The following is a 72,089-nucleotide window of genomic DNA, read 5'->3' on the forward strand; positions in this document are numbered from 1 at the left end:
TTGAGGAGCCAATTCCCATGAACTTTATTTAGAGAAACTGATCTGGACCGACTCACTGTCCCATCCATGTGCCGGCCCTGCTTGGACATCCATGTCATTCACCACAATTTACTCTGATGAACTCTTGGCTGTTTCCAACATTAAATTCCCCAAGCAAGAATTAAGATGTGACACTATGGTCACCTCTAAAGATACTCAGGTGTGAACAGAAAATAATAGAAAACCTCGACGTTTTAGAGGTGAGTCAAAATGATGGTGTGATTCCATGTCGTTTCCTGCATTATTGATGACAATCAATACATAATATATCATCAATATGTTATTGATGACAATTAATAACGCAGGGATGCCCATACCATACCCAGAGCGGGGCACTGAATTCTTTTTTTCAAACGGCTCTGATGTCCTGCTAGCCATCTTTTTTTTTTTTTTTTTAATTTATTTTATTTATGGCTGTGTTGGGTCTTCGTTTCTGTGCGAGGGCTTTCTCCAGTTGTGGCAAGCGGGGGCCACTCTTCATCGCGGTGCGCGGGCCTCTCACTATCGCGGCCTCTCTTGTTGCGGAGCACAGGCTCCAGACGCGTAGGCTCAGTAGTTGTGGCTCACGGGCCCAGCCGCTCCGCGGCATGTGGGATCTTCCCAGACCAGGGCTCGAACCCGTGTCCCCTGCATTGGCAGGCGGATTCTCAACCACTGCGCCACCAGGGAAGCCCTGGGGCACTGAATTCTTAAAGCTGGGCATAAAAGGAGAGATACAAATGCATGCAAGGCAAAGGCAACTACGGTAGGGAAGGGACCAGAAATCATGTCCCAGAAACAAGGCAATTTAGAGAAACATGAGGCTCTCCTTTCGGTATCTGGAGCACTGCTACCAGGTAGAAGAGAGTTTAGACCTGTTCTGTGTAAGCACAAGGAGTTCAGCTAGGACCAGCAGGCAGATGCTATCTGGACACAGACTTTGTTCTAAATATTTCTAAGTCTCAGAAGTGCCCTGAGATTGAATGGACTTCCTTGGGTGTGATAGTGAGTTCACCATCACTGAAGGTGTTCAGTTATACTGTGGAAGATCACTTAGCAGTAATGCTACAGAGATTAAACCATGAGAAGGTGTGGTCTCTAAGGTAACTTTCACTTGTGAAACTAAGGCAAGACTGGATCAGTGACACCAAGGCAACAGAGGGTTTTTTTTTTAAATAAAAAACAAACAACAAAACATTCTAAGACTTATTTTGATAATTCACACATCATATCCTCATCCTCAATCCTAAGAGAAAGGGGCACTTTAGAGTGTGAAAAGACCGTCTTCATCTTCTCTTCCGTCAAGGACATTTTTACCTTCTCCAACACTGTCTAGCCTGTAAAGAGAGAAGAGAGGCTGATGTGATGAGAAACACCAAGACCAGGAATGAATGGATGCTGCTAGATTATAAAACAACTAATCAAGGGCTGTTAGAGTTAAAAGGGCTCAGGGTCCATCCAGTCCAAGCCTCACATTTCACAGATGGGAAAACTGAGGCCACAGGGGATAAAGGGCTTTTGCCAATCTATTATAATAAGGGGATTTAAAGTTTCTGTATTAGCAAAGTATAAAATCATGATCTAAATGTATTTATTTACCAAGAGGATCTCCAAGTATGACTTTGAAAAGTTACCTTGCTAACCTTCAGTTTCCCTACTTGTTAATATTTACTTGTTAACATAGATATTGTGGTATTGATGCAATTATTAAGTGAAAGCAAGGTCTTCATCACAGTTTACACCAAATCTTTTCATTTCTTTACCAAAAAGCTATATAACAGGACAGATATCCAAAATCCCTTTCCAGAGACTCTTCAAATTATTTAAAAAACAAAACAAAAAACTGCTCCCATGGTCTAATTTGCCAGAGGAATTAGATCCCAGGAATGATACTATACATGTTTTTTCATTTTCCATACTGCCAACTCTCCTCTCAGTGAACTCCAGTTTAACAATGACCTTTTAAAGTGAGTCACCCAGAGTGGAACAAATAATGGGTAGAATGACATATCACCTTCTTTCTTTTGCATGTCATACTTCTGTTAATGCAACCTGCCACTGTATTTGCATTTTGGATAAATATCACAGTGTTAACCAAGACAGAGGTTAACGTGAGCTGAATCGCCACATCTTTTCTACCTCTAATGCCACATTTCTCCAACCATGTATTTAATCAGAATACAAACAGAAGTCATTAAACCACTGAGTAGTATCTAATCATTTGTAACAGCTTGTACAATCATTACAACAGTCAGTCATGCAAGATGAATTACCTGGTGTGTTTCTGGACACAATTGGTTTCCATGACTTTCCCTGAAAAGACAAGGCCAGGTTAGAAGCAGAGTAGCTGTGCTTTTGTGAAATGCTGGGGAAAGGACGGAGCAATATTATGAAGAGGAGAGGTGGTCCAAAGGTGGGAACTTAGGAACTGGATTTGGTAGAGAAAGCCACTCCTTTCCCCAGATCACATGATTGCTTCTTTAGGCCCCTAGTTACTGCTTGTCAGTCACAGAGTTGTTCCAACATCGTGGGCAATGGTGTTAAGCTGCTTTATTCTTTTTTTTTTTGGCCAGGCTGTGAAGCTTGAGGAATCTTAGTTCCCCGACCAGGGATTGAACCCAGGCCCCGGCAGTGAAAGTCCTAACCACTGGAGTGCCAGGGAATTCCCTAAGCTGCTTTATTCTTGAGTTATTTGAATTCAAGTAACTCACTTGGGTTTTAAAACACTTCCTTAGGACACGTACCCATAATTTCCCAAACTGTAACATGCCTTTGTATGAAGGTTAATGGCAAACTTCCACTAAGCTCCAAATTTCCTTTTGCAGTGTTCACTAGGGATAGATGTGGAGACACACGACTTTCACTGTTGCTCAAACAGGCTGAGATGGTTACTACTAGTCAGAGCTCCTCACTTACTACCAGTTTCTGTTAATGACTACAGAACAATTTTTTCCCCATTTTTACAGGACCAGGTGCTACGTGCCTGTACCTGGCATGAAAACTATAAACCCCGGTTCATGATTTCTTTTTGCAATGTTTTAAAACTTTTTTTTTTTTTTGAAGGCAGGGGAGGGCAGATACAAGGTCATGGACCAGCTCAAGAATCTAATGACAGCTATGGACCCTGTCCTCTGAAAACTGCAGATATGAATGTACAAGTGCTTTTGCACACGATTTTAAGGGATTCACTGGTCCCCTGAGGTCCATCTGTGGACCCTAGGTTAAGAAGTTTTACTTTAAGGGAACCAATAAGAAGACCGGGGTGATTCACGGCTCTCTTCCTGGGGCATTCCTAGCCAGAGGAAGAGGCTGGGTCAGGGTTTCCTCCACCCCAAGACAGTGATAAGAATAGTACTTCCCACTTAAGGCAGTCAGGAGCATGAAACGAGTTAGATATGTCAAGAATATAGCATCATGGGACTTCCCTGGTGGCACAGTGGTTAAGAATCCGCCTGCCAATGCAGGGGACACAGGTTGGATCCCTGGTCCGGAAAGATCCCACGTGCCATGGAGCAACTAAGCCCGTGAGCCACAACTACTGAGCCTGTGCTCTAGAGCCCGTGAGCCACAACTACTGAAGCCCATGCACCTAGAGCCCGTGCTTCGCAGCAAGAGAATCTACCACAATGAGAAGCCTGTGCACCGCAACAGAGAGTAGCCCCCACTCGCCGCAAATAGGGAATGCCCCCGCACAGCAGTGAAGACCCAACGCAGCCTAAATAAATAAATAAATAGATAGATAAAATAAATTAAAAAAAAGAATATAGCATCAGGACTGGCACAGAATAAGTGTCCAATAAATAAAGGTGCTCTTCTTTTACTTTTCTTTCCCAAAATATAAACTCTGTCAGGGGGATGACGCTCAAAGCCTTTAGCATCTTAGGGAGAATGAGTTTACCTCTAACCTCCTTGATGGGGATGATGAGGGCAATGACAGAAGTGGGACTCTAAGGAATGGGGAAAACGGGCAGGAAGCAGAATCCATCCACTCCCAGATACCCCCTGGAGTTTCCAAAGTTCTGAAGGGCTTCATCCCACCTGGTCCTGCCCTCCTTACCTCGAAGGAAAAATGCCAGAAGCAATGCCAACAGCACAAATCCCAGGGAGGGAGCAATGATCTTGAGCAGGTTGTAGTTGTTGGTCATTTTTATCTGGTGAGACACAGGGAAGGCGACCGGGTCACTCATTTCCGAACAGCATCCTCCCGTGAGTTTCCTATCACTAGCACACCATCCAGTGACCGGCAGCTTCACTGCAGCTCACCACCTTTTGCCCAATGTGTCTCAAGATCAAAACAAAGCCAGCCTTACGAATTAGACTTAAAAAAAAAAAAAAAAAAGTGGAAAATCTGAAACATTTTACCCAGACCCTTCCCTCAAATTTTCCTAAGTCTTAAACACCAGGCAGCTGGGCTGTGGGGTGTGAAGATTAAAAAAAAATAACTGTCCTGTAAGCTGTGGCCTCCACTGTCAAATCTCTTTACTGGCCATCACCTAAATCCTTTCAGCTCTACCTACACCTGTGTGTTAGTTCTTTTCCTGGCTGACTTAGACTTCTAGAGGCAATAAGATGAAAGAGAAAGTGGAACTCAATTTCAAATTTTCTGCAGTGGTGGTTCTCAAAGTGTAGCCAGGGGACCCCCCCATGAGATCAAAATGATTTTCAGGACACATTATTTGCCATTTTTACTGTCATTCTTTCACGAGACGTACAGTGAAGTTTCCCAGAGGTTACGGTTATGTGACATGTGATGTGAAGGTGTCAGTGCTCTGATAACATAATATGCAAGATACGAGAACCTCTATCTCCTATTGAGACAGACATTAATGAGACTTGCAAAAATGTAAACCAATGCCACTTTTCTCACTTATATTTTTTCATTCAGGAAAATGTAGTTATTTTTCATAAAGTATTATTTATGTTAACATCTAATGGGTTTGTTATACTTTTTTAAATGAATTCACCTTGTTTTTAACTTCTCAGTTTTAATTTTTACGAATATAAAGGGGTCCTGACACCAAATAGTCTGAGGATCACCGCTCTACAGGCAGCATCTTGTTCCCTGGGGGCTACACCATCTCCCATTGGCCAGGCCAGGCTCCATCCCCTCAGCTTCCTATCCCTTCTCTTACAAGGCAGCAGAGGCAGGGCAATAATCTCTCTCTGAGGAGAGAGGGGGGGAAGAAGGAAGAATGAATGAGAGCTTCACTTTTCCCTTATACGTTGTCTAGACTACCTGACGGTTTTACATGAAGCAGCTTGAATCACTTTCATAATACTACAAAGGAATGAAGGATACGCTCAGAAAATAAGAGGAACGCTGGTGACAGGTGTTGATTCTGTAGAATGTCACTAATTCTGGGGCAGCAGAGGGACCACATAATAATTTCAATGTTTTGGTTTATCCTTCTTTTCTCTTTTCAAAGCGTCTGCACATATAGAAGTAACGATATCAACATTATTTCTGCCAAGAGTACAAGTCTACAAATTCCTTCACTGTTTCATAACAGTTGCAATGTATTTTGCCCTTAGACAGATCTGCTTCCCCAGTCCATTTCCACAAACCTTTATTGTGGATTTTAAAACTGTAGGTCATATACTTCAAAATACTTCACAAAAATTTTTACCTGTTCTGATTCAAATCCATTTGGCACAAGAAATGGCGTCTCAGATGCTGGGAAGGAGAAAGAGAAGATAATGTTTATATTTCCTGTGGGAGAATAAAATGCCACATCCTGAAATAGACACTTCAGTTGATGTGTTTAATCTTTTAATCCCAACTTTTCTTTTTTTGCATAATTTATTTATGCCCATTTGTTTTGGTATGTTTTTATCTAAAGCTCATCTGCTGTCCAGTATTATCCCACAGGAGCATCTCCATTTTACAGATGGGTAGAGTGAGGCATTAGGCCAGCAGGCAATTGAATCTAAATTTTCTTTAAGCCCCGGTAATGTATTCAGGACTTTTCTCCAGCAAGAAAACCTGTCAGTCTATCAGTTAACAAATATTTATTAAGCATTTATTATAGGCCATGCACTATTCTAGCTGTACCATCGACCTTCTCGATGGAGTTTACAACTTAGTACAGAAAACCAAATTTAAACAAATAATGTAAATAGTTGAAAAAAAGCAATTGTGCAAAATTCTGGGAAGAAATAGTATAAGGTGTCAGAGGTACATCATAAGGATGGCTGAGCGGTTCTAGAGGGTCACATCCTTGAGAATGTGAAATTTAAGCTGAGACACGGAGTCATGGATTTATAACTGATAGCTGAGTTCAACAAGGGAACCATACTGAGAATATACCAAGTACTAAGCACAGTTCTGGGCACCAAGAATGCAGAGATGAATATGGTATGGTCCCACCCTCATGAAATTTACAGTACACTAGAGGAGGGAGACCAGAAGCTTATTTCAGCCTAACAGGCCAAAGGTAAGGATGCAGGATGGACAGCCTGCTGGGGAGGGTGGGCAGAGGGAGAGGCACTTAGCCCCACGGTAGTTCAGTGAGTGCTATCAGAATTAAGCTCCATGAAGACACTGTCCCTCCGTGCCCGCCCAACAGTGGGACTCCAACACTGCCTGGCACATACTTGGTGCTCAGTAAATGTTTGTTGAACGAGTTAACACCTGAACTGAGTTAAGGTTGTGTAACAATGAACAAAGCAAGATGGTAAAGGCATTTTAGGTAGAAGAACATCAGCAAAGCTATGGAAACATGAAACAGGATGGTTCCCATTCAACTGGCAAGCGTCTGTGAAGGTGTAAAACGAGAAGTGGGGGGTGGCAGGGGATGGCATGGAGATGGGCAGGAACCAATCACGGAAGGCCTTTTGTTTCATGCTGCTAAGTCTCCCTTTAGTTCTGTAAGCAGTGGGAAACCACAGAAACGTTTCAAGCAGGTTATGATCTAGTTAGGAGGATAAGAGAAGAGCCAAGAAGAGATTACTATCTATCTGATTCCAGGTCTGAAATTCAGAGCTGGAAGTGAAGGGAGAGAGACAGATTCCAGAAATGCTTAGGAGGGAGATCAAGAGGATACGGACATTGAAGGTGGGGTGAGAAAGAGCTGAGTCTTAGATAACTTGAAGTTTCCTCCTTGCGAAAGTGGGCCATTGCCTGAGCTGTCCCCTAGGACTGGGAAGAGCAGACGTAGCAAGGCAGGGGACAGAAAGGCAAGGAGCTCAGATTTAGAGTCACTGAGTGTCAGGTACCAGAGGGACATTGCAAACCCTATTTGCGTAATAAGCAGTTGACTGATTTGACTCTGAATCAAACTCGGGAAAAGGTTGGAGCTGGAGATACTGATTTGGGAGTCATCAGGATCCAGGCAGCAGATAAAAACCTCAGAGTGTGTAAGAAACCCAAGGGCTACATGTCCAGAGAAAGAGAGGAGCAGGAATCCTGAGAAACCCTAGCACTTAAAAGGTAGGCAGAGGAGGTGGAGGAGAAGGAAGAAGAAACAGGGCAGGGAGCAGCGAGTGAGAGCAGTGTCCCGGGGCCAGGGCAGGGGAGAATGTCCAGGAGGGATGCAACGTCATATGTGCAATAAAACCTTCCCACAGAAGCAGAACACAAAGCCACACACAGAGGAGGCCCGAATGTAACACATAGCTAGGGTAATAATTATTGAAATTGATCGCTGTTTCCCCCAAGCTTCTCTGCACTCAAGGCAAAAGGAGAAACGTGACAGGTTTTGTAAGGCTCATAATTTGGTACAAGAGAGCTTACTTGTTCTACAGGGAAAGTGACTTGTTGAATGCCTAGGAGCATAAAACTCAGAGGGGGAAATTCAGCATGTTTTCATATCCTACAACTTAGTTAATGTTGTTTTTCTCTCAGCTATTATCCCCTAGAGCTGGAAACTGCAGGAAAGTATTCAAAATTCCTACCCTGTTCTGTCAAAATCCTGCTGTATCACAATCATTTGTGATGGGTAAGCCTGAAATTGAAACCATCAAAGAGAAAAGCCAGCCTGGGTCATTTCTGTCAGAGCTAATCTGTATTTTAAATGGGAGTCGTCTAAAGGGAGACACATTTTGCAAACACAAACCCTGCTGAGTGATACCAGACAGCACTTTTTCTTCTCCTTCTCCTCCTCCTTCTTCTGAAAATGCCAGAAGCCCAAATGGAAGTACTCATAGGGCTGCAGTGTTATACACCAAAGAGCAACAAGAAATACACACTGGTGGTTGGCTTTTCTTCCTTGTGAAAAGTAGCAATGCCTGCGGCCGGGGGATAGGAGTTAGACAAGTCCAGGCTATTGGTTTTCATGTCCTCTGTGTTCTGCTGGCCATTACGTTCTCAAGGCCCTGAACGCTGCTATGAGCACATTCAGGCAAAGGCAGAGCCTCCCAGAACTTGCAAGAAAAGCACTTCTGTGAGAGAGGAATTGTAGTGGGTTGAATATTGTCCCCACGCCCACCCCCCGCAAATCACGTCCAAGTAGAACCTCAGATTGCAACCTTATTTAGAAATAGGGTCTCTACAGACGTAATTAGTTAAGGATCTTAAGATGAAATAATCCTAGATTTAGGATGATCCTAAATCCAATGGCTGGTACCTTTACAGGAACAGAAGAGGACACACAGAGCCACACACAGAGAAGGTCATGTGAACACGGAGGCAGAGATGGGAGTGATGCTGTCATAAATCAAGGAATCCCTGCGGCACCCGAAGCTGGAAGAGGCAAGGAAGTATTCTCCTCTAGAGCCTTCAGAGAGAGTAAGGCTCTGCTGACACCTGGATTTCAGACTGCTAGCCTCCAGAACTGTGAGAGAATAACTTTCTCTTGTTTTAAGCCACCTTGTTTGTGATAATTGTTACCGGAGCCCTGGGAAACAGATACAGGTGTTAAAGGAAATTGACATATGAAGAATGAGAGTGGCCTTCCATGGGGGAAACCAGCCTAAGAAAGAATAAGGAAATGGGTGCTGAGCACACATAAGATGACTAAATGGAATCGAAAGGCCTGGCATTAAGCTCAAAAGAGCATTAATCTAATATATTATTACTAGCATTCCACTGAACATTTAATCCTCAGGAACAGCCCTATGGGGCAGGCGTCAGCCCATATTGCCACTGAAAAAACTAAGGTTCGGAGGGTTGAGCAATGTGATGAAGGTCAAATAGGTCGTAGGTGGTGGAGCTAGAATTTGAACCTGTCTGACTGACATCAACACCTATGCTCTTAACAACCTTATTATACTGGAGTTCGAGCATAATTGTACCATGTAAATAGCATGTCCCACTGAGGCAAGAAGGAATGCTCAGTATAATGATTTGCACTGAATCTAGAAAAGTGATGGTCCAGAGCCGTGGTCTCCAGAGAGGGCTCAGCGCTCACCTTGACTGTGCAAGGCCATCCACTGGGAGTGGGGAAAATGAGAGCTTCTGTTTACATTTAATTAAATTGAATCCTTGCAACATTTATTCTGGAGGGATATATTCCAACATGTACATGTTAGTATGGAGGTGTATTTGAACAAATTATCAATAAGTGTTTTACCACTAATAATACATTTTTAGCCTGGTCAAGAGAGGAAGAATGAGTCACTTGGAGACTATGGTAGACAAAGTAATGAAACCCAAAGGTGTCCATGTCTAATCTTCAGAATTTGTGATATGTATATGTATGGCAAAAGAGACTTTGCAATGCGATCAAGTGAAGGCTCTTGAGATGGGAAGATTATCCTGCATTATCCAGTGGGCCCAATGCAATCACAAGGATCCTTATAAGAGGGAGGCCAAAATGTCAAAGCTGGGTAGGTGAGGATGGAAGAAGAGGTCAGAGAGAAAGAGAGATTTGAAGATCCTATGTTGCTGACTTAAAGATGGAGGTAATGGGCTGAAAGCCAAAGAAAGCAAGTGACACCCCAAAGCTGGAAAAGGCGAGGAAATTGATTCCCCCCCCCCCAGACAATTCAGAAGGAATACAGCCCTACCAACCCCTTGATTCTAGGACTTCTGACCTCCAGAACTGTAAGATTAATCTGTGCTATTTTAAGCCACTACCGTTCAGGTAATTTGTAATAACAGCAACAGAAAACTAACACAGAGACACTGGCCTCTAAGATCTTCCAAGACAAAAGTGGCTCTGGGGATGGGCACATGGGATGAAAGGAAGATTGCCTTTTTATTTAAAAGTTTTTTGTACACTTTGTAGTTTTGTCATGTAGGTGTAGTATCTATCTTTAAAAAAAATTAGTTAAATTGCAAGAACAACAACAAAAGAATCTTAAGATTAACCATGCTTTTCCCAGGTCCATGCACTCACCAATGCTTCTGATGAATATCAGATTTTCCTACAAGGTGAGAATGTATTTACATTAAAAAAAAAAAAAAAACCAAAATAGGGACCCCTTGGCAGCTAGAGTTCTCACTGTAAATTAGTAAATTGGCTTGCTGGTTTAATTTTAGGCTCTTGAGTTCTGGGTATACATGGGTACTCTGAAAAATGGAATTTCTGTAAAAAATTAACCCCAGACCTCAGAGCACAGTGAGGCTGCCAGTCTGCCTCCCTCATGCTTTACCCCACTAAGTATTTCCCCCCAGACTTCCTGGCTCTGTGACCTTGGGCAAGACATTTCCTCTCTCTGAGCCACAGTTTATTCATCTGAAAATGCTGCTATTTCACCAACTGATCTCCTATGTCTTTTTTAACCTTTATATCTCTGGATAACTTTTTACAAAGTATTTGAATGACCTGAGAAAATTATCATTACATAGTAATTTTTTTAAGGATATAAAGCTATACTTAGTGTAGGGAATGAACATGTAAATACTTCAACATATATATACAAACACATGCATACCTCTTGTTCCCCAAAGAAAACTAAAAAGAAATCCAGGCTAAATACGCCTGACTTTGAGTGGAAATATCGTAGGCAATTCAATTTTTTTAATTAATACTTTTGTATGATTTCTAATTTTCTCAAATGTGAAAACTTTAAAATATTCCGTGTATCATGTGTTAATTACTGGAAACTCTGCAGGATGACTTAGTCAAGGGTAAACTGTTAGGGGTGTGTCATTTATCTGAAGCAAGGCCACAGTGACATTCTAAGTGAAACTTTGAAGATAGCTGTTAGAAACTCATTCACCCGCAGCCAAAGAAGGGTTTTGTGGTGCTATTAGAAAAAGACACCTCCTAAGATCTAAGAGTACTGAGGTATGAAGATGTAACAGGATATATATATTAGTCATTTTTAAAGCTCAAAAACGGTTTGTTTTTTTAAATAATGAGTGCATATAAAAACTGGTGAAATCCAAGTAGAATTTGTAGTCTAGTTAATTGTATTGTACTGATGTAAATTTCTTCATTTTGATAATGTACCGTAATAGTGTAAGATGTTGCCACTGAGGGAAGCTGGAGGAATGTGTAGCTCTCTCTGTACTATTTTTGCAAGTTTGTGGAAGTCTACAATTATTTCAAAATAGAAAGTTTTTAAAAATTAGTTTAAATATCAGCCATTTCATATAGTTCAATCTAATCTATGCATGACACATAGTAGCTTTGCAGTAAAGACTTGTTGAACAAAAATGTTGAATGAACTTTAAAGCAAGTTTTAAAAGACTATAGAGAGAATGATTTTGTAAACAATTTGAGCATTTTTGAAATGCTATTATTGAAAAATAATAATAGATGTGACTACGCTATTAAGAACAAAAAAATGACCTGACAGGATATAGCCCAAACTGTTACAGTATTATCTCTTCATCTCAATCATTTGGGGCGGGGGCTGGGTGGAATGTTTGGAATACAAGGAACTTCAACTTTATAGGGTTTTAACTTTTTATTTTACAAGAGCATGTATTTATTTCGTAACATGAAAAATAAAGTTTAAATGTTAACAGTACGGCATGAAAACACCATCTTTTCCCTTCAGAGGACTTCTCATCTAGTAGGGTAGGGGGCAATGTTCAGTGTACACTCAGGAAAACAAACCTATCCAAATAAATTCACATCTGCCCTTTCTAAAGAACACATCCGGTATCTGTATGGTATAGATCAAGGGCTGCAAATGACAGCCTAGGGGCCAAATCCAGCCTTAGCCTGTTTTTGCACAGCCTCAGAGCCAAGAATCCTTTTTAGATTTTTAAATGGTTGGGGAAAAATCAAAAGAAGCAGAAGAACTCATAACACATGAAAACTGCAGGTACTTTGTATTTCATTGTCCATCAGTACAGTGTTATTGAAGCCTAGAGACACCATTTGCACGTGTGTTATCTCCGGCTGCTCCTGCAGTGTTAGGGCAGGGTTGAGTAGCTATGACAGAGACAGCACGGCTTGTAAGGCCTGAAGATGTATTATCTGGCCCTTCACAGAAAACGTTTGCTGACTACTGGTAAGTGAGTCCACACGCAGAAACAATGCCCATGGAGTCAGGGAATTAAATGTGTTCTATCTGAGTACAATTTTGAAAACCTTCAGACCTTCACACCCTAGGGTGTTGAGAGACTTCCCTTCAAGGTGGTTTTATACCTGAGGGAGTACACTGGACCCCACTCTCTTACTCAAATAAAACCATGTGCTTTGTGCAATTCTGGAATGGCACTGAATTTTTAGGGTAGAAAATCTTTTAAGAATCTGTTTTGAATATTGCCCGTTTCCAGCCCATTAACAGAAATGTGCTTCAAAACTCCTAGAACTTCCCTCTCAGAATCAGTTTACTGAGCACTATCACAGGCCTGGCATAGTGATGAGCACTTCATGTAAATTATTTCACTTTAATGCTTACAAAACCCATTTTACAGATGTATAAACTGAGGCTGAAAGTTTAAATCACTCATCCAAGGTAACACGGACAATAAAAGGAAATTTGAACTCAACTCAACTTGGAATGACTCAAAAAATCATGATGGTAACCTCTCTGAGAGAAAAGAAAAAGAGCATATTAAAATCCTATTTGAAAATGTGAACTCTCTAACCAATGGGTTTCGTGCCAGAAATCACTTGGAAATAAGAGCACTATCTTCTTAGTGGGTACATTTTAAAACTCATATTACATATGTTGACTCATCACTGAATGCATAGACACTGGGACTCATCGGTCTCTACTTTTAAAACAAATTTAGTTTTGAAATAAGTCAATTCAATGATACAATCTTAACACAACCTAGAATTTTAAAAGTCAGAACTTCAAGCCTTCAGAGAAGTTTCTTTCCTTTCCTAAGTAGCGGCTGGCTTATGCTGCCCCCTTGTGGATTACTTGTGGTATGGTCTTAAAAAGCCAAAGAACAGCAAAAGGATTCAAAAGTCTGAATGTTTTAGATTTGAAAGGAATTCAAAATTATCTCCTCTGATTCCCTTTTTTTAATCAAGAGAAAAATTAAAATCTAGAGAGACAGTTTCATTTGCTCAAGGTTTCACAGTAATAAGTAACAGAGGAAGTGACCAGAACCCATACTTCCTGACCTCACCTGGCAGCGCTAAAGCAGTTCTGGAATTTCAAAATACCTTTTGAAAATAGAAACAGGCATTTACTGAATTCACATACTTCCTTTAAATTTTGGAGACCCCAGCATGTTTTTGATGTGGAATGATCAAAAAGAGTAGATGCACTTCAATCAATCAATCAAGAGAGCATTACATACATGAATCAGGTGTTCCTTAGCTCCAAGAGCACAATTGGGTAGGGTCCATTTAATTTTGAAAGGAACCAGAGAGCAAATTGTGTTGGCACCCAAAGTGGTTCATAAAGGGGGAGGAATGATGCGATGACTTCACGTCTTACACAGGTGAGGTAACAGAAGGAAACCAGAGACTCAGAACACCATTGTTTGAGAGTCACCCAGTTCTAAACTGTGTCTCAGCCTTCCACTGCCTCCAAGGATGCCCAGCAGCACAAATGTCCTCATCATTGTGACAGCCCAGAGTCACCACCTCAGGCTACTTCTGCCGCGTGCCAATCTGCATGTCTCGGTGAAGCACAGACAAGACCTCATCCCTAATCCTTCCCCACTGGACTCCTCTCTGAGGGGCAATGCCTAGCACTGCTGTGCACACACCAGCTGATCCCTATGTTTTAATTGAGGGAGAGGGCAAGGTGCACATTTCACAAAGAACCCTCTGGATTATCAACAACAATAATAAATGGATACCATGTACCAAGCACTTACTCCATGCCCAGCACAGTGCAAAGTGTTTTCCATGTTTGATCTCAGAGCATTCTGCACTAGGTACCATTACTGTCCTCATCTCACAGCGGGAGTCCTGTGGGCTAGAGACGTCAGGCAACTGGCTCAAGTGACATAGCTAGGAAGGGAGAGAGCAAACCTCAGAGGCAGGATTACCTACCTGTAGAGCCCAAGCTCTTATCCTCTGGGCTCTATGGCCTTTGGGAAGTGTACCAAGAGCTCACATACACTTGCTCTGAAAAGATCAGTGCTGGAGGGTGCCTGACCATGCTATTTCATGGCACAGTGGGAAGTGGTCCTGTTGGAATGGAACCCTAGTCCTCCACTGCCTAGGTGGGTACAGTTTCTGAAAAGACATTCTAGAAATTATTATTATTGATGACAATGTTAAGCATGATGGAAGCAGCTAAAAACGCACAGAGTATTTTCACATTTATTATCACATTTGAACTTCAAAATGAATCTATGAGGCAAATAAACTTGGGCAGAATTATTGAAAGGGGAGGAAACTGAAGCCCCGAGAGGTCTTGTATCTTGCCCAAGGCTGCAAAGCTAGTGCTGATTGCTGGTAAATGGTAGAGCAATGATGTCTGATTCCAAGTTCCACTTCTGTTTCCCTCTTCTGCTTCTGGGTATCACAGGAGTCAATAGTCCACAAGTGTGGGTAGGTTCTTGCCAAAGGGCATTGGTACCTTTATTCATTGACTTGTTTGTAGTGGGGAGAACAGCTACCTCACCTCATCACAGAGTTCACTGAGGTTTATCTATTGATCCTACCCTCCTGTGAAACCGGAGATGTCTCCAGGGCCTGACTTGGTGTCCGAGGGACATTTTGGTCTGCAGAGCGGTCACCCAGCTCACCTGGGTAACCATTAGTGAGGACCCATCTTAGGGCCAGCTCTGAGTTCTGTTTTCTGTGGATGGTACCTTACTTCACTTTCACTTTCTGTTCGCCTTACCATGGACATGCCTCTCCTAAAGCTTGGCAACTTTCTTTCGTCTTATTTGGTTGACCTTTCTGAAGGAGAGCTGTTAGATGCTAGAATTACACGGATTCAATCCCAACTTTATTAACGGAAAAAAAAAGCATTTGTACGGTTGATAGATGTAACATTATTGTGAGAAGCATCATGAGAATCCACTTTTTGTCCTTTTCCTTCATCCCCAGACTGCCAGCCTACCAACTGATTCCAGCCTGCGAACAGCACTGGGCATGAAAGGTAAAACAAATAGGCTACTGCCTCACAAAAGTTGTTGACTTTGAAATCAACTGCATCCAATTTCCTTCCTCCTAACAACGCCATTTGTGAGTGAAAATGAGCTTTGCTTCATTCCCCTGCCTTCGTCTGTTCCTTCTGCTAAACTTGCACTGAGAATGGCAACTCCTCCTACAAGTTCTTTATGCCCTTGATCAACTGAGGACCCAGAAAGTGTCAAGTTCTGACAGGACTCAATTTTGACTTCAATGAAATAGTGCAGCGCAGGGGAAAGAGCTCTGATTTGGGACCCAGAAGAGAGTCCTACATAGGACTTACTTCCTCTTCTCTTTGAAATTTTTTCGTGCTTCTCTGCTTCAGTTTCCTTCCGTGTAGAATAAGGAGAGTCGACTACACCAGCAATTCCTAAATGCCTTCCTGGGGCTAGGGCTGGGCTTCAGGTTCTTGGACCCACCCCAGGGGTCCTCATTCTGCAAGTCTTGGATAGAGTAGGGCCATCTATGCTTTGACTAAGCTCTCTGTGGTTCCAGCCCATGGCCAGCTCTGGCATAGACAGACTGGATGATCTCAGAGTTCAAGGTCTTGGTTCCCCAGTCTTCTCCTACCTCCCTGGGAGGTCAGCGTGAGATCTGATTGCTCTCCCACCTTCATTTATGCCAACCTAACTCCCCTGTCTCCTATCTCCATTTCTAGACCGAACCCTACCTCTCCCATTTTTGACGGCCCCCCCTCCTCCTATAACAGTACTAGCCTCCTCCCTCTACCCTGCCTCCCCTCTAAATATTCACCCTCCAACTCCTTGAAAGAACGCCTAGCATTTATTCTCTCACAATCGCTCAGCGTTGGACTTCAGGGTGTCCATCCACAGAGCTCACCCTGTTCGCTTAGCGGTCCTCCTGCCACAGTTCACAGACACCTGTCTAGATGCCACATCCTACCTGACCGGTATTTAGAATTCCCTCATATTTAAGTACACACTCCATAATCTTTGTCTCCTGGACCACTTCCTACCTCTGCTGTCTCTCTAACTGGCCCCCTGGGCCAGCTTTTCTGCCTCTACTACACCCTCTCCTAATGGAGTCGTTCCTGTAAGGAGGTGGGGTGTCTGCCTTCATCCCACCCTTCTTCTCCCACAATATCTTCAGACGATGCCACAGGAGCTTCAATGACACCCTCTGCTAATGAGACAATAGAATCAAGTGTTTAAGAGCTAATTTTCAAGAGCCAAGAGACCTGGGGTTCCAACTCTGGCAAATGTCTTAACCTCTGCAAACCTCAGTTTCTTCTCCTTTACAACGAATGCAATAATAGAATCTTCCTCACAGATCTGGACGATGCCTCATGATGAGATAATGCACTGAAAGCATGGAGCCCAGCCCTGTCCTATAATAAGCACTCAGTAACTGTCATATTATATTGATAGGCCTGAACTCTCCCTCATGAGATAGTACGTATGAAAGTTTTGGCATAGGGGCAACTCCTTATTCAGCACAGTAATGATTCTTTGATCACAGGAGGTGCCAATCATCAGACACCCAATCCCCACCGAGGCATCCGTAAGTCCGCCCAGCTCCACATTTCCAACAGCCTGTTAGACATTTCCCAGGGGCACGTCAAAGTCAAGATCACCCAAATAAATTTCACTCTTCCTCCTGGGATTCCTTTACCAGTGAATCCATCACAGCGAGCTGATCTCCCAAGTGCGGAGAATCAGTCATCCTTCCTTATTACTCCAGTCACCAAGTCCTCTCAGTTCAAAGTCCTAAATGGCTCTGACTCTGTCCCTTTGCTGCTGTCACTGCTGCCATCATCCTAGTCGAGACACTCACCTCCTGCCTGAGTTATTGCAGGAGCCTCTCTGCCTCCAGCCTTACTCCCCTCGAGTACATCTTCCACACTCTTGCCAGAGAAATTTTTCCTAAAACAGAGCTGAAAATGCCATTCCCGACTCCAAAAACATGACTGGATCCGTGTGACCCTGGAATGAAATCTAAATTCTTCAGCCCATCAATCAAGTCCTTTAAGAACCTAGGCCACTCCTAGCTTCCTGTCTCCATTAGATTAAACTAGACTCTTAAACAATAGCCAAAGATTTCATGCTATTATAAGTCCCCCTATTTCTGCTCATGCTGTTCTCCCTGCCTGTTCACCCTTCTCTGCTCAATGAGATGTTCTCATCCATGAAGAACCAATTCAAGGATCATTGAGTGAAATCATCCTGGCCTTTCTTTCCAAGTTAGAATCCTTCTCTCTCTTCTTTGGGCCCCCAGGGCACCTTTTCATACTTCTATCCCAAAACCAAGCTCACTGGATAATTGTTTGCTCTACACAAGCCTGTCTATCCCACCCCTTTAAGAACAGAGGTCAAGACTTCCTCATTTTTATATGTTCTGGGCCCTGCACAGGGAAGCACCCAGGTAAGCCATGTTTAATGAAAGACAGATTTGAGAGGCCTTTACCAAATACCATGTGACCTATTTCCATGTATCCAAACCAAATGCCAAGGTAAGGATATAAAATCTCATCTCCAACCACTTTTCCCTCTGAGAATCCTTTGATTCCATGGCAAGGCCAGCTTGCTCTGGACCATGAAGCTTGGGCTGGTTTTGTAAAACAGAAAGATACAGTAAGAGAACAAGAACTCCTAAAAGCACCCCATCCCCACTCCCCCACCATCCAACCCTGGGATGGAGAAAATGCTACTGTAAGAATCTCAAAAAAGGAAATTATGACTATTACCAGAGCAATGTTCATTTTTTTTCCAGTTTTCCTGGGTTGACAGCCAAGTCCTCATGCATATTTGGGGGCATTAAATTTGAAATTATTTCACAGCTTGGACTTCATGCTGTTGATGAGTATAATGATCCACCTGGGGGCTGAGAAAAAGTGAATCCTAATACTTGAGGAGCAAATAGGAAAATCTGCCCTCAGGGAACCTCTGTTGAGAGATAGTGGCTGATAGTCTTCGGACAAAGGTTAACTGTACGTGGGATCAGGAGAACTGGCCTCTGGTCTCAGCAGCCTCCCTATCACTGCAAGCCCTCTCTCAACTCGCTGGCCTTTGCTGGGCCTCAATTTCCTATCAGTTTTCCACTAACAACACCTCCCCAAGAGTTCACAGGCCCAAATTTAAAACCTCTGAAACCCGTGTAAGAGTCTCAGCTCTCCCTCTGCCGCACTGTGTGATCTCAGAAAAGTCACTCCACATCTCTGAGCTCCATTTCTAGGCAGCCACAGAGTGGAGGTGAGGATTTGACACCCTTGCAAGGGCTTCTTCAGGTGATGTCTGCAGACCAAACACCTTCAAAGCAGAGAAGGGCACCGGAGCAGGAGATACATACTTGGAGGTGTCTAATCAAATAAATAATACAAATCAGGAAGCCCTTGCATGGCAAACTCGACCACAGCTCTTTTTCAAGAAAGCTTGATTCCTGAGCCTAAATTATAGAGTGAAGCCTCCCTAGATTGAGTGATGTGAGAAGGACAAAACAACTGAGAGTCATCAGAAGATTAAAGATGTCCACCAGAGGAACAAAACCCATAACTGAGAGTTCCATAGAGCCATGTAATAAGCAGCCAGTGAAAAGCTTTCAGAATCAGATTTATTTTAATAGTGAGTCGAGAATGACTGCCATGAGATTTTTTAAAAAGCTTTCGTCACTTCCCCAAGTTTGCAATTTTGCCACTCATTGGCTGTTTTCCTGGTGCAATTAGCAGTTAAAAAAAATCATAAAACCAAAAAGTGTCTCTGCCATGTATGTGAGGGTTTATTCTCTACTGTATGTCTGTCTTTGTGCCAGCGCCATACTGTTTTGATTACTGTAGCTCTTTAATATGTTTTGAAATCAGAAAAAAAAAAGTGTCTCTGTATTTGGAAGGAAGTGACTCAGCTGGGAGCTGGTAGATGTGGCCTCTTGCTCCCCAGCCGGCCTGGCCAGAGAATGAAGATGTGTGAGTAGGAAGATCAGCAGAGATGCAGTGAGCAGAGGGGATCAGAATCTGTCACGAGGACTGTCATTTACTAGCCAGTAATTATGGTCCAGACATTTTTCTAATGCATTGCCTCACTTAACAGCCCTATGAACCATGTACTATTATCTCCATTGTACATTTTGAGGAAACTGAGATTTCAAAAAGGCTAGAACAAGAACCTGAGATTCTAAAAGAAAAAAATAAAGCATAAAACGTTAGAGCTGGTATATAACCCTGAGCCTTCACATTCCCCAAATGAGGTCTTTTAACCCCCACCTCAGGCTACCGAGAAGAATGTGAGGAGAAAGGACTAGAAAAAAAGGATTTGGGATGTTACTGAGGCACTAAAAGTGAGGCTGAGACATAATCTGCAGAGGATTTAATCCCAAGCCACCCGATTTTATTTAGGAAATGACATGGTAATGTGGGTCTCCTCACCCTAGCTTCAGAGTCCTTACCCAATAGAGATGTTGGGCCACTAGGGAGCAATTTGGGACCATTTCACACATTCCTGCGGCCAAGCAAGAAATGAAATTAATCCTCAGGCTAGAGGGACTGATTTGAGTTCCCAGCTACCTAGAGGCGTAAGAGTTCGTATTCCCCTAACAGACTGCCTTTAGCTGGGGGGAAGAAACCTATGAGAATTTTTATTGTTGTTATTGTTGTTTGTGTTTGAATTATGGTTCCTAATCATTTGGAGCTTTACAGAATTCTTGGAGAATCTAATAAAAGTTCTATACTTTTTCCCCAGGAAAATGTGTGTGCACATATACACACAGAACTATATATATATATATATATATATATATATATACACATATATATATATATGTGTATATATATATATATATACACATATATATATGTATATATGTATGTATATAATTTCAGGGGGGTTCTTGTCCCCCCCGCCAAGTTCATCCACAGACAACTCCATTTAGGAGTCCATGTACACATTTTAATAATATCCCTGGAAACTGGGTGTGATCCCACCTCTCTCTCTGCACTGCTGTGTGACCTTGGGCAAATCACTCCACATCTCTGAACTCTGTTCCAGGCAGCCAAAGAGAGGAGGTAAAGAATTGCCATTCCAGGTAATGCTAGTTTTAGGGAACAATAATTGTAGCAAGATCCACTTGAACAATTAAAAGCAGCCCTCAACCATGGAAGCCTGGCCATCCAAAAATTACATGAAGACATGAGGAAGGAATTGGGAATATTTAGCCAAGGTAAGAAAAAGCCCACAGAAGCATGTAGGTTCTCTGAAATGGGTTGAAAGCATTTTTATGCAAATGAAGAAGTAGTTTTATTCTCTAAGTGCTTCCAGAGGGTAGATGGGGCGGGGGCAGCCTAGCAAGGGGTCAGAATGGCATCAGAGTTGAGCAGAGAAGGATTAAATCCAGGTCCATCATCTACCAGACAAGATATGTAACATTCATGGACTCTAAAATGGAGGTGATAATGGTATCTATCTCATAGGATTTTGTGAAAAATCAAATGAGGTAATGCATGTAAAATGAAGAGTGTTGAAACAAAGACAGACCTCAGTAGGTGTTAGCTTCTCTAATAAACTCCCTGACCCTCCATTTCTTTATCTGTAAAATGGGGATAATACCTATACCTGGCTAGAAGGTCACTGTTAGATTTAAATAAAACAATACAAGTTAAAACACTTATACAGCACCTAACACCTAGCTAAATCCTCAGTATGTATTATAAATGTTTCATTACAAAAACCAATGGAAAAAAAGGATGGTAAATGACAAGAGCATGATATTTTATTTCAGACTGGAAGGTAAGGCAAAATAAAATAATACCTAAGAGTATGGAATCAGAACTAGACTTCCTGGATCTGGCACCCAACAGCTGTGTGGCCTTGAAAAAGCTATGACAAATAGAGATTGGAGCATCTGGTAAGAGGGATTGAATTAAGTGGCCCAGGAGAACAGTTGACCCCATGCTGGCACATGATATGTGCTCAATAAACCCTGGCTTCTTCCACAACGAATAGATGTTACACAGAGACTGACAGACCTTCCTATAACCAGCTCCTCTTCAGGAGTGCCGCCTATGGGTATGGGCACAAGTGTTCTCTCTCCCAGGATTTATCAAGCAGGAGTGAAATGAAATTATCAGGGATATTATAAAAGATGGTAAAACATCAGATGACCTTCTGTTCCCTTGTAATTCAGTGTAAAATAGTCCAAGATTTAAGTGGAATAAATGAAACATTTTGAAAACTCGTTGCCCATCCTTTGTCACTTTTCTAGTTGCTACCTTCTCTTCTGCCAGAAAATAGGCCCCCACCCTACCGCATCCCATGGACAAAGAAGGTTTGGATCACTGGCACCTTGTTATCAATATCCAGTCCAGGTTTCCCGTCCTCCCACTGTGTGAGTTAGTGCATGCCAAAGCTTTTCAACGTGAGATCACCCTTGCATTTCATCTTGATTTAGAGTCTTCCTTCAAAACCTATCTCCCTTCCGCTCACTCTTGTCTGGACCCTCCAATTCCATCTTCCAAGCCTTTGTCAGTGATGTTACATTGCCTCCTTCACAGAGTTAAAGGATTGCTGTTTTCTGGCTAATAAGCATAGAGAAAGACACTCCAACTCTCTGTTAATCAGAACAACAGAAGAATGAGATGACATTTTTTTCTCGGGAGATTGAAAAAAATTAAACAAATGGTTATATCGAGTGTAGGGAGGACATGGGAAAGCAGATACTCTGTGGGTGGGAAGATAAATTAGCACAGCCTTTCCAGAGGACAATTTTGTAATAGCTATAAAATTTAGAAGCACACATTTCAGACTTCCCTGGTGGCGCAGCGGTTAAGAATCCGCCTGCCAATGCAGGGGATACAGGTTCGAGCCCTGGTCTGGGACGATCCCACATGCCGCGAAGCAAATAAGCCCATGCACCACAACTACTGAGCCTGCACTCTAGAGCCTGCAAGCCACAGCTACTGAGCCCGCGCGCCACAACTACTGAAGCCCATATGCCTAGAGCCCGTGCTCTGCAACCAGAGAAGCCACCTCAATGGGAAGCCCACACACCACTACAAAGAGTAGCCCCTGCTCATCGCAACTAGAGAAAGCTCGTGCACAGCAATGAAGACCCAACGTAGCCAAAAATAAAATATAAATAAATAAATAAATTTATAAAAAAATAAAAGCACATAATTCTTTGAACCTAGCATTTCTCCTTCTTGGTCACCACCCTAGCTAAAGAAACACTTGCATGAACACTAAGGAGACACCTATAAGGATCCTCACTGCAGAATATTTATGATGTGAAGCTTTGGAACAACCTTAGTGCCCCTCAATGGGGAAAGGATACTGTAAGTACCCATAGTAGAAAATACTATACAGCAATTTAACACAGTGATGGAGATCTACATAGACCAAAAAAGAAAGTGGTCCAATGTATAATGTTAGGTGAATAAAAATGCAGAAGGCTGCACACAATATGATAGCATTTAAAAAAAAATCTACACACAAAACACAACTGTATATTTCTATATCTATACCCAGTCATAAGGGAATAGAAAAAGATCTGAAGAATGATCATCTTCAACTAATATCAGTGATTAACTCAGGGGAGGAACTGGGATTAAAGACAGGGAGTCAAAGAGAATGTTTTTTCTACTTTTTAAAAATGTATCCCTAGGGAGTTCCCTGGTGGCACAGTGGTTAAGACTCCATTGTCCCAATGCAGAGAGCGCGGGTTCCATCCCTGGTCAGGGAACTAGATCCTACATGCATGCCACAACTAAGGAGCCGGTGAGCTGCAACTAAGGAGTATACCTGCTGCACCTAAGACCCAGAGCAACCAAATAAATAAAAATAAATAAATAGCTTTAAAAAAAGGTATCCCTAACAAAAATACACTGGTGTACTATTTACATAATTTAAAATAAATTAGTAACGTTTTGAAAGATGAATGGTTGCTTTTCCTACTAGCATTCCTAGCTTCAGATCCCAACAGCGGGTTTTCAGAAATGAGGCAGAGAAGGGATGGAGCCAACACTGATGGCTTCACTTTCATCTCAGCTGGTGGGAGGATAGCAGGCTTCACTTTCATCTCAGCTGGCGGGAGGATGTAGGATGTGACCACAGTGCAACCAAAAGAGCAGAATTCCAAGAAAAGCAGGCAGTTGACAGATTGTTCCCAAGTCCAAAGGCAAACCTCTCACAGGAGCACAACCCCCTACCTCTTGGCTGAGAAATCACCGAGTCACTCGCTTCCCGCATCAATGCCTGGTGTGTTGACTGGAGAACCCAACTTTTAGACCCTGGAAAAAATACAAAGGAAAGGAGAAAACAAACTTAGGTAGATGCCTGTCTTCCTATTTTGCAGGGAGGTGGAGGGGTGGGGGGGGCACTCTTCCCCTAAACTGACTTCTGTCATTAAAAAAAAGGGCTAATGTTTACTGAGCATTTAGTACATGCCAGACGCTGTTCTAAGTCATCTACCTGCATTCTCTCACTTAATCCTCAGAAAGAGACACAGGGTAAGTGCTTCATTATTCCCATTTGACCAGTTAGGAAGCCAAGGCCCAGAGAGATTAAGGAACTTTCCCAAAGTCACACAGCAGAGAAGAGGCACAATTTGTACCCAGGCAGTGTGACACCAGAACGCACACATGAACCACTCTATCTTACTGCCCCCCTATACTCTACTATCACAAGCATTGATTTATTTACCTCATAGATGTCTGTTTTCCTCTGCTTGATTATAAGCTCCACTAAGGTAACAGCTACCTTTTGCACACTTACTAACATGCCAGGCACTCGTCCAAATTTTATATGCATGAAGTTACACAATGGAGGGCAGAGACCCCCAGGGGAAAGTAGTACAACTGATAACCATGCCCAGGCAGGCCCCTCTAGCACCTGCAAGGCTGTGAATTATTTTCAGGGTGTTCTCTGCCCCTGGGCACTAGTAAATACCTAAAGAAGTCTGGCTGGATGGATGAAAGGACAAATGAATGAAAGAACTCTCTCTCCACTATAAAGAGCCAAGGAGTCAAGTGAGCACACCCTCTGGGGTTTCAACACAGAAGACCGGTATGCTTGGAATTGGGGGATGAGATAGCCAAGCACCACCCAGCCTAGAGTGGAGAGGCAGATATTCTAGAGATGTGCTACCGTGGAGAACTGCACAAACAAATCAAGGTCAATGGGTCTCTCTCCCTCTCTCAAATCAATACGGAGGAATGAGCCACAAATGCGGTATTGATACCAATTTGTCCCAGGTGGGCTTCATGGCACACAGGACCCAACAGTCATCTCTAGCCATCTGACTTGGTGACACTCTAGTCAGTGTTTCCCTCAGTCTAAGGGGTGAGGAAAGAAAAAGAGAGAACCCCGGCCACATACCTTTGGATGTGAGCAAGGCAGTGGCTGCAGAAGTCGCCTCAGTGCTTCTCTGAGAGGTCCTAGGGAGAAGGATCGTTTCTGATTCTGGAAGAGAAAAAAAAGTTTGATAAAAGGCAGCTAAAAATAGGTGTTTGTGCTGAGTGGTGGGATTTGGGGCTATTTTTATAGTTGTCTTTGTACTTTTCTAAGTTTATTTCAGTTTTTCTTCCAAGGATTGTAAGTAATTTTTAGAGTCTAGGGGAAAAACTGCAAATGTAGTATTCTAAGATGATTATTTTAAAGACCAAAGGAATAAAAAAATACATATAAAAATTGGCTTAGGGTTCATGGACCTTAGGCGACTACACAGAGTATAATGGAATTAGCCAATTCGATACTGTAAAGTGGTTTAAATTAATCCAGGCCTTATTGAGGCAGCTGAAATGCCTAAGCTTTCAAGCTATCTCATGATTCTTTTCTAATATTCTTACCTCAGAATCAGAGGTTGAAACGTGGTGGGAGCTTTGATAAGCCCCCATAATTAATGGAGCTAGTAATTCAGTGAGAGTTCCAAGATGTAGGATGAAAAAGGATTCAGGATGAAAGAAGGAAGGAAAGTAGGGAGGGAGCTAGAGAGAGAGAGAAAGAGAGAGAAAGAAAGAGAGGAAGGAAGGAAGGAAGGAAGGAAGAAAGGGAGGGAGGGAGGGAGGGAGGAAGGAAGGAAGGAAGGAAGAAAGAAAGAAGGAAAGAAAGAAAGAAAGAAAGAAAAGAAAGAAAGAAAGAAAGAAAGAAAGAAAGAAAGAAAGAAAGAAAGAAAAAGAAAGAAAGAAAGAAAGAAAATGTAGAACCAGTTCATCAAGGGATATTTTAAGGCATCTGGAGGCCTTTCCTCAACCAATCTCTAACACCTGACTAGGGACTTAAGCCCCGGCAGGATGGAACTGGTGTCTGACCCAGGGTGACATTTCCTGGTTCTTTACTAAGTGTCCCCAAGACTCCTGGGAGGTCAACTGGAGAACCAAAAATGCTGACTTTTCAAAAGCACAAAGGGAAAAAAAAAGCAACAAAAAAGGAAATCATAAAACAATGAAAAGGAACAATTTAATGAAACTATACACACACACACACAGTTATGGGATGAATTGTGTGGTCCCCTCCCACCCCCGCCCCAGCCCTACCGGAAAATTCATACATTGAAGCCCTAACCCCAAGTAGCTTGGAATGTGACTGTATTTGGAGATAGTGCCTTTAAAGAGGTAATTAAGGTAAAAATGATGTTATATGGATGGGCCCTGATCGAATATCACTGGTGTTCTTACAAAAAGAGGAGATTAGAACACAAACACACAAAGGAGGAAGACCATGTGAGGACACAAGGAGAGGACGGCCATCTAGAAGTCAAGGAGAAAGGCCTCGGAAGAAACCAACCCTGCTGACACCTTGATCTCAGACTTCTAGCCTCCGAATTGTGAGAAAGTAAACTTTTGTTGTTTAAGCCACCCAGTCTGTGGAATTTGTTATGACAGCCCTGGCAAACTCATACACAGACACGCACACACACATAGACCTAAGAGCAAGTTGCTGGGCTGCCCCATTCAGCAGGAGAACCCTCTTCCAAGGGATCCAAGGTGCATCTGACCAGCAGAAGGGAAAGAATGGCCCGTTGAACCAGGTACCTGCAGTGAGGATGGGCCCTTCTGTGGAAGGCTCAAGGGTCAGAAGTATCGTGTCTTCCTCATGAAGGGAGCCCCGTGTTGTCAGAGGGCATGCGGCTGCCGTGGTGGGGAGTGCAGCAGTGGTTCTCATCTGAAGCGGTGGTGTGTCTGGCAGGTCAGGTGTAGGCACGACTGTGGTTGTTGGAAGCACAGCTGTGGTTGTCGTCACGGCGGTGGTGGTGGTGGTGGTTGGGCGACGGGTGGTTGTTGAGCGCGTGGTCGTGGGACCTGTACCCAATAGAAGATACGTCTGGTGCCAAGTGGAGACGGAGGAAGAGGGAAACACTACAGATATAGCCAGCATCAGTCCATTTCTCTGCCTTTCTGCTACCTCACCCAGCCCACGAGCCTGGACCACTAAAATGCCCATGAGAAGTGGGTTTCTTAACTCTAGTCCTGGCCTTTCCAACCTGTTCTTCACACACTGGCCAGAGTAATCTTTGAAAATGACAAACCTAATTATGTCAGTCCCCTACCTAAACTTTTTTACTGGGTTCTCCTTGCCCATAAGACGAAGACACAACCCCCAACCTCACCCTCAGGGCCCCACCTGATCTGCTCTTTCTTTCCCATCTCGGGCCTCCACTCTATTCTCCTCATTTTTCCCCAGCCTACTGGCCTTTCTTCAGTTCTTCCACAGTATTAGTGACCTTCCATCTGAGGGACTTTGTACCTACTGCTTCCTAGACTCTCTCTTCCTTAGATGGACTCCTCCTTAACCCTCATGTCTCGGCTAAAAGGACACTTCTGCAAGGAGGTCATCTGCATTCGACAATAACAATGTTTTTTGCACACTCATACTTGACCTTCATAGCGTTTGTTGCATTTCCTAACTACACATTTATTTGTTGATTATTAGGGAATGTCTGTTTCTCCTAGTACACTGTAAGCTCCACGAGGGAATGGCTGGCATTTATTTTGTTCTCTGCTACAAATCTAATACCTACGACAGTGTCTGGTACATAGTAGGTGTTCCAAAAACATGGCATGAATGAGTAAATGAATGATCCCATCAAAAGTGAGCCCAAACATAACATTTCAGTCAAGCAAGATGAATAAGCTCTAGAAATTTGCTGCACACATTGTACCCATAGTTAACAATAGTATATTGTACACTTGAAAATTCATGAAGAGGGTAGAACTCATGCTAGGTGTTCTTTCTACAATAAAAATTAAAATCTAAAAAGAGCGAGTCCAAAGAGTGTAACATAGGGTGAAAATGTAAGTCTCTTTCAGATATTAAAGATGGGTTCATACCAAAACCACTCACCCCCTAAACATCTGAATCTGAGTTCATTAGCAACAGTTATTCTACAGATACCACCCTCTCTTAAATATGTCAAATTTCCACTAACTCTAATGGACCAGAAAGACATCATTAGTTCAAGTGAACTTAGAAATGTCCTCATAGAGTACTGATATCAACCAATATTTTATAGCATAAGAGCTGGTTATATCAGGCTTGAAAAGCAAAGACTTGGATTGGCATCGTTTAACTTCCACAAATCCTAATGATTTTGATTCCACAAATCCTATCTCACAAAGTTACTTTGAGAGAAAAATATACTAAATATATATATATTCAGTATATAAAAAATATACATTCATATATGCTTGTGAAAGTTCTCTAATTAGAAGCAACCACATCAGTTGTTCTCAAATTTTACAGCACATGAGAGTCACTGGAGAAGCTTATTACTTGCATGGCTAGCCAGAACCTGCCTTCCGAGATGTCAGTCCAGTTACAACAGAGCCCAGGAATCCTCAGTCCTCGGTGCAGGCTGAGCACAGAGCTGAAGTGGAGAGGCTCCGTTCCAGACCAGCAGGAACAGTGGTTATTGTTCACATAATTCAACCATAGGCTGCACTCCATGCAGCTCAAATCTTTATGAGTTGGGGCTTTCCTGGTGGCACAGTGATTAGGAATCTGCCTGCCAATGCAGGGGACATGGGTTCAAGCCTCGGTCCAGGAAGACCCCACAGGTCGCAGAGCAACTAAGCCCGTGTGCCACAACTACTGAGGCTGCACTCTAGAGCCTGCGAGCCACAACTACTGAAGCCCGCGGGCCTAGAGCCCATGCTCCGCAACAAGAGAAGCCACCGCTGTGAGAAGCCCACACACCGCAAGGAAGAGCAGCCCCCGCTCAACGCAACTAGAGAAAGCCCACACACAGCAACGAAGACCCAACACAGCCAAAAATAAATAAATAAAATAAATTTATTAAAAAAAAAATCTTTATGAGTTCCACCATATTTCAAATTTCATCAAAGGCAACTGATAGTAACAGAAGGAAAGATCACCTGAAAACTGCTATGACTATCTCCCAATCCCCTGCCCTTTCCCCTCTGCTGGAAGTTGGGCTTATGGGCTGAAGCCGATCCATGAACAACACATTTTATCTCGTTCATCCGATGTTTTTTTAAATTTTGAAATCTTTGCCAACATGCAAAAATCAATATACTTCACATAATAACTGGGAGATCTGAAAGCACTGGGCCCAAATTTCTGCAATTCCCTAGAGAAGAAGCAGCTGCCCTCTTCAGAGTGACCATGAATTTCACTGGTTCCCTTCCCTACCCCCCACCCTCTACCCCTCACTCATTTCTGTGGGATTTTTGGCTCCCACAGGCATCTGCTCCAGACTGCGGCTCCTCTAGTCGTCAACATGTCTCAGATTTAATCTGCCCACTCATTGCTTAAGCAGCTTCAGCCTCTCCACATACCACCCACTGACTCTAGGACCCGTGACTCGTGAACCTCTCCATCCATAGACACAGCCCCTGTGTGCTCACCTCTCCTCAGCTCCAGGCGGATGTTCTTCTTCACATCGTTGAACCAGCCAGGCACCTCTATGCGGCAGCAGTACACACCACTGTCACCTTCGTTGGTGTTGAAGATGGTCAAGGAGATATCCCCTCTCCGGATATTCCCCAGAAGTTGGTATTTTGGCGACTTCCTCGAGACCACCCTTGTCCCATCGGTGTAGAGAAGCTCGTCATTGCATTTGGAGTTGGGACACTGGCCTTTGCCCCAGCACATGATGTTGCTGTTAGGAGACCAGGATGAGTACATACAGGGCAAAGTCACCGACTGACCCAAAAACGCTCTCACGACAATCTCTGATGCAGCTGGAGCTGTGAGGAAAGATGAGAAAACTAGGTTGTGAGGTACTGAAATCTCTCAAATGTGCTCTACAGGGATTGTGCAGATAGATGCTTCCAGGAAGATGAAGAGAGTCGTAGTGTACATGTTTCTTTAGCCCAAATTCTGGCCTGCCCTTCACTGCTGCTAAGCTCCTAACTCCACACCCCTCCATCCCTCAAGTGAAAACAGCTGACCGCCTGAGTCTCTGAACACATCTCCACAGCAGATTTGCTGATTAAAAAAACTCTGACCTTGAGTACCATTCAATAAAACAATAAATTCTCCATGGAAAATCCTGACCCTTTAATCCAATTCCACTAACTCATATAAACAGGTCCAAAACAGCACTCTACCCAGTGTATCTTAATAGGCAGTGATCACCTACTACTGACTTGAATGCCTCCAATGGGTCTCTGTCTGTCTTCCACCCCAGAGTGTTGCTATGGCAGGGAGACAGGCTGTTGAACTATATCCCATTGTCCTCGTCTCCTTTTAGTATTGGAGATAGAAATTAATTGCTCTGGACCATTTGTTTGTTGTTAGAGAATGTGAACTTAGGTGGAGTTTGTGGATTTTTTTTTTTTAATGTTAGAACTGGAAAGGAATCACAGGAATTCTTTGGAATGGCAGCTGTGACATAAAGATGCTGGTGATTAGGTTGACCATGTTAGCTATATGAAATAGAACATAGCACAATTTTTAAAATGAAGTATCTGTGTTTCCCAACTTCAGCAGCTCATCAGCATGGCCTGGGGAGCTTGCTAAAAATACCTATTTTCTTGCCCAACCCTGAGTCAGAATCTCAGAGGCCAAGGCCCATGGAAATGTACATAACCAAGGTCTCCAGGTCGTTCTGAGGTCACTGACCACCCACTCTGTTTGAGGACCACTGGACAGCCTCTTCTAAGATAACTTCCATCTCTGAGAATCCGTGAAAGTTTTTCACTGCTGCAAATGTTAAGCCCTCTGATTTAATTGAGCATCAGTGATTGTTCTCAATCAAACCATGCTATTGAGAGGAGAGCCAGGCAGGCTATAGCTCCAGAGTGTCAGGATGACATCCTGCTCCTTCTTGAGTACCTAGATCCTTTTTTTTTTTTTTATTTTTTTAAACATCTTCATTGGAGTATAATTGCTTTACAATGGTGTGTTAGTTTCTGCTTTATAACAAGTGAATCAGGTATACATATACATATATCCCCATATCTCTTTGCTCATTGTTTTCTTCAAGGTACCCTCCAGTAAGACTCTCCGTTCACTAACTCTGTTAACACCGTTGTCTAAGTTGTGTAAGACATGGCCAGTAGCACCGTGTTCCTCCCTGACCCTAGGCGTCAGCAACTTCCAGCTATCCTTCTCTGGGAGAAGGTGAGCATGAGCCCTAGTAGTTGCCCAGGTAGTAAGCCAAATGATGTACTTGCTGGGTTTTGCAAAGTTTGCTCTCATGATGAAAGGTCATTCCAAACTCAGACCCGCCTGGAGCCTTCCCTAAACTCATCGTCTCTTTACTTTGCCACAATGGAGATGTTTCACAGATTGTACATGCTGCGGAAGCCCATTTTGCCCCCCATGAAGCCAGGGAAAAAAATAATTGTCTTCAACCTCAGCTGTGATAGCAATGTAGAACACATGCACCAAAAACCAATGACTTCTAAAATATGGGCTTGTTCCTATGAATATTTGGTAAATTAATAAAAAATGTGGGACACAATTATTTCTACTGGAGATCCAACAGTCTATTATCCCAAGTATCGCAGTATAGAAAGAGGCATCCTACTACTCAATAAGGAAAGACTCGATAGAAAAACTGGCAAAGGCAACAAACACATGGAAGAATGCTCAACATCATTAATCATTAGAGAAATGCAAATCAAAACTACAATATGATATCGTCTCACACAGGTCAGAATGGCCATCATTACAAACAATAAATGCTGGAGAGGGTGTGGAGAAAAGGGAACCCTCAAACACTGTTGGTGGGAATGTAAATTGATACAGCCACTATGGAGAACAGTATGGAGGTTCCTTAAAAAACTAAAAATAGAACTACCATATGACCCAGCAATCCCACTACTGGGCATGTATCCTGAGAAAACCATAATTCAAAAAGAGTCATGTACCACAATGTTCTTTGCAGCTCTATTTACAATAGCCAGGACATAGAAGCAACCTAAGTGTCCATTGACAGATGAATGGATAAAGAAGATGTGGCACATATATACAATGGAATATTACTCAGCCATAAAAAGAAACGAAATTGAGTTATTTCTAGTGAGGTGGATGGACCGAGAGTCTGTCATACAGAGTGAAGTAAGTCAGAAAGAGAAAAGCAAATACCGTATGCTAACACATATACATGGAATCTAAAAAAAAACAAAAAATGGTCATGAAGAACCTAGGGGCAAGACAGGAATAAAGATGCAGACCTACTAGAGAATGGACTTGAGGACACGGGGAGGAGGAAGGGTAAGCTGGGACGAAGTGAGAGAGTGGCATGGACATATATACACTACCAAATGTAAAATAGATAGCTAGTGGGAAGCAGCCGCATAGCACAGGGAGATCAGCTCGGTGCTTTGTGACCACCTAGAGGGGTGGGATGGGGAGGGTGGGAGGGAGGGAGATGCAAGAGGGAAGAGAAATGGGAACATATTGTATATGTATAACTGATTCACTTTGTTATAAAGCAGAAGCTAACACACTATTGTAAGGCAGTTATACTTCAATAAAGATGTTTAAAAAAAAAAAATAGATAGCTAGTGGGAAGCAGCTGCATAGCACAGGGAGATCAGCTAGGCGCTTTGTGACCACCTAGAGGGGTGGGATAGGGAGGGTGGGAGGGAGGGAGACGCAAGAGGGAAGAGATCTGGGGATATATGTATATGTATAACTGATTCACTTTGTTATAAAGCAGAAACTAACACACCATTGTAAAGCAATTATACTCCAATAAAAACGTTAAAAAAAAAAAAGAAAAACTGGCAAAGGACAAAACAGGCAATTCATAGACGAGGAAATATGAGTGATCAGTAAATTTCAACTATTAGACTGGCAAAAAATTAGAATGCTGATGATATGACGTGTTGGCTAGACTGGGAGCTGGGCAATGACTTAGCCTACTGGAGTAAACTGGAGTGAAATGGGGTGTGAATTGGTACAGCCACACTCTGGGGAAATGTGGCAGTTTTGGTTAATACTCAACATGCAAGTGACCTAGCTAAGCCTGGGCAATTTCATGGTTTGTTATTTGCTCTAGAAAAGCACAGGTGCTCAAAGAAGCCTATTGGCAAATGTTTACTGCAGTGTCATACGTGTGTGAATGAAATGAACAGTGTGTATATGGGGAGCGGCTAACCTATGGCACAGTCCTTCCGTGGAAACACAATGTACAAGATTGATAGAATTAGACAGATTTATATCCATCGGCATGAAAACTCCAAGCCTTATTAATGTATGAAAAAGAGAAATTTCAAAACGACACATAAAATACACAACCATTTAAAAAAATAAATAAACCAGTTTGCAGGTTTTTGTGGGCACAGACATATGAAAGTGAACGTAGAGAAAAGTGGCTGGTGGGACATACGCCCAACTCACTGTGTCAGCAGCTCCATGATCAGAGGAAAGGGACTGGGGTTGACGGCAGTAGTCAAAAGGGATTTAACTTTATAACATTTTAATTTTTCCACCAAGGGTGTCTCTGTATTACTCATCAGATTAAAAATTAATGTTAAAAAAAAGGAAGCAGGTGTGGCAGAAAAACACCCATCAGGCTTACATTGGGAACCTCATTCTGCCAGTTACTGCTTTTGTCTTTGGAGGAAAGGCACACTAATCCTGACCTCATTATCCTCATAAGGCAGAGGGGGAAGATAATGCTCGCCTCAGAAATAGTTCTCAAGTTCACAAGAGATGGAGTATTAAATGCCACATGAAATTAATAAATTATTAGTACAAATAACCAAGCATTTCTGATCTTAGAGATAGGATAGGAAACTGTTTCTTTCCAGCTGCAAAATTATCTGAAGCAAAGGAATCATTGGTATTAAATCAATTTCTCTTTTGGGGAATTACCCAGGATGGTGGGTACGACCTAGGTTCTGGTGCCAGCTTGGTTCCTTCTCTAGCTGGTGACCTTAAGCAAGGCCTTTCTCGAGTCTGGGTCTCAATTTCCTCATCTACAGAGTGAAGGGTTTGATCTGGCATCTTTTAAGAGCACATTCAGTTCTGATCACCAATGAATCTGAGCAGTCACTGCCTTCTACAATGGTCATTTTAGAAAAGGCACAAATGAAAAACAAACAGATCATCCACCAGGTGCTGCCTTCTTCAAGTAGGGTTGGAGAAGCCCACTCAGTCAGTGTCCAGCCAGTAGCTGGAAAGGTGGCCAGAGCAACTTTCAGCATCACCAAACCCTCCACACCTCCAGGTCCCAGGACAAGGTAAAGACCAGACAAAAACAATGATAAAGAAAGGGACAGGAACTGCTTTCATTCCACTAACTCCCACAGGGTATCTGAGGAGGGAGACAGTTAAATGAGCAACTACTACAGGGCGACAAGTTCTCTAATGGGGGGACTCCAGGGAGGACAGGAACTCATAGCAGAAACACTTAAACCAGTTTGGAGGCTATGGGTAGTCAGGAAAAGCTTGACTTAGGTGGAGACCTGAGGATGCATGGAGTTCTAGAGGAAAGAAAGGCACAAAGAACAAAGGCTTGTTTTTCGTGGAATGTAGGTGTTTTCTCATGCAGCACATTTGAAAGATTCATGTACAGAAACTATGAACTGTTAAAACTGCAAGGGACATTAGATATTGTCTAGTTCTAGAATCATGGATTGTTAAAACTGGTCTTTTCCAGGTCCCTCATTTCTTCCATGGAAGGGCCATAGTCGCCAGTGTCAAAAGTTAATGACCAAGGGCTTCCCTGGTGGTGCAGTGGTTGAGAGTCCACCTGCCAATGCAGGGGACACGGGTTCGAGCCCTGGTCCGGGAGGATCCCACATGCCGCAGAGCAACTAATCCCGTGAGCCACAACTACTGAGCCCATGTGCCACAACTACTGAAGCCCGCATGTCTACAGCCCGTGCTCCGCAACAAGAGAAGCCACCGCAATGAGAAGCCTGCGCACCACAATGAAAGAGTAGCTCCCGCTCGCTGCAACTAGAGAAAGCCCGCGCACAGCAACAAAGACCCAAAGAAGCCAAAAATAAATTAATTAATTAATTTAAAAAAATGTTAATGACCAAGATGCAACTTCAGCTCAGCCCAGAGCATTCCACCTGTATAGCAGCAGGATGTGAAGGTCTATACTGGTCCACACCTAGTGTGTGTACATTTGCATCATCCGAAACCTGGAAACAATATGCAGAAAAGGTAAACCTCACCTGGACGCCTGACCCCCAGCAAAATAAAACAAACCAAGAAGCAAACAAAAACTCCTAAAAATAAAGAGAAAAATAAGGATTATAATAAGGGGTCTTAGCAGAACAAATTCCCCTGGCTCTGACTGTGCTAGTAAAACCTGCAAAGGACATTTCTTTTCCCCATGTTATCTGACCCCTTATCTCTGTGTCTCTTCTTAAATTACCATTCCTGGTATGAACATAAATATCCCCACCCTAAAACTCCCAAACCAGTCTCAAGATAAACCCTGTATCACAAAGGAAGGGAGAGACCTTCCAAACAAGAGAAGCTGAGTGGATGCAGGAGTGAAATGGATCAGCCATGGAAATGCGGGAGGTGCCAAGCCTCCAAGGACACCTGGATGGAAGGCCTGAGAACACTTACTCAGATAAAGCCGCCCGAGCTCAATCACCAGCCAGAGAATCAGAGGCCCTTTGGACATTTTGGTTGTTGGCAGGCCCCAGGAGTCTGTCTGTCTGTCCAAATTCCATTTCTTATACACCAGTTAATGCTGACAGGGCGGGACCTTTAGGTTTCACTTCTCTTTTTGATTCATAATCTTCCCTTTCCCCCTCCTGAATGGCCTCCCTCAATCTGGGATGTATGATAAAATGTGCTGAGCACTTTTCTCCTGGCCATTAGTGTTTGTGCAAGCATGTGGAGTGATGGTGTGGGCGTGCATGTACTCCGTTGTCCACTCATATAGGGGGATTTCCTACATGTACATGAGCATCTATGCTTGTGTGTATGTGCACTCGTAAACTGTGCATCAGCCATGGTCCTCCTGGCTACCATGCAGCTTACAATAAAATGCAATTAACTCTCCCCTCTAGCAGTGGTTTACACACAGATGCCGCATGTGAGCCAAAGGCAAGTTAGATGGGAATTTGGCTCTGCTCCCATTCTGGGTTCTCCCTCACCCAGCCCCTTGTGCCCCTTGTCCTGATAATAGAGAAATAAAAGCAGGGTTGCCGTCAACCATCACATAAGCCAAAAACACCATTAGAGTTTACCGGGCAAGGAAAGAGGTTCACTAGAGGAAGCATATGGTGATAGTTACCAGACAGGCTCAGGTAACAAACAAGCTCAAGGTCTGGGCCCAATTCTACCACTTGTTAGTGAAACCACTTGATGGGGAGGAACACAAGACAATTCATGAACTAGATTTCAGGGCTTGAACTAGATGATATTTAAGGCCCTTCTGCACTGTATGGATTCAACAGTATATCCAGAACCACAGAATCATTTAGAGGAATCATATCAATGCTCACCAACCAGATGTTTTCTAAAACAGATTTATCTCATCATCATTAGCTATTGAATGCTTAATTATATGCCAGGCACTCTGCTACATGATATAGCTGTATTACTGAATTCTCACAACCCTAAGAAATAGAAATTTTTTTTCTATTTTAACAGATGAGGAAACTGAAGCTTAAGGGAGCTAAGTAAATGACATTCACAGCAAAAATATTGTAGAAACAGAACTTAAGCCAAGACTTTCTGATTGATCCCAAAGTCCGTGATCTTAATCACTACACCCTCCTTTGGTCTGTGACTCTTATGGCATTGCACCATGAGACCAAGCATACCAGTGGCCAACTCCTACCTAGCCCCAGAGACAGAATTTAAGGATGCACAAATGTTCTAGATTTTTTTTTAATTTCATTTGATTGTCACCAGCCAAATGAGCCTTAAACCTTCAAATTTCTCACACTGAAGGATTAGTGAAAATACAAATCTTGGGCGAGGCTCTGGAATCAGAGAAACCAGAAAACAGGGGGAAAGGGATGAAAATAGAGGGATTCAAAGAAAGTCTTTCCACTGTATGTTCACTAAACTGTGAATCCTTTTCCCACCCTATTCCCAGGAAACTGGGTGATTTAATCTCTCAATAAACTGATGGCCCAAATAAAACACTCAAAGATACTGATATTTGGGTGCCCCCCAACAATATCATCCAATCCCCCTTCAGTAAAGTCACCAGTGCATGAGTCTCAGTCATGCATGCAGCACTGCTAATCAGTTTTTAGGGTGTCACTTTAAGATATGAATAGACAACCAAGAAACTCCAGACATTTCAGGAAAGTCTTCTGCACGAAAAAGATGTAAAGACAACAGAGAGAGCAGAATAAAACAAGCAGACAAATAAACAAACAAACAAAAAAACCCAAAACTAGTATCTTCCAAGAAAAAAAGAAACAGAGAAACTATAAAAAAGAAAAATCAGGGAAAAAAGACAGAGCTCCTAGAAATTTAAAAGATTATACTTACCCCCAAATTTTATGGAAGATTTGAAAAATAAAGTTAAGGAAATTTTCTAGAAAATATAACCTATCTATGAAGTCTAATAGCTAGGGGTGTTTCAGAATATTAAAACAGAAAATTGAGGGGAGGAAATTATTAAAGAAATATTTTTCTAAATTCTCATAACTAAAAAACATGAGTCTCCAGATTGGGAGGGCCAGTCAAACGCTAAACTTCATGAATAAAAAGATCCCCACAAAAATAGTATATTATCATGAAATATAAGAATATTAGACATAAGGAGAAGATATTAAAAAGCTCCAGAGGGAAAACAAACAAAAACACATTGCATTGAAAGGATTTAGAATCAGAATTGCATTGGTCTTCTAAATAGCCAAGCTAGAAAATAATGCAGGAATGCTTTCAAAACTCACAGGGGAAAATGATGGTCATATCATAATAATAGAAACTCTGGTTACTGGTTTAACACAAAATTGTAATATGACTTCCTTGGGAAGATGGGCAGACAGAAAGTAGGGTGGTGGCACTAGAGTCAAACCCTATTTGCCATTACAGGAGGTCAATAGCGAATGTTCAAACTGATCAAACAATACCAGCAGAAGCCCATTATTAGTAGTATGGATGTAAAAAACTGAAGAAAAACCCAAGGAGTTCAAATTTTATGGAAAGGAGTAGGAAAGGAATTCACTATATTTTTAGTAATAAGCTTTTTAAAATAACTAGATTATTTTAAATAATTTAGAAGAATTTATTTGTTATTTACAATACATTTATTTTTTAAAATGCACATATTGAGCACACCTAGCACTCAGATCTTAGTTTCCAACACTACTCTCCAACAAAAGGAACTACAGTTCCTTGGGAAAATGGCTGATTCTAGGACTGAGGCAGGAAATATTTAAGATTAGTCTGGAGCTTCTTGCAGTGCTAGGAAGTAGGGAAGTGCTGGGGGGTGGGGGGAAAGATCTACAATTTAAAGTTGTTAAAGGGACAAAGGAGACAACTGAAAGAGTTCCTAATGACCGGAGCTAGAACAATCTTAACAACAAAATAAATAAAGTAGTACTGGATTATAACCCAAAGTAGATAAGATATCTATGAGTCCATACTGATATAATACATAATTGAATCAATACATATGTGGGGGAGAAGAGACAAATCTTCTTCACCGAAGAATTCCAAGTAATTTATGTAGATACTCCCTCCTCAAGGAGGTGAAGCAAAACTCCCTTCCTCAAGTGTGGGCTGGACACAGTGATTTTCTTCCAAAAAAAATACAGTATGGAGAGGGAGAAAAAAAGACTAACTTTACAGTGGAGAACCCTGGCAAACACTGCCTCAGGCAGGCAATCAAGATCAGCATCAGCAGAGATAAGTCATGTTGATAGTATGAGAGATGTGAGGTAAATGGCACTTTACCTCTGCAGTCTCCTCCCAAGAACCCACAACCTAAGTCTAGTTATGAGAAAAACATCAGACACAGCCCAACTGAGGGGCGTTCTACAAAGTATCTGGCAAGTGTTTCTCAAAACTTCAAGATCATCAAAAATAAGAAAGAAATAAGAAATAATAAAAAAACTTACAGCTAAGAGGAGCTTATGGAGACATGGTAACTAAATGCAATGTGGTATCCTGAACGGGATCCTGGAAGACAAAAAGGCCATTAGGTAAAAACTAAGGAAACTTTTGGGCTTTGGTTAATAATAATTATCAATGTTCATTCACTAATTGTAACAAATACACCACACTAATGGAAGACGTTAACAATAGGGAAAACTAGGTGTTGGTTATATGGGAACTCTCTGTATTATCATCACAATTTTTCTATAAATCTAAGGCTGTTCTAAGATACATAAAGTTTATTATTAAAGAAGTACATATACCTTTATTTTAGAAATGAAAATGCTAATAGTAATTTGGTATCTGGAAGGGGTCACACACTGGAAAAAAGAGACTAAGCTTGGTTGTCTTCTCTTCCTAAGATGGGATCAGTGGACAGGCTTCAGGGAATTCACAAACATCCTAATATTGGATGGTTAATTTCTATCATTGTATTAAAGATAGCAGTCCTAGATACTCCATGTGTTTGCCACCTTCTTTTTCTATGCATGGAGTTTGCCTCTGGAGAACCTGTTCTCCCTCTTTCTCAGTCAACAAAGTGCAGTTGGCGTTGATTTTATTTGTGGTGATTGGCTCAAGGATGGACAGGTGACCCAAACAAAGCCAAGGATACACAGTCTTGTCACATTTACTAGAGCTTTTGAGAAACAGGGACTCTCCCTGTTTTCTGCTGGTCTTTGAACTGTGAGGACATGAGCCTGAAGTCAATGTTAGTCGTCGTACAGCCAATGGGTGAAGGCTGCCTGATAAGAGAACCAATCAGGCAGAAGGCAAGTGGAGACATAGAGAAACCCTGGATGTCTGACATGGTTTGAGTCCCTGAATCAAGGCACATCAATGTGCCAGTAAATTCCCTTTAGGGCTTCAGCAATTTGTGTTGAGTCTTTTGTCATTTGGAATCAAAAGACCCCAAGTCTAAACCTAGAAGGACCTCTGCATAGTGGTAATCTGGCTGGATGACTAAAGTTTTCCCAGTCTTAAGAGTTTACACTATTATCTGGTCCAACTACATGCCTCAGCAAACACATACTTCACCCCAGTTAGTGTCGGCCACCTATTATACCCTAGGCATGTGGGAACTCTGCTACGCTCTGGGCTCTGGGAGTAAAGACAAATAAGACATAGATTTTATCCTTAAGGACCTGATAGGTTCATCTTTAGGCAGAGGCGCTATTATCAGGTCCCATTCTAAAGATAAGGCCACAGAGGATAAAAGTCTTTTAAGTAATAGAAAGAAAATAGAATCCAAGTTTTCTGATAAATGGCTCTTTGTGGTAGCCAGTAATTCCTCTCTGGTTAAATGTAATCCCACTCATTCATTTTTATTTCTTCATTTCTTCATCATTATAGCAGGGGTCAGCAAACTATGGCTCATTATCCATTTTTATAAATAAAGTTTTATGGCAACAGAGCCATGCCCATTTGTTTACTTCTTGTCTATGGCTGCTTTCACACTGCAATGGCAGAGTTGAGTAAATGCAACAGATACTGTATGGTCCACACAGCCAAAAATGTCTACTATCTGATCTTAACAATAAAATATTGTCAGCCTCTGCACTATATACTGAGTTCTTGCAATGTGCCAGGCTGCAGTGTTACACCAGCCATTCTTGTCCTCAATAAGCTCATGGGCTAGCGTTTCCTAGTGAGAGACAAGCAAGTTAACAGACAATAAAGCACATTTTGATAAGATGTGACAGGGAAAGGATGGAACACTATGGGAGTGTTAGGAAAAGATTCCTAGCTCAGTCTTAAATGTGGAAGAAAAGAGTCAAGGACACTTTCTAAGTCTAGACCTAAAGGACATTGGAGAGGATTGGGGTGGGGTAGAAAGAATTTCAGGCAGACGGAGGAGCCTATAAAAGTTCAGTGGTGATAGCCGCAAGGCATTTCAGACTAACTGAAGAATTTCAGCTTTTCAGGTGTTTATTACATTATTAAAACTATTTAAAGGTGTATATTATAATATTTGAAAATAAAAGCAGAACTTAAATGTCCTCTCCAAAAAAAAGTTAAAAAAGTAAAACAGGGCTATGTGTAGACTAACAATGAGACCATGTAGGGATCCAAGGATTATGATTGGTGTGTGTGTGTGTGTGTGTGTGTGTGTGTGGATTTCAGTATGGCTGGACTTGAAATCAGGAGGAAGAAATGGAAGTGCCAAGTGAGGAGGCTGGAACACAGGCTGGGGTCAGATCACCAAGGGCCTGAAAAGCCACATGAAGGAGTATGGGCACCGTCCTGAGGGCAAAAAGGAACCCATCTTTTTTTTTTTTTTTTTTAATTGAAGTATAGTTGATTGCTATCTTTTGTGTAGGATCATTGAATCTGAAAGTAAAACTTATTGAAAAAAAAAGAATTTCACAATTGGGAGCATTTTCAAGAACTGACTAGTTGTAAGATCTCTAAATCTCCTCCAGCTTGTACAGCTTATGATTCTTTTTTTTTTTTTTTCACACACACACACTGTATTTTATTTTTACAAGAGATAAATAGACTGACACCAAGCATTGTACATGGATGACCACAACAAAAGCAACAATGATTGCAATTACCAAACATGAAACACACTCATACTATGTCATAATAGCTTATTATTCTTGAGATCAGGAAATGGCTTTAACCCGAGAAGGTGACTATTTTATGGGTTCCCTTAGTAGGAGGAGAAGGGTAGCCTCTCCTGCTTATTGTCAACTATGAGGATCCACTCAGCAAGCTTCCTCTCACCCAGTGACCCTTGCATCAGCTTCCTCACTGTCTATGATTTCCTGTGAGATGGGAAATCAGACTGCCTGGATTCCATCTTGACCACATACCAGCTGTGTGGCTATGAGCAATTTACTTAACCTCTCTGTGCACAATTACCCCTTTATAAAATGGAGTTAATAGTACCTACATCTTGGGTTGCTGTTGAGTACTAAATGAGATGGTCCATGGAAAGCATTTAGCAGAGTACCAGGCAAATAATGAACATCCAACAAATGTTAATTATTCAAGTAGCTGCTATTTAGGTAGTGTTGAAGGAGCACAGAAGGCAGAATGACCTGTTGCAGTGGATATCTTGTCATTGCCTGCTCAACATCCTTTCCTTTGTAGAACCATCCCTTCCTTTGTAGAACCATCCCTTCCTCTGTGGAACCAACCCTTCCTTTGTGGAACCAACCCTTCCTTTGTGGAACCAACAATTCCTCAATTTGTGTGGATCCAGTCCAGCATCTGAGTGGGTGGGTATAGCCAATCATTTTAACCCACTCCTTTGTAGGGATGGGTACAAGGCAAAGAAAATAGACCAGTTTACTTGGAGAAGCTAGTTCAATCAGAGATGTGGAGAATCATGAATCTTGGAAAAGAAAGGCAAGCGAACGATCACTAATTTACCATCCTTTCAAAGCCTGATACATGTGGTCAAGCATCTGCTTGCATACTTTCTTCCAAGTAGTCCATTCTACCTCCATACAGCCCTAGTTATTAGGAAAATGGAAAGGAATTAACATTCACTAAACTGAAGCTATGTGCTAAGTACTGCGTTGTTTACATATATTCCCAACCACAAACCTGTAAAGAAGTATTATCTTTTACACTATTTATGCAAGGAAAGAGAGATAGGAAATGTTAAAAATTTAACTCACAATATAGCTTTTGTTGTCTAGTATATTAGCTAGAGCTTCTTTGAAGACAAGGACAGAGGGTCACTCATATTACCCCGGGGAAGAGGGGACTCCTGACAAGGTGGTCTGGAATGCCTACCCCATCAGGAACCTCCAAGGCATCACTTGCTCTGCTCTTCTCTCAGGTGTCTCTTTCTGCTCAACTCTGAACCTCTCCCCATGACCAGTTTCCTCATGACTTCAGCTTGTTCCTGGTCCACATCACACACCCCAGACCCAAGCCCTCTCTGCGACCCTCAATTCAGCTCTCTGAGTTGGTTGACTCATTCTCTCTATTATAAATTCCATAGCCCTGAAAGAGAACTCCAGTTCCTCCATTTCTCATTTCCCATGGCAGGCCTTAGGTTGTAGTTCACTGGCAGGTCTATGGTTGGCACCCTAAGATCATGAGAAGAAAGACCCTACTGTGCAGAATACAATAATTCCATTTGCAATTTGAGCGATGAGGGCTATGAATGGGGTACAGTCCCTCAGAACTGGCTGGGGTGAAGCAGCAATGACTAAGAACTCTAACACAAATAAGAATTCGTATGTTTGTCACCAAAATAGTCAGCTGAATCACTTAGGAATTCATTCAAATGTGAGCAACAGAGAATCCAATTCACAGAAGCCTAAACATAAAGGGTTTGTTTTTTCCTCTCATAACAAGACATCTGGATGTAGGCAACCCACAGATTCAAAATTATCAAGGACCCAGGCTCTTTTCTTTCTGTTCTCTCTTATTCATTTGTCACAACATGGTCACAGTAGGGTTGACATACTTCTGAACGTCAGGTTCATCTTTGGGAAGGGGAAAGGAGAGTCAAAGCGTTCTCACATCATTGTTCTGTGACTTTCATTGGGGAAGGGAAGACCTTCTAAGCAGACTTCCTCTTATAACTTATTATCCAGAACAAGGCTACCAGCCATTTCTCAGATCCAACCTATGAGATGTCTATGACTGGTTTAGACAAATCAGGGACATCCCCTGAGCTTGGGGTAGGGACTAAGGGTCTCTGAGATCAAGGGACGCAGTATGCTCGTTTCCTGGAAAAGTAGCAGAGTTCTATTAGGAAAAGGGAAGGCTGTTAGTTGAGCAACGAACAGCAACTTCTCTAACAGAACACTCCTCCATGACAAGAGACCTGTATATGCACCCCCTGCAGCTGGCCCATTGCTTCCAGTAGATAACACGTTCTTGTTGAGTCAATGAATAAATGAATGAATGAATGAATATTTTGACTCACGAAAGAGAGAAACTAATACAAAGTAGAAAGAAGACCATAGTGGCTGTCAGGAGATACAAATATTTCAGAAATCTCTGTGAGACCTTGTCTCACCTCTCTGAACCTCAATTTCTTCATCTGTAAAATAAGATTGAATAATCCATTCACCATAAAGTTGATTTGGGGATGAAATGAGACTACTTATGGGTAAGTTGTTTGAAATCATAAAGAATTAGGAAATATTGTTTCAACTTACAAGCAATGGAAACAAAGATAGGAGGAAACTGGCCCGAGTCAATAGGCCTTAGAAATCATTCTTACAAGGGAGACGTCCACAAATAGAAAAGGAGAAATGGAGCCTGGGTGGATACTCATTCTGATTAGTTCAAAAAGTCATTGTGACGTTGATTTTACCCTCTGAAGATGAAAGGTGGTTTCCAGCTGAATAATATGGGAAGTGCTGATATGTTGGAAACCCAAAGCTTATTTTCTGGCAAGTCCAGAACTTGGGTTAAGAAAATGAAAGTGGGCACATTAGACGTAAGAAAGGAAAAGTACAGCATTCAGCCCCCCCAGGGATTTCCTAGTTGCTCCAAATATAGTGAAATCACTACTTCCAGGTTACACTGTATTGTGGCACCACAGATGCATATAGTTGGCTGCCTGTGGCAACTGAGCTCCATTTGATTCCATAGAGCTTAGAGGTAGTTGTTTTTGCAAATATTTCAGCTAACTTCAGGCACATGGTGAAGGAGCATGCCCCACCTCATGGTGTCAGATTCCGCCAGACTTGATTTGGCCAGTGCATGTGGGCATAAGTGTCATGGGTCACCTGCAGGTGGAAGCCTATAAGAATTGGTGTACAATTCACTACTTTCCCTCCCCTGACAGGGCAACTGGCTCCAAACAGTGAAAGCTCCACAAGCCTGAGTCCCAGGGTGAGAATCACATCAAGCAGGAACCCCTCCCCCGATGACCCTCCATGGAAGCAAGCAGAAACAAGACTGTATTGTTCTAAACCACTAAATTGTTCCACTGCAGCATAACGTCATGTACCCTAATACCACCGCAGTGGTGTGGAAACAGCAACAAGGAGGGGTTAAAAACATTCTTTGAAGTGAGCCAGTCCAGGATTGGAGGCTCTGACACTTACTAGTCCCGTGGCCTACCGCTCTACACCCTCTTAGCCTTGCTCATGTTCGTCTATCAGCCTAGATCTGTGATTCTCAGATCTGGCTGCACCTTCAAATCACAGGAGGAATTTCAAATACATGCCCAGGTTCTACACCAGACATTGTGATTTCATTGGTCTTGGTGGGGGGCCTAGGCATTGGTATTTTTTTAAGCCAAATGCACAGCTAGGTTAGAGAGCTACTTGTCTAGAATTCCTTAACATTATTTAACTGCTTCACCCTTTAACACTCTGAATCTTCTCCAAAAAGTCTTCCTGAGTCCAAAGTTCCCACTTGAGCTCCAGTAGCAACCTGGGCACATGTGATCTCTTTAATTAGAACATCACATAAGATTATCCATTTCCACATCTACTTTCCAAACAGAGTGTGATCTCTCAGAACACAGGGACTGTACTAAAATCTTCCTGTAGCCCCAACACCTAGATCCTGGCATCATGATATATATCAAGGTATATATGCAATAAATGCTTATTTATTTAAACAGAGGAAATACCGCTTGATTAAAACTAAGAAACCAATGGCAACCTCTGAGAAAACAGCTTTAATAGAACTTGGAAGAAATGACAACCATTCTAAATTGAGAAGTGAATGTGAAAGTAAGTTATTTGAAGATGTTGTCTTGTCAAGAGAAATAGAAAGGCAGATGATGGTGGTCAAGAGAATGGGTCATTTTTAGGAAGGGAAGAAAGCCAACTTTGTAGCATTGGGAATGATACCTTTCAAAAGGAAAAGTGTGTTTCAACAGAAAAGTATAATTTTTGTTAGTCAAGGATTCAGAAATAGGAGAAGGAGGTGGAGAAAAGAGCACAGGTCTACAAAATGGCAAAAACGGTTATTTCTATGTGGTGAGGTTTGGGTGATACTTTTTTCTCTTCCAGCAGGTGCTCAGAAGGTACTTCTCTGTGTGAGTGAATATGTATATTTTTTCACAGGTGCAGAGTTGAGTTCATTGTACAGTTTAAGGCACAATATCATCTCAGGTCTGTTAAGCCTTCTCATATTTTCCCTTATATCTCCACATCTACCCCAATTTTTCTTTAATGTATTGTGTGTCATTGGATATATAAGTATCCTTGAAAGATGCATAGTATTGCTTTGTATACTTTGTTTCAAACTCACAAAATGTTTTGTTATAGATCTCATTCTGCTTCCTTGTTTACTCAACCCTGTATTCTTGAGCTCTGTGTTACCATATGTACATTTATCTTACAGTTTCTAACTGCTGCATAATATACCATTGTAGGCACATCCCCTACTATAGTCATCCGTTCTCTTAATGATGAACACCTAGTTTACCTCCAACTCCCGGCTAACACTAAAAACATTTCAATGAACAACCTCATACATGTCCTGACATGGACCTGAGAAAGAGTTTCTTAGGGGTAGGTATCCAGACAAGGGATTGTTAAATTATAGGCTAGCCGCACACTTAATTTCAACACGTACTGCCAAATCTCTCCAGCACATCTGCACAGTTTTACTCCTACCAGATGTGCATGTGAATTTTGTTTCCCCACATCCATGCTAACAATATGATCCTTCTATAATTTTTGCCATGCTGATAGATGTAATGTGCTACTTTGTTCCCTTTGGATTTCTTTGATTACTAGTGAGTTTAATCATCTCTTCACTTACTGTAACTGTTTCTGTTTCCCCTTCAGTGTGCTGACTTCTCTTATCTTTGCCCATTTTTCTAATTGTTTCCTTTCTCTCTCTCAGTGTGTGTGTGTGTGTGTGTGTGTGTGTGTGTATTGTCATCTCTGAACATTACAAGTGATTCCTTCTGCTCCATCATCCCTCTGCCAACTTTGTCCACTGAATACGTCATTGAACTGAAAACCTTAATAATGATATATTAAAATCCATCAAGCTTTATCCTCATGGCTTCTACCTTGAAGGTCTTATTTAAGAGTTCTTTTTCCACTCTAAAATTACTATAATATTTGCCAATTTTTTTCTATTAAGTGTATAGTTTTACGTTTGAAATTGGTCTTTAATTCCTCTGGAGTTCACCATATATATGGTATGAGGTAGGGATTCAACATTATTTTTTCTATATAGTAAGCTAGTTTTCTCACTACTTTCTGCTACATGTTCATTCTTTCTTCAATGATTGGTGATGCCATCTCTATCATAAGCTATGTAGAATATTAGACAAGTAAGTAAATATGTGTGAATGTGTTTGTGTTCTATGCTGTTTACTCTGATGCACTGGGGTTTCTTGTTCTTGTTGGTGCTGTACATTCTTTATTATATCAGCTTTGTATCAGGACTTAATATTAAGAAGGGTGACTCTAAACTCTCCCACTTCCTTTGGTCTTATTAAAAAAACTTTTAAAAACTATTTTATATTTTATACTTCCATGAAAATTCTAGATTCAATGGTTGAGTACTTAAAAAGATCCTGTTAAGATGGGAGGTGGGCAAAATGGGTAAAGGTGGTCAGAAGTCCAAACTTCCAGGTATAAGATAAATCAGTTCTGAGGATGTAATGTACAACATGGTGACAAAATTTAATAATATTGTATAGCTGAAAGTTGCTAAAAGAGTAAATCTTAAGAGTTCTCATCACAAGAAATAAATTCTAACAATGTAAGGTGATGAATATTAACTAAACTTATTGTGGTAATCATTTCATGATATATACAAATATCTAATCATCATGTTGTACATTTAAAACTAATACAATACTATCTGTTAATTATATCCCAATAAAATTGGAGGAAAAAAAGATCCTGTTAGAGTTTTACTGAATAAGCTTGAATGACCTGATTAAGGAAGAAACGATATCTTTATAAATATTAAGTCATTCAGTCCATGAACGTAGTACATCAGGTTTTCTTGTGTTCCATGACAGAGTTTAAAATTTTTCTTCATAAACGTTTTGTGCATCCTTGACTAGGTTAATGACTACATTATACTTTCTATAGCTAATGTGGTTTATATCTTATATTTTCTAGAAAATTATTGCTGAGATAGCAATTGCTGTTGGCATCTTAGCTACTTTCTATATTGCATTCAATTAACATGGATTACTTTTTTAAAAAATTTATGAAACAAAAGGGGGAAAAAGAACACACATGAAAAGTTTGCCTTTGTAGGAATAAAGCTATTTCTTCTTCTATATCAGGAAGAGTGACACAAGAAAGGTCAAAGAAACAGGGAAATGTAGTGGATTAATTGAGGGAAGTTGATTAGTTCATTCCTCAAATAGAAATAATCCTGATGGGTTCGAACTTCACCCCTTGAAGAAAGAAAATACCTTTCCGTTAGAAAAACCCAGGTCAGTCATTGTGTATCAAGGAGTTACTGGGGCAACAACCCTTTTCAAGAAGAGTTACATAATACAAGAACTGAACAACTGAAATTTTAGAGCAAAAAAGAAAACTAAGATCAGAATGAAACCTAAACAATACATCTCCACCTAATTCCCTATCTATAAAACGAGGAGACTGTACTAAATGATATCTAAACTTCCTTCTACTTCACGTCTCTGAAAACATTCCTTTTAGAAAATGAAAAATGGGAGTAAAAAAATAATTTTAAGTGCAAATTAATCTTCTCCATTGACTTTCTTATTCTATTGGTTTTTCCGGCAAAGAGGCTTTGAGAAGAGTTGTTCTTTCTTTTTTTTTTAATTTTTGAATTTTATTTTATTTATTTTTTTATACAGCAGGTTCTCATTAGTCATCAATTTTATACACATCAGTGTATACAAGTCAATCCCAATCGCCCAATTCATCACACCACCACACCCATTCCCCCTGCCACTTTCCCCCCTTGGTGTCCATACGTTTGTTCTCTACATCTGTGTCTCTATTTCTGCCCTGCAAACCGGTTCCTCTGTACCATTTTTCCAGGTTCTACATATATGCGTTAATATACGATATTTGTTTTTCTCTTTCTGACTTACTTCACTCCGTATGACAGTCTCTAGATCCATCCATGTCTCAACAAATGACCCAATTTCGTTCCTTTTCATATCTGAGTAATATTCCATTGTATATATGTACCACATCTTCTTTATCCATTCATCTGTCGATGGGCATTTAGGTTGCTTCCATGACCTGGCTATTGTAAATAGTGCTGCAATGAACATTGGGGTGTGTGTGTCTTTTTTTTTTTTTAATTTATTTTATTTATTTATTTTTGGCTGTGTTGGGTCTTCGTTGTGGTGCACGGGCTTCTCATTGCAGTGGTTTCTCTTGTTGCGGAGCACGGGCTCTAGGCATGTGGGCTTCAGTAGTTGTGGCATGCAGGCTCAGTAGTTGTGGCACACGGGCTTAGTTGCTCCGCGGCATGTGGGATCTTCCCAGACTAGGGCTCGAACCCATGTCCCCTGCATTAGCAGGCAAATCCTTAACCCCTGGGCCACCAGGGAAGTCCCAACATGTGTCTTTTTGAATTATGGTTTTCTCTGGGTATATGCCCAGTAGTGGGATTGCTGGATCATATGGTAATTTTATTTTCAGTTTTTTAAGGAACCTCTGTACTGTTCCCCATACTGGCTGTGTCAATTTACATTCCCACCAACAGTGCAAGAGGGTTCCCTTTGAGAAAAGTTATTCTTTATGGGAAACTCAAGAGGAATAAGTTTAGTGCATGTGACTGCACAGAGACAATTTGAGAATGGACCCTTGGGGAGAGAACTGGATTATTTTTATCGCTGTCATTGAGGCTGGTTACTGAACTGGCTCCTTCCCTTTCATCAGCTCTACCCCCACTCTAATACTGAAGAGCTTTTCAACAGGGTCCATGTATTTTAAGAGTTTTCTAGCTTGGGAAGAGAAGAGGAAGACCGAGAAGTGAAACCTCTGGAGTTGCATTGTTAAAGAAAGCTTGTTCTTTCAGTCACTTTCCTGCCAAAATTTTACTCAAAGTTCCTCTTTTGTGAGGTAAGACTTTTTTTTTCTTCATATTCAAATAAAAAAAATATTTGTGACAAACTACAAAACCCATCACTGGAGTATCTTGAATAACAGGTATATTTTTTCACTTAGATGAGCTCCATGCCTCCACCAATACAGCAGGTCCAATCCCCTTACCAATATCTCCAGTGTAACTTGGAAAGAAACCAAAGTTATGCTTTTGAAGAACAGTAAATCTTAAATCAAATGACCATCTCAAAATGCAAAAATATGGTTTAGAAATAGGTGGAGATATAAATAAATTATTAAAAACAAATGCAAGACTATTGCTAATAATAACACAAAACTGAAAATAACCTGAGTGGCACATGCCATTGAAATGAAGAGTTAGACTGAATCATCCATATAAAGATTCAGCAACCATTTACAAGAATGTTACAGGTGTATCCTTATTGATGTAAAATGATCTCCATGATAGAAGTGAGGAAAATGACTCATGACTGAGTGTGACAATCAAGATACAAATTATTATGCACAATCTTAACCCATTTTCTAAGAAGAAACACACACATACACAGACACAAGCCTGAAGTGATATAAAAGATGTTAATAATGTCCTCCTCTGAGCAGAGGAAACAGGCGATTTTTGGTTCCTTTTTCCTTCATAATCTATATTTTAAAACTTTGTGTAACAATTAGCTTATATTCTTGTATTAAAGCAAAAGATTAAAAAAGAAAGAAAACAGAAAACAAACCAAAGACAAGTGAGTACTGGAGACACATGGCCCAGGCTCAGCATGTCACAAGCCTAATAGAAAAGTCAGAGTAAATCACCAAACTTTGTTCGTGCTCCAGTTTCCTTACCTGTAAAGTAGGAAGAGCTGTCTTCCTCTGGCACAGAGTTTTTGTGATATCAAAACATCCTCCCACAAACAATTAGTAATAAGTTAAACATATGTTTGCTGTGAGGCTCAGCAATTCCACTCTTAGGTATTTACCCAAGAGAAATGAAAACACGTCCACACAAAGACTTATACATAAATGCCCACAGCATTATTCTCAGTAGCCAAAAACTGGAATATTCATATATTCTAAAATTCCAAAATGCTAATCAGCAATAAAATAAGAAAGAACAAACTACCAATACGTGTAACATGAATCTCAAAAATATTATGCCCGGTGAAAAATCTAGAGTGAAAAAAAAAAAAGAAAGAAAAACCATGTGACAGACAGCAGAGACAGCAGATCAGTAGATCAGTAATTGATCAGTTGAGGCTGGAAGTATGGGGAGGGGACAGGTATTGCCTGCACAGAGGTAGAGGGGAACTCACTGGTGTGATGGAAATGTCTGCATCTTGAATGTGGTGGCGTTTACATAATTGTACGCAGTTACCAATATGATATATGCTTAAAATGAGTGAATCTTATTGTATGTAAATTATACTTCAATAAAGCACACAGCAGAACTTAAGAAAAAACACTATCCAATAAAGTATGTGAAAATATATTATAAAATGTAAACCTCTATAGAAATAAAGGAATTTTTCTTAACAGCACTTCTTTTAAAACTAAACAAAGTACAAAGAAACAACGTGGAATGCATTCAGCTAATGACAAGTTCCCTTTGATAAACGGGGGAGTGTGTATAAGCAAAGAGAAAAAAGAATTGCTATCTGTTCCTTTGATTTCTTTTAGCTGTGTTAAACTTTACATAATATTTCAAGGGAAAACATATATCCTATAAATTACTTTAATACTGTTCTCTGCTAAATAGTTAGTTGGAAAGTAGAGGGAAGACAGGAGAGTAGGAAAAATCTTCCTCAGCTTCAGCCCCTAATCCTGCCATTGGAAACGTAGCAAAACAGCTGTATTAAATATTTGGAAAACCTTCAAGTCCACACTTTGCGTTTCTAATCATACTTTGGAGAAACTAAGTCTGAGAATTGTTCATTCCTTGCCTGAAGACACATGCCAACAGGTGGTAGAGCTAGACTTTACTGGCGGGTTAGAGCCTGGACACCGGGTCACCACCTCACCTCAAACAAACGCTCCCAATAAAAATACAGTAAGAGCCAATGCGGGGATGGTGAGAGGTCTGGGAGGAGGAAGTCCTTTGGAAATAAGAAGTGGGAAAGGTGGGGTGGCTACACAAGGACAAGGAGCCCAAAGGGGAAATGGCAAGGTGCTGGAAGTCACGTCCTCTTTCACAGCTGTGGCCTGGCTGGCCTCTGGTGCCCCTTACCACGGCATGGGGGAGGGGTACCCTCATGACACAGTCTGGACTGTGCCTAGGGTGACCGTCCAGTGTGTCTCAGTCACGGGGTGGGCATTCATGTGCTGAGGGCTCCCTGAATCTCTGGGTTGAAAAGAAGCAGACACACGCTGTTTTACATGTTGTATCTAATTTGCCTTTTGCCTCCTTCCCCAGGTTTCTGGGCTTCTAATATAAACACACAATGGAAGCCAGCCAGGCGTTCCATCTTTGAAGAAGGTGGTATGAAGGAGCTGAGGAACCTGCAGGAAGCCACAGAGTTTTACACCCTCTTTACACCATTCTATTTCTGGGATGCTTTTTAAAGATAATTTGCATTAATTTAATATTAGCATTATTACAAAGCAATGCATGATCATTAGGTATCTCTCTTTTCTTTATTTCCTACAAAGGAAAACAGGACAAGTAGCTTATGATCCCACCACTAACTGATCGTGTTGTGCTGGAGATCCCGCCAGTCAAAATCACCCAGACCATATATATGCCTTGGTGACCAGCTTTTATCATTCACTGCACCATGAACATGTTTCATAGTCTCAAATTTTAATTTAAACCCTCTTTTATGCATATTTTTAAATGTCTTCCGGATTGGCTGCACACTGTAAGGATATGTCATAATTCATTTAAATAAGTCTCCTTTACTGGATGGTTAGGTAACCCCTCCAAATTTTTAGCTATGAGAAATAGCACTTTAAGAACGTGACTTATGAAGTATATTTTTTACTTTAATAAACAGAATTATTATTTGTACTATTTACATACATAGTCTTCCATGGTAATGTTAAAGTTACCATTTTCTTCAAATGCCCCTCAAAATAACACAATTTGCCTTCCTATTTTTTAACAAAAATATTGAAATTGGATCTAATCAAGCATTTGGCTCTAACTTCCAGTCTATAGGGAATGAAACAACCTGAAAAGCCCACAATGTGGGACATCTCACAGAACAAGCCTTCTAGTTTTTCAACAGGTCAGAGGCATGAAAAAAGGGAGAAATCACTGTTCTAGATGACAAGAAACTTAAAAGACAAAACAACAAAATGTAACCTAAGGGTCTTATTTGAATATTGATTTGAATCACTCAATTATAAACAGATACTTGAGAGAAATCATTAAAGAAATATGCACTGATTTTAAAGAGTTGCCACTAATATCTTAGGTGCAATAATGGTAATCACACACAAAGTTTATTTTATATTTTAGAGATGTATACTGAAATAATAAGTAAATGGCCATCATTTTAAAAAGTATCCTTGTCCCTAAAAATGTCTAGAACTAAGAGCAAAGAAATGGAAATTACAAAAATGAGCCAAATGGCAACAGGGGATTGAAAAATATGACAAATAAAATAACTGAAATAAAAGCTGGATGGATGGGCTCAGTATTAGAGTAGAAATAATAGAGGAGAGAAGGAGAGAACTTGATGACAGATTAATTTACCCAATCTGAGTAACAGAGAGAAAATAGATTGAAAAATAATTCTCTAAGAATCTGAGAAAGCCTCAAACAAGGGAAATTAAAAAATAATTCCACACCAAGAAAAATCATAGTCAAATTTCTGAAATTACAAAGAAAAAATCTTGAAAGCAGCTAGAGAGATATGATGTTTATTTATGGAGAAACACCAAGTTTAGTGACAGAATTTCTCATCTGACAGCATGGAGGCCCAAAAAAGTGGTACAATATTTTGAAGTGATAAAAGAAAACAACTGTCAAACATGAATTCTGTGTCTGGCAAAAATACTTCCAGGACCAAGGGGGAAAATAAAGATAGTCTCAGATGAAAGAGAATCTGTTGCTAGGAGACCTACCCTAACAGAATAACTTACAAAGTTGTCTAAATAAAAGGAAATAATAAATGAAGGAATCTTAGAATATCAGAGAAAGGAAAGATGATAAGCAAAAATATTGGTGAATACAACAGGCTTCACTTCTTCTGTTGTTTTACAAATCATGTTTAAGGTTGAACAAAATTTATAACACTATCTGCTGTTGTTCTTAATTTACGTAGAGGAAATATTTCAGACAATCATATTAGAAATAGAAGAGGGTTAAGGAAGTTCAAGTTTGTACACTTCACTCAAACTGGTAAAATAATGACACACGTAGACTGTGATAAGTTATGCACACATAATGCAATACATAGAGAAACCACTAAAACGCTATACAAAGAGACACACTCAAAAACACTATAGAGAATTATCACTACTGTACCTCTCCCTCCCCACGGCCTGAGAGAGCAAGAGTGCCCAAATCAGCCGCTGCTTTAACTCCTTCTTGTCTAGGTGGGGAACAGACGCCTGTGGGAGACCTACACACAGAGGTGGGGCCAAAACCAAAGCTGAACCTCAGGAGCTGTGTGAACAAAGAAGAGAAAGGGAAATCTCTCCCAGCAGCCTCAGAAGCAGCAGATTAAATCTCCACAATCAACTTGATGTACCCTGCATCTGAGGAATACCTGAATAGACAACGAATCATCCCAATATCGAGGCAGTGGACTTTGGGAGCAACAGTAGACTTGGGGTTTGCTCTCTGTGACTGATTTCTTTCTGATTTTTATGTTTCTCATAGTTTAGTTTTTAGCATGTGTTATCATTGGTGGATTTGTTTATTGGTTTGGTTGCTCTCTTTATTTTTTTTAATAAATAAAAAAAATTTTTTTTCTAACTCATTTTTTTCCTTCTTTTTTCTCCCTTTCCTTCTGAGCTGTGTGGCTGACAGGGTCTTGGTGCTCCAGCCTGAGCCTCCAAGGTGGGAGAGCTGAGTTCAGGACATTGGATCACCAGACACCCACTGGCCCCACGTAATATCAATCAGTGAGAGCTCTCCCAGAGATCTCCATCTAAACGCTAAGACCCAGCTCCACCCAACGGCCAGCAAGCTCCAGTGCTGCATGTCCCATGCTAAACAATTAGCGAGACAGGAGCACAACCCCACTCATTAGCAGAGAGGCTGCCTAAAATCATACTAAGTTCACAGACACCCCAAAAGACACCACAGGATGCAGCCCTGCCCACCAGAAAGACAAGATTCAGCCCCACCCACCAGAACACAGGCACCAGTCCCCTCCCCCAGGAAGCCTACACAGGCCACTGAACCAACCTCACCCACTGGGGGCAGACACCAAAAACAATGGGAACTAGGAACCTGCAGCCTGCTTAAAGGAGACACCAAACACACCAAGTTAAACAGAATGAGAAGACAGAGAATTATGCAGCAGATGAAGGAGCAAGGTAAAAACCCACCAGACCAAACAAATGAAGCGGAAATAGGCAGTCGACCTGAAACAAAATTCAGAGTAATGATAGTAAAGATGAACCAAAATCTTGGAAATAGAATGGAGAAATACAAGAAAGGTTTAACAAGGACCTAGAAGAAATAAAGAGCACACAAACAATGATGAACAACAATAAATGAGATTAAAAATTCTCTAGAAAGAATCAATAGCAGAATAACTAAAGCAGAAGAATGGATAAGTGACCTGGAAGATAAAAGAGTGGAAATAACTACTGCAGAGCAGAATAAAGAAAAAAGAAAGAAAAGAATTGAGGACAGTCTCAGAGACTTCTGGGACAACATTAAACACATCAACATTCGAATTATATGGGTCCCAGAAGAAGAAGAGAAAAAGAAAGTGCCTGAGAAAATATTTGAACAGATTACAGCTGAAATTTCCCTAACATGGGAAAGGAAATAGTCAGGCAAGTCCAGGAAGCACAGAGAGTCCCAGGCAGGATAAACCCAAGGAGCAACATGACAAGACACGTATCAGTCAAACTATCAAAAACTAAATACAAAGAAAAAATATTAAAAGCAGCAAGGGAAAAACAACAAATAACATACAAGGGAATCCCCATAAGGTTAACAGCTGACCTTTCAGCAGAAACTCTGCAAACCAGAAGGGAGTGGCAGGACATATTTAAAGTGATGAAAGGGAAAACCTACAACCAACATTACTGTACCCAGCAAGGATCTCATTCACATTTGATGGAGAAATTAAAACCTTTACACACAAGCAAAAGCTAAGAGAATTCAGCACCACCAAACCAGCTTTACAACAAATGCTAAAGGAACTTCTCTAGGCAGGAAAAACAAGAGAAGGAAAAGACCTACAATAACACACCAAAAACATTTAGGAAAATGGTAATAGGAACATACATATCAATAATTACCTTAAATGTAAATGGATTAAATTTTCCAACCAAAAGACATAGACTGGCTGAATGGATCCCAAAGCAAGACCAGTATATATGCTGTCTACAAGAGACCTACTTCAGACCTAGGGACACATACAGACTGAAAGTGAGGGGGTGGAAAAAGATATTCCATGCAAATGGAAATCAAAAGAAAGCTGGAGTAGCAATACTCATATCAGATAAAATAGACTTTAAAATAAAGAATGTTACAAGAGACAAGGAAGGACACTACCTAATGATCAAGGGATCAATCCAAGAAGAAGATATAACAATTATAAATATATATGCACCCAACATAGGAGCATCTCAATATATAAGGCAAATGCTAACAGCTATAAAAGAGGAAATTGACAGGAACACAATAATAGTGGGAGACTTTAACACCTCACTTACACCAATGGACAGAGCATCCAGACAGAAAATTAATAAAGAAACACAAGCTATAAATGACACAAGAGACCAGATAGATTTAATTGATATTTATAGGACATTCCATCCAAAAACACCATATTACACTTTCTCCTCAAGTGCACATGGAATATTCTCCAGGATAGATCACATCTTGGGTCACAAATCAAGCCTCGGTAAATTTAAAGAAATTGAAATTGTATCAAGCATCTTTTCCAACCACAACACTATGAGATTACAAATAAATTACAGGGAAAAAATGTATAAAACACAAACACATGGAGGCTAAACAATATGCTACTAAATAACCAAGAGATCACTGAAGAAATCAAAGAGGAAATCAAAAAATATCTAGAGACAAATGACAATGAAAACACGACAATCCAAAACCTATGGGATGCAGCAAAAACAGTTCTAAGAGGGAAAATTATAGCAATACAATCCTACCTCAAGAAACAAGAAAAATCCCAAATCAACAATCTAACCTTACACCTAAAGGAACTAGAGAAAGAAGAACAAACAAAACCCAAAGTTAGTAGAAGGAAAGAAATCATAAAAATCAGAGCAGAAATAAATGAAATAGAAACAAAGAAAACAATAACAAAGATCAATAAAACTAAAACCTGGTTCTTTGAGAAGATAAGCAAAATTGATAAACCTTTAGCCAGACTCATCAAGAAAAAGAGGGAGAGGACTCAAATCAATAAAATCAGAAATGAAAAAGGAGAAGTTACAACAGACATGGCAGAAATACAAAGCATCATAAGAGTATACTACAAGCAACTCTATGCCAATAAAATGGACAACCTGGAAGAAATGGACAAATTCTTAGAAAGGTATAACCTTCCAAGACTGAGCCAGGAAGAAATAGAAAATATGAACACACCAATCACAAGCACTGGAATTGAAACTGTGATTAAAAATCTTCCAACAAACAAAGTCCAGGACCAGATGGCTTCACAGGTGAATTCTATCAAACATTTAGAGAAGAGCTAACACCCATCCTTCTCAAACTCTTCCAAAAAAATTGCAGAGGAAGGGACACTCACAAACTCATTCCATGAAGCCACCAACACCCTGATACCAAAACCAGACAAAGATACTACAAAAAAAGAAAATTACAGACCAATATCACTGATGAATATAGATGCAAAAATCCTCAAAAAAATACTAGCAAACAGAATCCAACAACATGTTAAAAGGATCATACACCATGATCAAGTGTATGGTTTATCACAGGGATGCAAGGATTCTACAGTATATGCAAATCAATCAATGTGACACACCATATTAACAAACTGAAGAATAAAAACCATATGATCATCTCAATAGATGCAGAAAGAGCTTTTGACAAAATTCAACACCCATTTATAATAAAAACTCTCCAGAAAGTGGGCATAGAGGGAACCTTTCCTCTGGATAAGGAAGAAGACAAGGATGTCCACTCTTGCCACTGTTATTCAACATAATTTTGGAAGTCCTAGCCACGACAATCAGAGAAGAAAAAGAAATAAAAGGAATACAAATTGGAAAAGAAGAAGTAAAACTGTCACTGTTTGCAGATGACATGATACTATACATAGAGAATCCTAAAAATGCCACCAGAAAACTACTAGAGCTAATCAATGTATTTGGTAAAGTTGCAGGATACAAAATTAATGCACAGAAATCTCTTGCATTCCTATACACTAACAGCAAAAGATCAGAAAGAGAAATTAAGGAAACAATCCCATTCACCACTGCAAAAAAAAGAATAAAATACCTTGGAATAAACCTACCTAAGGAGGTTAAAGACCTGTACTCAGAAAATTATAAGACACACGAAAGAAATCAAAGATGACACAAACAGATGGAGAGGATATAGCATGTTCTTGGATTGGAAGAATCAATATTGTAAAAATGACTATTCTACCCAAGCAATCTACAGATTCAATGCAATTCCTATCAAATTACCAGTGGCATTTTTGTACAGAACTAGAACAAAAAATCTTAAAATTTGTATGGCAAAAAAAAGACCCTGAATAGCCAAAGCAGTCTTGAGGGAAAAAAATGGAGCTGGAGGAATCAGACTCCCTGACTTTAGACTATACTACAAAGCTGTAGTAATCAAGACAATATGGTACTAGCACCAAAACAGAAATATAGATCAATGGAACAGGATATAAAGCCCAGAGATAAACCCACGCACCTATGGTCACCTTATCTATTTGACAAAGGAGGCAAGGATATACAATGGAGAAAAGACAGTCTCTTCAGTAAGTGGTGTTGGGAAAACTGGACAGCTACATGTAAAAGAATGAAATTAGAACACTCCCAAACACCATACACAAAAATAAACTCAAAATGGATTCAAGACCTAAATGTAAGACCAGACACTATAAGACTCTTAGAGGAAAACATAGGAAGAATACTCTTTGACATAAATCACAGCAAGATCTTTTTTGATCCACCTCCTAGAGTAATGGAAATAAAAACATAAATAAACAAATGGGACCTAATGAAACTTAAAACTTTTGCAAAGCGAAGGAAACTACAATCAAGACAAAAAGACAACCCTCAGAATGGGAGAAAATATTTGCAAATGAATTAATGGACAAAGGATTAATCTCCAAAATATATAAACAGCTCATGTAGCTCAATGTTAAAAAAACAAACAACCCAATCCAAAAATGGGCAGAAGACCTAAATAGATATTTCTCCAAAGAAGACACACAGATGGCCAAGAAGCACATGAAAAGCTGCTCAACATGACTAATTATTAGAGAAATGCAAATCAAAACTACAATGGGGTATCACCTCACACCAGTTAGAACAGCCATCATCAGAAAATCTACAAACAACAAATGCTGGAGAGGGTGTGGAGAAAGGGGAACCTTCTTACACTGTTGGTGGGAATGTAAATTGATACAGCCACTATGGAGAACAGTATGGAGGTTCCTTAAAAAATTAAAAATAGAATTACCATATGACCCAGCAATCCCACTACTGGGCATATATCCAGAGAAAACCATCATTCAAAAAGACACCTGCACCCCAATGTTCATTGCAGCACTATTTACAATATCCAGGTCTCGGAAGCAACCTAAATGCCCATCGACAGATGAATGGATAAAGAAGATGTGGTACATATATAGAATGAAATATTACTCAGCCATAAAAAGGAACAAAATTGGGTCATTTGTTGAGATGTGGATGGATCTAGAGACTGTTATACAGAGTGAAGTAAGTCAGAAAGAGAAAAACAAATATCGTATATTAATGCATATATGTGGAACCTAGAAAAATGGTAGAGATGAACCAGTTTGCAGGACAGAAATAGAGACACAGATGTAGAGAACAAACGTATGGACACCAACGGGGGGAACGTGGTAGGGGGGTTGGTGGTGGGATGAATTGGGAGATTGGGATTGACATGTATACACTAATATGTATAAAATAGATAACTAATAAGAACTTGCTGTATAAAAAATAAATAAAATAAAATTTGAAAAAAAAGGGAGACAGGCTTTAATGTATCAATAATTACATTAAGTGAAAATGGTCTAAATACATATTTTTAAAACGAAAGATGGGAAGAGTGGATGAAAAAGCATGACCAATTTATACGTTGTCTATGCTTCAAATATACAAATATAAGCAGGTTGAAAATAAAAGGATAGAAAAATACACTGTTATGGGCTGAATTGTATTGCCCCAAGTTAATGCTGATGTTCTAATCTGCAGTATCTCATAATGTCACAGTACTTGGAGATAGGGCCTTTAAAAAGAAAACTAAGTCAAGAGGATCATTAGGATTGGTCGTAATCCAATATGGCTGCTGTACCTAAAGAAGAGTGAATTAGAACACAAAAATACACAGATGGATGACCAAGTGAAGACACAGTGAGACTTTGCAGCCATCTATAATCAAAAGAGAGAGGCCTCAGAAATAAACAAACATGCTACTACCAGGTCCCAGACTTCTAGCCTCCAGGATTGTGAGAAAATAAAGTTCTATTTTTTTAGCTACCCAGTCTATGATATTTTGTTATAGCAGCGCTAGCCAATGAATATATATACCAAGCAAATACCAATCTAAACATTAATCAAAGAAAGCATGAGTTGTTTTAATACCATCACATAAAGTAGACTTCAGACCAAAGAATATTACCAGACACAAAAAAGGACATTATATAAAGATAAAAGGGCCAGCCCTGAAAGACATAGAAATTCTAAATGCATATGCATCAAACAGCAGAGCTGCAAAATATGTGAAGCAAAAACTGACTGAACATAAAGAAGTAGAATATTTCACAATTATTGTTGGAGACTTCAACACCACCTCTCAATAACTGAAAGAATAACTAGACATAAACTCATCAAGGATACAGAAGAATTCAACAACACTATCAGCCAACAGGATATAATCAACATTTATAAAACCCATAAATAGCAGAATACACATTCTCATCAAGTTACCACAAAACACATTTCAAGACAGACTATATCCTAAGCCATAAAACAAACTTCAACACATTTAAAATAATGGAAATCATATAGAGTATGTTCTCTACTCACAGTGGAATCAAACCAGAAATCAATAATAAAAAGATAACGGGAAAATCTTCAACCACTTAGAAACTAAACAACAGACTTCTAAATAAACCATGGATCAAAGAAGAAGTCTCAAAGAAATTTAAAAATATATTGAGCTGAATAAAAATTATGTCAGAATTTGTGGGACACAGCTAAAGCAACATGAAAAGGGAAATTTATAGAAATTTTATGCACGTGTTAGAAAACAGGAAAAAACTCAAATTAGTAATCTAAGCTCTAAACTCAAGAATGTAGAAAAAGATGAGAAAAGGAAACCCAAAGGAAGCAAAAGAAACCCAAGCCAAAAGAAGGAAGACAATAATAAAGATAGGAATTGAAATCAATGAAATTTAAAACAGAAAAACAATAGAGGAGATCAAGGAAACAAAGAGCTGGTTTACTGAAAGGTCAACAAAATTGAAAAACCTCTAGCAAGACCGACCAAAAAAATAACAGAAAAGAAACAAATTACCAATAACATTAGTGAAACAAGGGCTATCACTACAGGCCCTGTAGCCATGAAAATGATAATAAGAACAAACTAAGAATAACTTCACACAGATAAACTTGACATTAGATGAAATGGACAAATTCCTGAAAAAACACAAACTATCACAACTCACACACTTTGGAATAGACAATTTGAATAACTCTACAACTATTATGGAAATTGAATTCATAATTTAAAAATGCCTCCAAGGGACTTCCCTGGTGGCTCAGTGGTTAAGAATCTGCCTGCCAATGCAGAGGACATGGGTTCGATCCCTGGTCTGGGAAGATCCCACATGCCGCAGAGCAACTAAGCCCGAGCGCCACAACTACTGAGCCCATGTGTGACAACTACTGAAGCCCATGCCCCTACAGCCTGTGCTCTGCAACAATAGAAGCCACCACAATGAGAAGCCTGTGTACTGCTATGAAGAGTAGCCCCTGCTCGCCACAACTAGAGAAAGCCTGCATGCAGCAACGAAGACCCAACGCAGCCAAAAATAAATAAATAAATATTTATTTATTTATTTTTAAAAAATGCCTACAAAAGATTTCCAGGCACAAATGATTTCATTGGAGAATTCTACCAAACACTTAGAAGAGAATTAACATCAATTCTACACGATCTCTTCCAAAAAATGAAAGAGGAGGGAACATTCCCAATTCATTTCATGAAACTGGTATTACCCTGATACCAAAACCATGTAATGACTACAAAAAGAAAACCACACTCAAGAGTACAGATACACAAATCCTTCATAAAATATTAGAAAATACAATTCAGCAACATATAAAAGGAATTATACATCATCACCAAATGGGGTTAATTTCAAGGGTGCAAGCCTGATTCAACATTAAAAAATCAATGAATGTAACCTACCATATCAATAGGCTAAAGAAGAAAACTCATAAAATCACATCAATTGATCCAGAAAAAGCACTGGATAAAATTCAACACCCATGTGTGAATAAAGCTCTCAGACATGTAGGAACAGAGGAGAAATTTCTCAACTAATAAAAAGCATGTACAAAAGAAAAAAATATCCCTACAAATAGAATCATACTAAAGGGAAAAGACTGAATTGTCCCCACTAAGATTGGGAAGGAGGGAAGAATGCCTACTCTCTCCATACTTATGCTACATAGACCTAAAGTTCTATCCAGGTCAATAAGGCAAGACAAGGAAACAAATGATATACAGATCAGAAAGGAAGAATTAAAACTGTCCCTGAGAACCCTCTTGCACTGTTGGTGGGAATGTAAATTGATACAGCCACTATAGAGAACAGTATGGAGGTTCCTTTAAACACTAAAAATTGGGCTTCCCTGGTGGCGCAGTGGTTGAGAATCTGCCTGCCAATGCAGGGGACACGGGTTCGAGCCCTGGTCTGGGAAGATCCCACATGCCGTGGAGCAACAAGGCCCGTGAGCCACAATTGCTGAGCCTGCGCATCTGGAGCCTGTGCTCCGCAACTAGAGAGGCCGCGATAGTGAGAGGCCCGCGCACCACGATGAAGAGTGGCCCCCGCTTGCCGCAACTGGAGAAAGCCCTCGCACAGAAACGAAGACCCAACACAGTCAAAAATAAATAAAATAAAATAAATTAATTAAAAAAAAAAAACCTAGCTCCATCATTTGAAAAAAAAAAAAGAAAACAAAAACTAAAAATAGAACTACGATACAACCCAGCAATCCCACTACTGGGCATATACCCTGAGAAACCCATAATTCAAAAAGAGTCACGTACCACAATCTTCATTGCAGCTCTATTTACAATAGCCAGGACATGCAAGGAACCTAAGTGTCCATCAACAGATGAATGGATGAAGAAGATGTGGCACATACATACAATGGAATATTACTCAGCCATAAAAAGAAACGAAATTGAGTTATTTGTAGTGAGGTGGATGGACCTAGAGTCTGTCATACAGAGTGAAGTCAGAAAGAGAAAAATAAATACTGTATGCTAACACATATATATGGAATCAAAAAAAAAAAAAGGTCATGAAGAACCTAGGCACAGGATGGGAATAAAGATGCAGACCTACTAGAGAATGGACTTGAGGACACAGGGAGGGAGAAGGGTAAGCTGAGACAAAGTGAGAGAGTGGCATGTACATATATACACTACCAAATGTAAAACCAATAGCTAGTGGGAAGCAGTCGCATAGCACAGGGCTATCAGCTCGGTGCTTTGTGACCACCTAGAGGGGTGGGATAAGGAGGGTGGGAGGGAGGGAGACGCAAGAGGGAAGAGATAGGGGGACATATGTATATGTATAGCTGATTCACTTTGTTATAAAGCAGAAACTAACATACCATTGTAAAGCAATTATAGTCCAATAAAGATGTTAAAAAAAAAAAAACAAAACTGTCCCTGCTGCAAGGATAAAGAAGATGTGGCACATATATACAATGGAATATTACTCAGCCATAAAAAGAAACGAAATTGAGTTATTTGTAGTGAGGTGGATGGACAAAGAGTCTGTCATACAGAGTGAAGTAAGTCAGAAAGAGAAAAAAAACTGTATGCTAACACATAAATATGGAATCTAAAAAAAAAAAGTTCTGAAGAACCTAGGGGCAGGACAGGAATAAAGACACAGATGTAGAGAATGGACTTGAGGACACGGGGAGGGGGAAGGGTAAGCTGGGACGAAGTGAGAGAGTGGCATGGACATATATACACTACCAAATGTAAAACAGATAGCTAGTGGGAAGCAGCCACATAGCACAGGGAGATCAGCTCGGTGCTTTGTGACCACCTAGAGGGGTGGGATAGGGAGGGTGGGAGGCAGACGCAAGAGGGAGGGGACATGGGGATATATGTATACATATACTGATTCATTTTGTTATACTGTAGAAACCAACACAACAGTGTAAAGCAATTATACTCCAATAAAGATGTTAAAAAAACAAACAGAAAAAACCTGTCCCTATTTGTAGATAACATGATTGATTATCTATGTAAAAAATCCCAAGGACTCTTAAAAAAAAAAAAAAACCTCCTAGAACTCCTAGAACTCATAAGTGAGTTCAGCAACGATGCAAAATACAAGATAAATATACAAAAATTGTTTTTATTTCTATTCACTATTTTATTTCTATTTACTAGCAAGGAACACAGAGACACCAAAATTTAAAATATACCATTTAAAATCGCTCAAAAAAGAGAAATAGGTGCAAATCTAACTAATATATATATGTGTGTATATGTATATATATATATATATGACTTGTATGTTGAAAACTACAAAATGCTGAGGAAAGTGATCAAAGGAGATTTTAATATATTGAGAGACATACTGTGTTAATGAGTTGGACAACATAGTAAAGATGTCAATTCTCGTTCCCCAAATTGCTATACAGGTTTAATGCAATTCTTATCAAAATCTCAGTAATATTTTTGTAAAAATGAAGATTATTCTAAAATTTACATGGAAAGGAACTAGAATAGTTGAAAAAATTTTGGAAAAGTAGAATAAAGTGGGAGGAATTAGCCTACCCAATCTCAAGATTAATTTCATACCTACAAGATTAATTACATAGCAAGATTGTGCAGTGTTGACAGAGGGATACAAACACAGACCACTGGGACCAAATAGAGAACTCAGATATCTGATTAGGGGTTAATATCCAAAATATATAAAGAACATATAATAACTCAATAGCAAAAAGAACAAATTTTTAAATGGGCAGAGGATCTGAATAGACATTTTTCCAAAGACATCCAAATGGCCAACAACTACAGCAAAAGAAGATTAACATTACTAATCATCAGGATAATGCAAATCAAAACCACAATGTGATATCACCTCACACCTGTGAGAATGGCTGTTACCAAAAAGATAAGAAATAACAAGTGTTGGAGAGGATGTGGAGAAAAGGAAAACCTCGAGCACTGTTGGTGGGAATATAAATTGGTGTGGCCACTATGGAAAGAAGTATGGAGGTTCCTCAAAAAAATTAAAAATAATAAAACTAACATACGATCTAGCAATTCTACTCTGGAAATTTATTTGAAGAAAAATGAAAACACCAATTTGAAAAGATATATGCACCCCCATGTTCACTGCAGCATTATTTTCAATAGCCAAATATGGAAAAACCTGAGTCCATCGATGGAGGAATGTATAAGAAAACGTGATATATATCTACATATACCTGTGATATATACTATACATACACACACACAGACATGCACACACACACACACACACACACACTGGAATACTATTCAGCCACAAAAAAGAATGAAATCTTGCCATTTGCAACAATACGGATGGACTTTGAAGGCATTATGCTAAGTGAAATATGTCAGAGAATGACAATGTATGATCTCACTTCTATGTGGAATTAAACAACAACAAAAACAACAAGCCAAGCTCACAGATACAGAGAACAGATTGGTGGTTGCCAGAGGTGGAGGATGGGGGACAGGAGAAATGGGTGAAAGTACAAAAGCTACAAACATCCAGTTATAAAATAATTAAGTCATGGGGATGTAATGTACAGCATGGTGATTATAGTTAATAATACTGTACAGTATATTTGAAAATTGCTAAGAGAGTAGATCCTAAAAGTCCTCATCACAAGAAGAAAATAATTTTCTAACTGTATATGCTGATGCATGTTAACTGGACTTATTGTGCTGATCATTTTGCAATATATACAAATACTGAGTCATTATGTTGCACTCCTGAAATTAATAAAATGTTATATGTCGAGTATACCTCAATAAAAAAAAATAGAGGACCTAGAAATAGACCCACACAAATATGCTCAGTAGAGTTTTTAACAATGGTGCAAGTGCAATTCAATGGAGGAAAGATAGGCTTTTCAACAAATGGTGCTGGAGCAATTGGATATCCATAGGCAAAAAAATGAACTTCACCCTAACCTCACACCTTATACAAAAATTAATCCTGGGGATGCAGCTGTGGGAATGGAAAGGAGGTGATGGATTACAGAGACAACGAGGGGATATAATCCACAGGCTGGACTAATTGTTTGTAGGGGATGGATTAAGAGCTTTAGGCAGGAGTGAAGCAAGAGGGAAGAATCCAGAATGAACTTGGTTGTTGGACTAGAAGCTATTTGGGAGAGTGGGGCTAAAAGATGCTACGTCCAGATCTGGACATAGAAAGCTCCAGCTGCCTATAAGATATCCTGGTGGAAAAGCCCAGTCAACAGTTCACAACTGGGTCTAAAGCTCAGGAAAGACATATGACTGTAATAGAGATTTGGGGGTTGCCAGTAAATAGGGAGAGGATAACAAGAAAAAGGCAAGCAGTGGACTGAGTCCTGGGAACATTAGCACTTAGGGAGATAGAGAAAGAGGATCCAGCCACAGGTGGTAAGAACAAATGCAGAAGGATAGGAAGAAAATCAGGATAAATGGCACCACTTCCTGAGAGCAAAAGGGAAGAGAGAGTTGTAAGAAGCATGGCTTGGTCAGTGGGGTCAAATGCTACAAAGAAGTCAAATATGATAAGGATTGAGAAATAGCCACTGCACTAACACTGAACTTTTGCTTGATGGCTTCAGTGGAGGAGTAGAGCCAGAAGCCAGTTGCATTAATTTAAGGAGTAAATGGCAGGCAGGGAAGTGGACATTTGGGACAGAAAAGTTTGGCTCAGATATAAAGGAAAGAGGAAGGGGAGCAGCTAGAGATTGTGAAAGAATTAAAGGGTCAAGGGAAAGTTGTTAGGGGGCATCGTTTGTTGTGCTCACAGGCAGAGGGGACGATTCCAATAGAAAGCAGAAGGCTGGAGATATAGATGAGACTGGAATGCGCATATATCAAGATATCTTATAAAATTCTCATAGCCATGGCTTTTGTTCAAAGCCTGAACTAGGTGCTTTTCCACTAAGATCAGAAACAAGGTAAGGATATCTCCTCTTCTTTTCAACATCATACTGGACATTCAAGCTAATGCAAAAGGACAAGAAAAGGAAATAAAAGGTATACAGATTCAGAAGAAAAGCAAAACTCTTTGTTCACATATGACACGATAGCCCATATAGAAAATTCCAAAGAAGTGACCAAAACATCATGAAACTAATAAGCGATTAAATCAAGATTGCAGGATACAAGGTTAATATCCAAAGTCTATTGTTTTCCCAAATAAAAGCAATGAAAAATTAGAACTTGAAATTAAAAACGTAATACCATTTACATTAGCACACATGAAAAAATACTTAGGCTTAAACCTAACAAAATATGTTAAGATCAGTATGAGGAAGTCTACAATATTCTGATGAAAGAAATCAAAATTAAATAAATGGAGAGCTAGTCCATGTTCATGGACCAGGAAGCTCAATATTATTAAGATGTCAGTTCCTCCCAACTTCATCTGTAGACTCAATGCAATTTTAATAAAAATCCCAGAAAGTTATTTTATGGATAATAACAAACTGATTCCAAAGAATATATGGAAATGCAGAAGACTCAGAATAAGTCAACACACTACTGAAGAACAAAGTCAGAAGATTGATACTATCCAACTTCAAGATTTATTATAAAGCTACAGCAATCAAGACAGTATGCTACTGGCCAGAGAATAGAAAAATAAATTAATGGGACAGAATAGAGAGCCAAGAACAAGAACCACACAAATAAAGTCAAATTATCTTTGACAAAGGAGCAAAGATAATTCAATGGAGAAATGATTGTTTTTTCGATAAATGGTGCTGGACTAACTGGATATCTACATCACACAAATGAATCTAGATGCAGACCTTATAACCTCCACAAAAATTAACTCAAAATGGGTCATACTCCCAAATGTAAAACACCAAACTATAAAACTCCTAGATTATAACATAGGAGAAAATCTAGACGAACGTGGATAGGGCAATGGCTTTTTAGGTACAACACAAAAGACATGACCCATGAAAGAAAGAAATGAGAAGTTGCACTTCATTAAAATGAAAAAATCCTACTCTGTGAAAGACACTGTCAAGAGGATGAGAAGACAAGCCACAGATTGGGAGAAAATACTTGCGAAAAAACATACCTGATAAAGGACTGTTACGTAAAATATACAAAGAACTGTTAACACTCAACAATAAGAAAATGAACAACCTGATTTAAAAAATGGTCAAAAGACCTAAATAGACACCTCACCAAAGAAGATATACAGATGGCAAATAAACATATGAAAACATGCTCAACATCATATGTTATTGGGGAATGCTAATTAAAACGAGACGCCACAACATACCTATTAGAATGGTTATAATCCAACACCAATTGCTGGTAAGGATGTGAAACAACAGGAACTCTCATTCACTGCTGATGGGAATAAAAAATGGTATAGTTATTTTGGAAGACAGTTTAGTAATTTCTTACAAAACTAAACAAACTCTTACCATACAATCCATCAATCATGCTCATGAATGTTTATAGCAGTTTTACTCACAGTTGCCAAAACTTGGAAGCCACCAAAATATCTTTCAAATATCCACCAAACAAAGTGAGGTACATTTAAACTATAAAATATTATTCCACAATAAAAAGAAATGAGCTATGAAGCCAGAAAAAGAAACAGAGGAACCTTGAATGCATATTGGTAAGTGAAAGAAGTCGATCTGAAAAGCCTACGTATTGTGTAATTCCAGCCACATGAAATCTCAGAAAAGGTAAAACTATGGAGTCAAAGGTCAGTGGTTGTCGCAGGTTTGGGGGGAGGAAGGAATGAATAGGTGGAGCATAGAGCAGTAAATAGGGCAATAAAACTATTCTGCATGATACTGTAATGGTGGATACATGTAATGACACATTTGTGAAAACTTGTAGCATGTACCTCACAAAGTGTGAACCCCAATGTAAACTATGGACTCCAGTTGATAATGATGTGGCAATGCTGGTTCATCAATTGTACCAAATGTACCACGCTTGCAAGAGATGTGGACGGTGGGGGAGGCTGTGTATTGTGAGGAGAGGAAGGCGGCCATATGGGAACTCTCTGTACTTTCCGCTCAATTTTGCTGTGACCCTGACACTGCTCTAAAAAATAAAGTCTATTGAGAAATATGAGAAACATTCATCATCCAAGTATTTTGTTTAGGCTCCAGCAGGTGCAGGAACCGCCAGACAGAGCATACCGCATGTCAGCAGTTGACAGCACAAAACAGAGAAGGTTACCTTAGAGCACTTCCTCAGAGGCCAAAGGGGACTTTCTTCTTTGCTTATTTTTACAACTGGTGGAAGAAAACATTTAGTTCCTCGGAGGCCCAGGGACAGTCAAACAAGGCAGCTGTGGGCCAGCTTCCTGAGAAGCCTTACAAAAGCAGGGCAGCATCCAGACTTCTTGTTCCCAGGGCTGCCATCAACATCATGCCACTGCCAAGGAAGCCAGATGGAGGACAGATCAGCTGGCACCCGGCATCGTGCCCTTTCCCTACTTCGTCGTTCACCTGCCCCAGCCCACTGTTGATGTGTTCCTGTTTTTGTTGTATCTTTTATGCTTTTCCAGAGCACTTGTCACACACAACAAGAAAACATGTTGTCACCTTCCCTCTCCAACTCTCTCTAGGTCAGTGGTTCTCAACCTAGGCTACACGTTGAAATCATCTGGGGAGGCTGAAAAGGCTAACACTACCTGGGCCCCACCTAGCTGAGATTCTAATTTGATTGGTGTGGCAATGGGTTCCCACGTGATTCTAATGTGCAGTCAAGGTTGTAAATTACTAGTCTCAGCGAGTCCATGAGGTTCACACAGACTCCTACACTCCACCCAGTCATAGGAAGGGGGTTGTTTCTGGTTTCAGAGACACTCTTCCATGCCCCATCCCATCCCCAGCACACACAAGAAGGCTCTAGGAAACATTCTTTCAGTCGATGTATTCACTAATCGTCATGGATATGTATTGAGCACCTACTATGTGTAAGCTAGATGCTGGGAAACTACATACACTTCCCTCAAAGAGCTCAGTATAAAAACATCATCAACCCAAAGACCACTTATACAAAGGACTAAGTTCTAGGGTCACTATTTAAGGTGACAGTTCATAGAGATTCAATTTGACAAGTCTCTGCCCTGGCTCAGGGCTCTGTCAGCCAGAAGGAGGAGGAGGCCTCTTTGTAATTCACCCAAGGTACCACACATGCTAGTTGGGGTGCTGGCCTCATGCAGAAGGACCTGAGCCAGGCACTAGCACCATGCCTGGCGCATGGGAGGTACTCTGTATTATTCATTGAGGGACTACAATGGGCTGCACAGAAGTGTTCATAAGAGGGATTAATTCTGTCTACAGGGATGAGGTTGAGCAAGTATGAAGAGGTAACAGTTGAGCTGAACCTTGAGGAACGTAATGCCTGGTGGGGAGACAGGAGACAAGCATCCTCCCAAGATGGGTTGACCTACAGAGTGGAGAGTGGGTATCTGAGGCATTTATATGTGCTGGAGCACCGCATGGAGGGGCTGCATGAAGCAAGCAGACAAGGGAGAAGTTGTGAAGGGCTTATGATGGAGTAGGGACTTGTACCCTCTGGGGAACAGTGGGAGGATTTTCATCTCACATGAGCACAATCAGACCTTGGTTTCTTCGATTACACTGGTAGCCATGTGGAAAAAAAACGTAGGGGACGTTGGGGCCACCAAAGACTCCAACTCAGAGTTGCAAAGGCCCTTAGGGGCCTTAAGAATTCCCAAGGGAAATTTAAAGTTAGATCCCCAGGAATTCTCAGGATTTGACTCTTCCTCCCTCAGCCCCCATACACCCTGCTCACTTTCTACACCAAGGCTACTAAAGGCTCCATCTGGGTTTTTGTTGGCTATTAGTACCTTTGCAGTGGGTGCAGCAATGGCTTTGTCTATACTTCTTCAGATGATCTGATGTGATCAAGAGTCAAAGAAGAAACAAAGTCTTGAGAGGATTTGTATCCTGAGACTTCCCCCATCAAAGCTGTCCACAACCAACTGACAGAAGACCTTGATCAGAGGGAGAACAAATGATAAATTTTTACAGGTATTCCATTCCTCCTAGAGAGCGCTATGAACCTAGAAGAAACACTTCTGCAAAACCAGAGAGAAAATATGCTACCCTACATTTCTTAGGGTGTTCCTATATTTTAGGGACTCAAGAGTGAGCAATTTCTTTTACCCTCAAAAGCCCATCAGATACCCACACAGTCTAAATATAAAGTTGTCATGTTCATTTCACAAAATTTACCGCTCAGATAAGTAGAAATGGAGGATTATTGCATGCTCTTCTTTCTACATATTCTTTCATGAATTCTGAATGTTTTTGTTGAAATGTAAAATAATTTGTGGTAGCTTATCTTCTGTAATTTAAACAAACAAAAAATAAACTCCTAGGGCTCACCTCTCTTACTGAATCAGAATCTC

The 72,089-nt window shown here is 40.5% G+C and overlaps 1 protein-coding gene across 1 annotated transcript; it reads right to left on the reverse strand.

The window, feature by feature from the left end:
- Positions 1-689: 689 nt before the first annotated feature.
- TIMD4 (T cell immunoglobulin and mucin domain containing 4) lies at positions 690-35,439 on the reverse strand. Its single transcript, XM_036847861.1, has 9 exons — positions 35,357-35,439; positions 29,215-29,556; positions 26,383-26,649; positions 24,728-24,811; positions 23,560-23,640; positions 5,646-5,692; positions 4,076-4,169; positions 2,292-2,331; positions 690-1,355 (listed from the first exon to the last, which is right to left on the reverse strand). Exons 1-9 carry the CDS (start codon positions 35,412-35,414, stop codon positions 1,283-1,285), a joined length of 1,086 nt encoding a protein of 361 aa, XP_036703756.1. The 5' UTR covers positions 35,415-35,439; the 3' UTR covers positions 690-1,282.
- Between the last annotated feature and the right edge of the window lie 36,650 nt (positions 35,440-72,089).

The sequence above is a fragment of the Balaenoptera musculus genome, chromosome 3, assembly GCF_009873245.2.
Source record: "Balaenoptera musculus isolate JJ_BM4_2016_0621 chromosome 3, mBalMus1.pri.v3, whole genome shotgun sequence".
Lineage (NCBI taxonomy): Eukaryota > Metazoa > Chordata > Mammalia > Artiodactyla > Balaenopteridae > Balaenoptera > Balaenoptera musculus.

Excerpts from the sequence above, each read along its gene's own strand:
- TIMD4 (XM_036847861.1), bottom strand. The coding sequence starts at position 35,414 with ATGTCCAAAGGGCCTCTGATTCTCTGGCTGGTGATTGAGCTCGGGCGG. Across the intron at positions 5,693-23,559 it reads GGTGATTTCTCAGCCAAGAG|CATCTGAGACGCCATTTCTT; the intron begins GTAGGGGGTTGT and ends TCTCCTTCCCAG. Across the intron at positions 1,356-2,291 it reads TGTGTCCAGAAACACACCAG|GCTAGACAGTGTTGGAGAAG; the intron begins GTAATTCATCTT and ends CTCTCTTTACAG.